A 72,089-nucleotide genomic window follows, 5' to 3' on the forward strand; every position below is an offset into this window, starting at 1 on the left:
GGCATCCTATGGAAAATGATTATACATGTTTCTCCTTTCCACATCAAGTCTACTCAAGAATAGATTACATATTGACAGAAATTAATATTGCTAGAATGGTTAAGAAGATTTTAATTACCAACATTGCATGGTCAGACCATAATGCATTAATTTTGGTTATCAAAGATGAATTTGTCAAAACTAGATCTAACTGGAGATTGAATGAATATTTACTAAAAAAAAAATCAAAATGTGGATATAATACAAAAAGCTATAGAAGATGACTTTAGAGAAAATAATAATCCAGAGATATCACTGTCTATGCTTTGGTGTGCATTTAAATGCACAATTAGGGGAAGCTTCATAAAAATGGGTACAGAGGAAAAAAAAAATTCACAAAATTTATCACAGCTATATATCGAATATGATAGCTTGGAAAAACAGAATAAGAATAGTCCTTCGATTAAAAGTAGTGAAGAATTAAAAGAAATAAAAGAGATAATTAACAATATCTTGATAAATAATTTGAATCTAGCCTTACAACGTCTAAAAAGAACTTGGTATTATAAAGGGAATAAAGCGGATAAATTATTAACAAATAGATTAAAAAAGGAAAAAGCTAAAAAAATTATCTCTAAATTAAAAATAAACGGAGAAGAAGTAATTCTGTCACCAGATAAGATCGGTAATGCCTTTCAGAAGTATTAGTCAGACCTATATAATCTACCAGGGAGAAATGGTACCTATAAGATCTCTGAATTTTTCTCTCAACGTAAACTCCCATGTATAACAGAGGCCCAATTGACATTATTAAATTAACCTATCCTACAAAGTGAAGTAGAAATTGTAATTAAAAAAATTAAATAAAAAAAGGCGCCAGGACCGGACGGGTTCAGTAATTGTTTCTACAGAATTTTTAAGGGAAATATTATAGACCCGCTTACTAAAATGTTCAATGACTTTATGTTACACGGAAATATCCTCAGAGAATTGCTAAAGGCTCATATAGTTCCTATTCTAAAGCCTGATAAAACCCGGAACTAGTAACAAATTATAGACCCATTTCACTGTTAAATAGTGATATCAAAATATATTCCTCTGTACTAGCAGATAGGATTTCTAATATAATACCAACTATTATTCATCAAGATCAAGTGGGGTTCCTAACTAGTAGATTCCCAATTTTTAATATTAGAAGACTGATAGATGTCGCAGATCTGGCAAATAGAAGGAATTTACCCCTCCTTGCCCTGTCATTAGATGCCGAAAAGGCGTTTGACAGGGTAAGGTGGGATTTTCTGGAGAACGCATTACTTAGTTTTGGAATCTATGGCAATATTACTAAGGCTATCATGGCCTTATACACAGTCCCAACAGCTAGGGTTGTAGGAAGTGGTTTCTTTTCAGAGTGGTTTCAGTTGACAAATGGAACAAGGCAGGGGTGTCCCCCACTTTTATACCTGATAAGTCTCGAACCCCTAGCACAAAAATTAGAGATAATGATTCTATAAAAGGAGTAGAATTAGAGGGAGAATCATTAAAGCTCACAATGTACGCGGATGACGTGGTACTCACACTGACGGACCCCTTGATATCCATGGATGTTATAAAGGAATTTTCACTATACTCAGGATATAAATTAAATTTAAATAAGTCAGTTGTACTCCCGTTTAATCTCACGTTAAGTACCAAGCGAAATCTATTTGACAAATTCGGACTTGATTGTAAAAAGAATTCCATAGAAGTTCTGGGTATAGAGATTACTAATGAGCCAAATAGAATGATGGAACACAATTTCTTAAAATTATTGAAAGATATAGGAAAAACTTTGAAAAAATGGAAGGGAATAGAGGCATCTTGGTGGGGATGAATAAATATGATAAAATTCTATATATATCCAAAATGGGTTTATCTCTTCCGCATGATACCTCTCTATTGTGCAGAAAGCTGGCTCTCCTTAGCACAATCAATTTTTAACTGATTTATATGGGGTGGAAAACGTCCAAGATTAAGTCGTAATCATTCAATGTTAAAGATAAAATCAGGAGGACTGGGAATCCCACAGCTTAGTCAAACGTGGAGAGCATGTAATATAGCCCAAGCAATAATAACCCAATCCGATTTAGCCAAAGATCAATTCTGGTATAAAGTGGAGCAGAGCTTACTTAATAATGAAATAAATGAAGATCTATGCTCCCTTTTATGGAAAACAGATAATAAATATAAGTACCGACAGAGATATACTTACAAGGGTCTGATTCTAAATAATATTATACTTATATGGAATAAATTAAGAAAAGATCTGGATTTACAAGATAAACGTATTACTAGTATTGATCTTAGATATCTGCAAAATAATATTGCAGATCTAAATATACAGAGCTGGATTAAATCAGGGATTAAGAAAATAAATAATATAGTAGAGCATGGTAAAGTAAAAGATTCCAATGCTCTAGTAGATGAGTATAAGCTGCAGACTAAAGAAATATTTATCTATATGAGAATAAAGGGCTATCTTAAAGAGCATTTACCCAAAAACTATTCTGGTAAACAATTAATACTTGAAGAACTATTAAAAAATCAAAATACTATTAAAAAACTGGTTTCAAAATGCTTTAATCTAATTGAAAAAGACCCGTAAAAAATTATCTGCCAAGTAATAAATAAATGGGAAAAGGAGCTATGTACCATTATAAGTTATGAAGACTGGAAGAAGGCCTTACATTTACTCACAAAGAATGTACATTGTCTTAATTTAGTGGAACTCCAGTACAAAATTATGAATAGGTTGTATTTAATGCCAGATAGGCTAGCTAAAATGTATATAGATGCCTCCGATAAATGCTGGCGCTGTGGGGTTCATAAGGCAGGAATGATGCATATATGGTGGGAGTGTGGAGCAATTAAAATGTATTGGCCAATGATAGCCTTAAAGATTAAATCACTGACTAAAATTAATTTTGATATAAAGCCAGATATTTTCTTGCTACAACTATATATAATTCAGAATTTTGATCAATATGCTGCAATGGTAATACATATCCTGTTAGCAGCTAAAATATGAATTGCTAGAAAATGGAAATCTAGTGAAGTCCCAGTCTGGGAGGAAGCTAAATTACAAGTAATCTATCAGATAAAAATGGAGATTGGTATAGTTAAAGAACCAAACACAATGAAAGAATGGCTCGGCATCATACAGCAAATTTAAAGTATATACTAAATGTATTCGGTAAAATAGGAATGAAAAACCCGGCTTACATTGTTCTAAAGGTATCTTAATGTCTAAAAGGAATGTAAAAAGTTAATAGAAGTTTATCCTGGCTCCCCTGTTCTCTTAGCTGGAAATATTGCTAAGTGTATTTTTTGTATGTCATATTATATTATGAGATGGAAAAGGGAATGGAGGGGAAAAGGAGAAAGGAAAAGTGAGAAGGATCTAGAGATTCCTGTCAGGGTTATCAATAATACTCAAATAATGTAATATTTATTGTGTCTATATTTAGTAAAATGTATTATGTCTTGTCTTTTTTATAATAATAAAAGCAAAATATTAAACAAGAAAAAAAATATATATATATATATTTAGTAAAGCATCTAAATGTCCTGTAAGAAGTGCTAAATTCCATAACTCTAAACTCTAATTATAGTGAAACTGTGGACTAATGATGACAGACACCTATCCCTTTAGGCTAGGCCTCTTACCAACTTGAGTGCTTAGTGATGTCTTATCTTCGTCACTTATTAAAACACATTACTGCAATGTAACACCCCTGAATATGTATGGATGGAATGACTCAGGTCTCTGCCATTGCAATGCTGAGAGACCACATTTCATATCAGGAATAAATGGAGAGGAGTGTGGTCATAGGAAGAAACACAATTGAATGCAAAGAAACAAAGAGGGGCACGGAACGGGGAAAGGTAGGAGCATGCAGAGACACAGAAGGAACAAACGTGACATATGAATTTTGTGATGAGTTCTCTATTTTTTTTTTTTTTTTTTTAAATTTCCATTACTGAGGATGCAGCTGTCAAAACAAGGCTGTATTACTTGAGGCAGACAGTTTCTCTGCCCTAGGTCCCTCACTTTCTGTCTGATCGCCATTTTGCCCAATCTTGTGCTCATTTTGCTTTGTGCCTAAATCTCCTGACACTCTACAATAAATTATCAGGACCAATGCCTCCAAAAGTTTCTTTACAGAGGCAAAGTTTAAGAGTAAAAAAAAAGAAGATCCTCTAAAAATGTCATGGATCGTCTGCCTTTAATTATGCCCAATAATGTTGTCAAGCAATCATCTTGTCAGCAATAATGGCCTAAATAAGCACTTATCAGAAAGAGACTTAAATACACTGGTGTTTTCAAGAAACCAATTTGTTTCCACGCAGCATTATTGCTGCTTGTCATTCATAAAACAAGAATGTAAATCTATATGTATGGAAAATGTACATCTATGTGTCTTAAATAATGAAGCAAATGTAAATATGTCCTACCATTAGATATGAGACATACATTAATTTATAGAAACACATGTAAATACCTTGTAATTTACTGTTCTAGAACTTGCCATAGCAATATTTGCATATGATATATAGCAACTAAATATGTATGTATAGAATGGATACATCTATATTAATCAACTAAGCATATACAAATATTTATTATATACTGTCACGGTGTAATACCCCAACACGCAGAGTTTAGGATAGAAAGGGACAAGATTAGGAAATAACATATTGCCAGGCCTTAGAATGGCCAGGCTAAACGTTCAACAGAGAAAAAGCGAAATCAGAGATGAGACAAGGTGAAGGTAACGGAGAGATATCGATAGCAAGTCAGGTACACGGTAATCAGTCAGACAGGCATACAACACAGGAAAGGGTTAAAAATAAATTCAGAGTCAGATACAAAGCCAAGGTCAATATCAGAATAAACACAATAGATCAAAGAATGCACTAAAGGGTACTGAAACAGAAACCATGATAGGGCAAAGTTTAAAGGATCACTATAGTTCAGGAACACAAACATGTATTCCTGACCCTATAGTGTTAACACCACCATCTAGCCCCCCTGGGCCCCTCATGCCTCCAAAATCTTACTGTATTCAAGCCAGAAGCTGTAACTCTGCATGCTGTTTGCCTAAAAAAAAACAAGCAGTCTGCTGACATCATTAGAAGTGCTGGCCTGATCCAATCACAATGCTTTCCCATAGGATTGGCTGAGACTGACAAAGAGACAGATCAGGGGCAGAGCCAGCATGATTTAAACACAGCCCTGGCCAATCAGCATCTCCTCATAGAGATGCATTGAATCCAATAGATTCTGGATATTTGTTCGGCCACATCATTCACTGTGATCTGGGGTCTGATGTGGTAATGTTGGTAGGTTTTCCCTTTCTTTCATTATGGTGGTGAAATATGTGGCCTGGATCATCTACCACTCTTTTGTGTACTGGCTAAAAGGGGAGCCATAATTAGGTTACGGTGCTTGCAGCTGGGCTCTCCTACAGAGCTGTTGCAGGTGAAGTGGTTCGGGGAGTAGGGTATGCAAAGGGGATTTGCCTATGGTGCTGTGTTCCATTTGCCGTGAGAGCCCACCTGACATCATAATGATTCATGCTGGGGGAAACGAAATAGGGCTGGTTACACAGATGGAATTGGCGCAGGTGATGCAGAAGGACATGTTGCGTATTGTGGAAATCGTCCCTTGGGTAAAACTGGTTTAGTCCAAGATGGCACCTAGGGTGTGGTGGAGGTTTTTGTGGGATGTCTGGGCAATGGAGTGAAGCAGGGGGAAAGTGAAAAAGTCAATGCCCATTTTCACTAGAAAATTGAAGGCTGTTGTGGTGAGGCATTGCCACCTGTAAGGTGAGCATATGAGCCTCATTGCTGCAGATGTGGTCCATTTATTGTACCTCGGTTGGGATTTTTTTCTCTTGGGATTACAGGAGGTGGTAGAAAAGGCCTTATTTTTGTTGGATGGAGTTATCCAATAGGGCCTTGGCTTGCAATGAGGATGTTGCGATAGCCTAGTGGAGGCTTGGTGAGAGGAGGGCCTTGACAGTTTGTGCTAAGCTAGGCTGTATTGTCTGGTGGACATAATAAGGGGGAGGGATGTTAGGGGTTTGAGGGGCTCGGGGTGCTGAAATGCTATTTTTACACTCTGGCAGTTTTTCTTTCTCTTTCAGAGGTGTTGGGTCACAAGGATGCCAGTGCCGGAGGAGATCGTTTTCGCCGCCTTGGTGGTAGCTTGCTTCTGGGGATGGTCTATGGCATCACAACGAGGATGTAGTGATAGTCTAATGGATGCCTGGTGAGATGTTTTGAGCTAGAAGAGAGTCTGGGTTGACTGGTCTATCCCAGCAGTTGGATCGGTTACAACACAGGGATCCCTTGGACCAAGCTGGTGCTGGAAAGGTTAAATTGTTAATGGTAATTATGTTATTTATGATCTGGAAGTTATTTATGGTTATGTTAACCATGTGTTGAAAAGATGTTCATTGCCTAATGTTATAAGGTTCAATGTATATTTTATGATAATTGGAGCAATGACTATTTTAATTAGTAAATAATAGGGCTGTGGCCTTTTCTTTCCACTATGTCTGCGCCTTGTGGCTTGATTTATAGTAAACACAGCATGTTAGTTGAGGTTACAACTGTCTGCCGTTTTATGCTTCATGTTTAATGAAAATGTTAAATCAAATCAATTGATTAGTACGTTTTTGCTGCACTAGGGGCAGGATTTTTATTAACACAGTAAAGGTTTAATGTGCTTACTGAATAGCATTTATGCTATTGAAGTCTAAGGGAAAAGCATTACTCTGTAAGTAGATTAACACTTTACTCTGCCAAGAGAATACAGTTCTAGCAGGATTATTCACTAAAGTGAGAATGCAATGTAAATTCAAAGTAAAATTGAAATTTAAGGTCAGAATAGCTGCACTGGACAACATTCTCTAAGTCAGCTATGGTTAGATTGCATTATCAACAGAATGAATGTGCTAGAATGACCAGCAGATGGCAAACAAGGACCTTATACATATTTATAAAGAAAAAGGGTGATAAAAAATGCCAGTCAGTTTAACGTGTAGAATGGATAAAGTGCATGAGTTAAAATCTTGTAAATGGTGCAATTAAATTAGTGGAATTGTAGTGATCTTGTAAAAGTGTAGAAAATAGTGCAAACATTTAGATCTTTTTTAACTGTGCAATACAAATAGTGCAAATATTCAAAACTCCCTTTTTTTGGGCAACAGCACTGTAAAAATGTATGCAGAAAGTGTATTTTTGTCCCGCAATAATCAATTGTTAGTATAACAATAAGACACTTGAGGTACGAGTGATCCGGACACCATACCAATTTAAAGGGAAAGTAAAGTCCCAGGCAAACAACTTTGTTTTCCTGGCACTATAGCTCCCTACAGTGCCCACCTCCTTCAAGAGCCACCCCCCACAATAGGGCAGCGGATACCTAATGCACATGCGCGGTAATGGGTGCACCCGCATTAGTACTTCCCCCATAGGAAAGCACTATACAATGCTTTCCTATGGGGTTTTGGGTGATGCTGAATGTCCTCATGCATAGCCTGACGATGTCAAGCGTCAATTTGGCATCTAGTAGACAGCCACTAGAGCTGGAGTTAATCCTCAAAGGTAATTATTCCAGTTTATTAAAAACTGCAATAATTACCATTTCAGGGTTAAGGGACCTGGGAATATGCAACCAGACTACTTCAATGAGCTGAAGTGGTGTGGGTGCCTATAGTGACCCTTTAATTTAGATGTAGTGGTTATGATGGGTAAAGTTATATGTCACTGCTCTGTATTGTTAGACCGGACATACAATGAACTTCTGTAAGTAGCATTCATATGCAAGAATTGTTATTAATATTGACATGTATATAGAACCATCATATTCTGCAGTGTTTTACAAGTCATTGATCAGGTGTATACAGGTAGTAGCAGAAAAATAAATAATTAATATGTTTGCCAAGAGAGTCATTATAAAGGAAAAACAAGAGGGGACCAAGAACAGATCCTCGGGGGACTCCAAACAAGAAAGGACAAGAGAAGAGGGGTTATTAGAAAAGGAGAAATTGAATGAACGCTGGTAGAAACAAGAGGAGAAACACAAGAGGACAGTGTCCCAGAGATTAAGAGTCAAAGGCAGCATAGGCCAAAAAGAATAGACCCCCTCCACTCTACTGAGACCTTAGTAGTAAAGTAACAAATGATCTAATATGAGCTGAATCCATAAACCACCTCTACTCTACTGAGAACACTGTTATTAAAGTAACAAATTATATAATCTGACTTTTGGATTTAGCCAAGATTAGATCATTTGTTACTTTAATCAGAGCAGTCTCAGTAGAGTGGAGGGGCAGAAACCAGATTGAATATGATCGAGGAGAGATTTAGAATTGAGAAAGTTGGATAAAGACAAGTTGTTCTATAAGCATTGAAGAGAAAAAGAGTAGGGATATGGGACAATAGTTGGAATGGGTAAATGGGTCAAGATATGGCTTTCTTAGGACAGTACAACAGTAGCATGCTTAAGGGGAGCAGGGGCGATGCCAGAAGAAAAAGAGCAATTTAAGATATGCATTAAGGAGGGCAAAAGACAAGAGGAGAGAGATTTGATAATGAGAGATTGGACAGGATGAAGCGGACAAGTGGTGGGGTGAGAGGAAAGGTGGAGCACAGACTCCTCCTATTCAGCAAACAGGGTGAAGGCCTGAAGGGCAAGTGCAGTTCCAAGTGCAGTTGAGAGAGAGACGAGTGAAAGAGGGAGAATTCTTTCCTTAATTGGTTAATCTTGTCGGTAAAACAGCTTGCAAAGCTATCAGCTTGCGTGGGGACTGGTCACAGTAGGTCAAAAAAGAGTGTTGAAGATATCAAAGAGATGCCTGGAATTGTGGGAGTATGATCTAATGAGAGAGGAAAAGCAAGATTATTTAGCAAGGGTGATGGTTGCTATATAAAAATGCAAGATTATAATGGAGAAAGTCACACAAGGTATGAGATTCCTCCTGCAGAATTCATATGAATAGGAATATTTCTGCAGGTAGTGAGTTGACTAAGTGTACCACAGTTGGAGGCACATCCTCCTGGAGATGCATATTTGGAGTAGGGCAGTAGAATCCATGGCAGAGGCACCCTATGAGCGATATATTCTACTCTATTCTGTGAGTGCATTTGTATTCAGCGCAAAAAAACGTGTTGACTGTACTTCACTATTGTTGCATTTTTTTATGTTCCTTTTAGATTAACTTCCAGCCGTATCCCGAAGTTCTGTGTTGTTTTTTGGTTATCTTTGTATGAAAAGGTCGTCTTCTCTGGGTAACGATCTTGGGAGGCTGTATTATAACTAAGTTAAGTACCTTTATACATTTCACTACGGTTATTGTCCATAGTAGTGTGTATATTATATCGCTCTATTCTGCTACCCTTACTGTCAGATTGTCTTGGGTTGTGATTAAAATGAAGACCACCAACCACCAAAAGATAACGAGGCAAGATTAGAAGTTTTAGAGGGAGAGAGAATTGTTTACGTTAATGCCAGTAAGTTCAGGGAATGTAAGATGAATTAGTCATGGATAGCAGTTGATTTAGTACTGCTGCATAAAGAACATGCATCTAGGTACACTATAGTAAGCAAAGCAACTTTAGCTTAAAGGACCACTATCGCTCAATTAAGTGGTCTGGGTGCCAGGTCCATCTAGGTTTAACCCTGCCTGCTGTAAACATGCAATTTCAGAGAAACTGTTATGTTTACATATGGGTAAATCCAGCCTCTAGTGGCTGTCCATTGACAGCCGCTAGAGGCGCTTCCACGCTTCTCACTGTGATTTTCACAGTGAGAAGACTCCAGCGTCCATAGGAAAGCATTGAAAATGCTTTCCTATGGACTGACTAAATGCACGCATGGCTCTTGGCGGTGATGTCGGAAGAAAGAGGAGAGTCCCCAGCGCCAAGGGAGCCCTGCGCTGGAGAAAGGTAAGCCTTTAACCCTTTCCTCCCACTTCAGCCCGGCGGGAGGGGGGCCATGAGGGTGGGGGGGAAACCTATTAACACTATAGTGCCAGGAAAACGAGTTTGCTTTCCTAGCACTATAGTGGTCCTTTAATGAAGCAGTTTTGGTATCTAGATCATGCCTCTGAAGTTTCGCTGCGCAATTCACTGCCATTTAAAGTTAAATCACTTTTGTTTCTGTTTCTGCATCCGTAGCCAAACCTCCACAGCATGAAAAGAAAATGGCTTCCTTTTCAATCAAATGTAATTTACTTTAAAAGTTTTTATCTCCTACTCTGTAACTTGCATTTGTATTACATACAGAAGGCTCCTTCAGGATCTAGCAAGCTAGTAACAGAGCAGGTATTAAATTCTAAATTAAACAGAATGCACAATAAAAGAAGTGTAAACATTGCAGGAAGTGTTTAGGAAAGCTGTGTTAGTTACATTCAGGGAGGTGTGCCTGGGGCTGACTTTGATTTTGACTTACAAAGGGCAGAGAATTGAGCAGTGAGACTGCAGGTGCATGATCTATACACCAAAACTGCTTCATTAAGCTTAACTTGCTTTGCCGACTATAGTGTCCCTTTAAGGTGTCCCTTTTTAGCAGACGTGGGACTAGGGTCTGGAGAGACATCATTAGCTGCCAGGAGCAGAAAGACAGAAAGGAGAAGAAGGTGGAAGTAAGAAATAAATGTTTGGGGTGTGAGCTTGTATTTGAAGACTTTAGAAGAAGTTGGTGGAGAAAGGGTAGATAAGTATGAGAGAAGTGCATGGGATGAATAGAGAAGGGAGGGAAGTAAAGTGGAGACAATTAAGATGGTATCAGGAGGAACAGATAAATATGGAGAGATTTTATCAATGAGAGAAGTTAAAAGTGAAAAAATTATTCGGAGAATATTGAGTTTCCATTTTAGGTAAGGAAAATAAATGGTAAAATTAAGAAAACTTAATAGGAAAAACACAGGAGAGAGTAGAAGGGTGAAGGTTTAAAAGGCATGTAGTGTGGGATTTGAGCTGGTGAATATAGGTTCTTAGATATAATTGGTGTGTTTTCAAAAAAGTTTACTTGTAATTGGTACTATCTATAAAGGAAGTGATTACCCTGAGGTGTGTGGGAATTGATCTTCCAGAAATGCTACCTCTGCAAAAGGCTTTGACTGCAAGACTTGGTATGTTTGAGTCTGATTGCAAACTTAAAAAATGCAGTTTTTTGGGGCACAGGCTCTGCACAAGGCTTTGGTAGTATGTGTACAGTGACTAGCTTAGTAAGCAATAATAAACCACAGTACAATTTGCTGTTAAGGGAATAAACCCCAACTGAGGAAATATTGCCTTGTCAACTAGTTTTGACAGAAAGTAAAATGTGTTTAAAGTTTGTTTATCACAATTCTTCCAAGGTGAGTAATACTCAAATGGAGCAATTCAGTTTTATCCAAAAACAACTTTCAATGGTATACCTTTGAAACACAAAAGTTGGTTACCCACAGTCATTTCACCTGATCTCTTGGAAACCCGTGCACAGTCTGTCTAAAGAGGGTTTCTCTACAAGGTGTGTGTGTGTGTGCAGGGCCGATTTTTGGGTACATAGGCGAAGACGCATTTTTCCTCTCACCCTCCCCCCTCTAAAAATAACATCTTCACCTATGTGCCTCTTAACCAGCCCCTCTCCCCTCCCCGTCCATTAGTGGTCCCCTCCCTTCCCTGTCCCTTAGTGTTCCTCTCCCCTCTCCACTCTTTTCCCTGTCCCTTGGTGTTTCTCTCCCCTCCCTGTCCCTTGGTGCACCCCCACCCCCATTAGTGGTCAGACTCCAACCTCTCCTGTAGCGTTGCCTATCGGAGCAGATCCTCTACAGGAGCTTCAGTTTTCTGTACCCGGCTGGATTGACAGGAAGTGCCCTCTCAGTGAGCACCTCCTGTCAGTCTGGGCGGGTACAGGAAACAGAAGCTCCTGTACCGCGCTCCGCTCCACAACGCTACACTCAGTGGTGTATACACACTAACAGTCACACACACTCAATGACAAACACACAGATATCACTGACAGACACAGACTCACTGATCTGACACACACTCACTCATTGACAGACACACACACACACACACACACACTGACAGACACACACTGATTGACAGACACACTGATAGTCACACACAGACTCAATGACAAACATACTCTCACTGATGTGTCAGATACTCACAAACACACACTGACAGACACACATTCACACTGACAAATACACTCATACACTGACAGACACACTCAGACACTCACACATTCACACACATTCATACAATTACTCACAGACACACACTCACTCACAGACACACAGACACTCGCAGACACACAGACACTCACAGACACTTAAACATACACTTACAGACACAAACACTCACAGACAAACACATACACACACACACTCACATATACACTTACAGACACACACAAATTATTAATATTAAATGTTCACCCAGCCTCCCTACCTGGAGAGCTGGCTTGGACCTGTCCCTTGGGCCTTCACTGCGGCAGGCAGCAGAGTTCCACGTCATATTCCGGCTCACGTGGCATCAGCAAACAGCGCACGAGAGAGCAGAGCAGAGAGGTTAGAGCTCCCTCGCCACCTCTGATTATACCACAGCCATGCCGGCGGTCAAGAAAGTGGCCAGGCAGGAGGGAGCACTTCCCTCCTTCCAGTCACTGAAATCTTGCGACCCCAGAGCCGGTGCGCCCTAATTTTTAAAGGATGCCCTAAAAATTCATTACACCAGGACCTGTATTAGTACTGCCCCTGAGCAAGATATTTTTTTTCTAATACAGTAGACATAGTGAGCAAGCATCATCATTCTAAAGGATAAATCAGGGATAATAAAATTCTAATAATCCAACTTTAAGCTGGATGGGCATGGTTAGAGTTTTAGTCTATAAATACAGTAGTGCATGGCAATGTGCTTCTCTTACATCAAGCGGATATTCCAGTATGTTTAATAAGATATTTTGAACAAACATTTAAATAGTAACATGTAACATACGTGAATATCTGTTAAAAGTTGTGATATTCTATTTTTCCAACGACAACAGAAGTTAATTTGGTACTTTTTATATAATTAGGTTCTTGTTTGACAGAAGCCATTTCAAAGTCATAATACTGAAAATATATTTGAAATCGTTTAGACAAATTACTATATAATTAACATCACTGACTGCAGAAATAATTTCCAATAGTCTGGATACAAATTTAAAATTCAGGTGGCCTAGCTTATGGTCTTATTTACTTTTCAAAGGGTGTGTATGAAATCTTTAGAGCTCTATTAAACAATGATGTAATAAATAAAGCCTCTCTCTTCTTGAAGTGTAGTGAGGGCTATATAACTTTAGCACGCCAAGAAAATTTGGCTCAGCTGAACCATTTTTCACATAAAAGAGAAAATGTTTCAGGACCTTGAATTTCGACTGAATGTCAGTTCGGCTTTGCAGAATTTCGGTACAAAATTTCGGAAATAAACTAATTCAAGTCCAAATCAGAAGAACCAAAAAAACTATTGTAGGTGTAGAAACCTGAGAAATCTGTCGGTAAAAACAAATCTTGTGCATTGCTATACCCCTGACAAAACATTAAAAAATATGGGATTCTATCTGTGTTACATGTGGTGCCTGCTAAAACAATCACACACCCACACAGAGAACAACACATGCAACACAAGCTTACATGTACTCCTGACTATGTAGTTTACCATCTATTATATCCCTGTGGATTGGCCTCTACAGGCAAAACTGAGACTAACTTCTCAGAAAGAGAATAAGGAACCAAAAGTCGAACATTAGGATCGCATATAGCGACCACAAAGCAGAACTCCCTGTGGCTAAATATTTTTTTTGAAAATAGACATCCATTGCCTATATTAAAATTCAGTCATTGATCACATTCCACCAGTCAAATGGAGTGGTGACTGCAAGAAACTTATTTTGCTAAATTAATTCATCTGGATCAGAACTCTTGATACAGTCTGGCCTAACGGACTCAATGAAACATATTCATTGTCAGTATTTTTTGAAGTGGACTGCAAAGCGTGATTTATTTGACTGCCTATAGGGGGCATAAGAATACCTATTGTACATATCATTATGACTGATTGGTCTCTTAATATCATATTTCTACCTTCACTTTATGTGTGAATATATTTTCCTGGCGTTATGGGGTAGATATATTCATGAAGAGCAATCTGCATATACATGCACTTAACTTTATTTCTGCATTTATTATAAGTAAATGAGTAATATATTGACACTAGCTTTAGCCATGCACAGTGTCTGTTTGCTAGTGCTTATTTGAACAGAGCGCTGATCTCCACAACTAACTACAGTTGACCTCTACAGTCTGTCCTCCAATGTTTTAAGTCTTTTCTTGAGTCTAACAGCTATTTGTCTCTCAAACTCAAATTAAATGTATTTCATTATAATACAAGATGTTTCTAAAACTATATTTGTTAGCTGCCTTTGCTATATATCTGCCACAACCATATAGAAATACTTTCCTCAAACCACTCAAAAACACATTTTCTCCCTCACAGTAAGTAGAAGTATAGATCAGGGTGTTGCAGTGGATGTGATCTATTTGGATTTTGCCAAGGCATTTGATACAGTTCCACACAAAAGATTAGTGTTCAAACTCAAGGAAATCGGTCTCGATGAAAATGCTTGTTCTTGGGTAGAACATTGGCTTAAAAACAGAATACAAAGAGTTGTCGTTAATGGTAAATTTTCAAGCTGGACAGAGGTGGCAAGTGGTGTCCCTCAGGGGTCTGTTCTGGGACCCCTTCTATTTAACATTTTTATAAATGATCTTGAAGACAGCATTGAAAGTCATGTTTCAGTGTTTGCAGATGACACAAAACTTTGTAAAATAATACAATGTGAGCAAGATATTACTTTGCTGCAGAAGGATTTAGATAGACTGGAGGACTGGGCACTCAAATGGCAGATGAAATTTAATGTTGAAAAATGCAAAGTTATGCACTTCGGCGTAAAGAATACACAAGCAACGTATACCCTTAATGGAAGTGAATTAGGGTAACAACACACGAAAAGGACTTGGGAATTGTTATAGACAACAAACTATGCAACAATGTGCAATGTCAATCAGCAGTGGCCAAGGCCAGTAAGGTATTGTCATGCATGAAAAAGGGCATTCATTCTCGGGACGAGAATATCATTTTGCCTCTCTATAAATCACTGGTAAGACCACATATTGAATATGCTGTGCAATTTTGGTCACCTGTTCTAAAGAAGGACATCATGGCACTAGAAAAAGTGCAGAGGCGGGCTACAAAATTAATAAAAGGAATGGAACATATCAGCTATGAAGAAAGGTTAACAAATTTAAACCTATTTAGTTTAGAAAAACGTCGCCTGAGAGGGGATATGATAACATTATACAAATATATTCGGGGCCAATACAAACCATTGTGTGGAAATCTATTCACAAACCGGACTTTACATAGGACACGAGGCCATGCGTTTAGACTGGAAGAAAGAAGATTTCGTCTAAGGCAAAGGAAAGGTTTTTTTACTGTAAGAACAATCAGGATGTGGAATTCTCTGCCTGAAGAAGTGGTTTTATCAGAGTCCATACAGATGTTCAAACAGCTACTAGATGCATACTTGCAAAGACAGAATATTCAAGGATATAATCTTTCAATGTAGGGTAATAACTGCTTGATTCAAGGATAAATCTGACTGCCATTCTGGGGTCAAGAAGGAATTTTTTGTCCTAGCTTGTTGCAAAATTGTGCTTCAAACTGGTTTTTTTTTTTTGTTTTTTGTTTTTTTTTGCCTTTTGGATCAACAGCAAAAAACAGGTGTGAGGAAGGCTGAACTTGATGGACGCAAGTCTCTTTTCAGCTATCTAACTATGTAACTATGTAACTATGTAACTTAAGTTGTTTTATCTATCTGCTCAGTCTCCATAGTCTCTCCATTGTTTCTCTCCATCAACACCCTCTACATTTTTCTTTTATTAGGCTCCCTTCTCATGTTTCTTATTTTTCATTAGCAAAGCTGCCACAAGAAAGTGTGTGGCCTCTTACAAAACCATCTTGCGGGGGGGCGTTTGTCCCCAGACATGCACACAAATACAAACTCACATATACAAACACATTCTCAGACTTATGTACACACGGAGATATAGGGCCGGACTAGCCCACCGGGATACAGAGAAATTTCCCAGTGGGCCGACACACTATCGGGCCAGTGCACGGCCAACTAGTGCGCACAACAAAATTACACAGCAACCGGCAGGAGAGGATGCGCTCCCCTCCTGCCGGTCACAGAGTGTAGCGTGGCAGAGCAGGCAGACTGCGGTAGAGGAGCTTCTGTTCCTCTACCCAGTCTGACAGGAAGTGCTCACAGAGAGCACATGACTGCTTCCTGTCAGACCGGGGAGGGGAACAGAAACTCCTCTACCGCGGTCTGCTTGCTTGGCCACGCTACAGCCAGGTACAGGGAGGGGGAGAGAGGGGGGCTATAATTGGACGCATGGGAGCTGGGGGGCTGTAGGGACAAATGGGGGCTCTAATTGGACACATGGCGGCACCTGGGGAGGGGGCTATAATTGGACACATGGTGGCTGTGGAGGGGGCTATAATGGGACACCTGGGGAGGTAGCTATAATGGGACACATGGTGGCTATACGGACATATGGGGGCTATAATGGGACATATGGGGTAGGGACACATGGGGGCTCTAATGGGACACATGGGGGCTGGGGAGGGGGCTATAATGGGACACATGGGGACTGGGGAGGGGGCTGTAATGGGACACATGGGGGCTAGGTAGGCATAGGGACATATGGACACATGGGGCTGGGGCTATGATGGGACATTTGGGGGCTGGGGAGGGCGCTGTAGTGACACATGGGACTGGGGAAGGGGCTATAATGGGATGCATGGGAGTTAGGGGGCAATAGGGACACATGGGGGCTAGGGAGGGGGATATAGGGATACATGGGGTATGGGGAGGGGACTATAGGGACACATGAAGGGCTGGGTGGGGGTATAGGGACTTTTATAATAAGTAAATGAGTAATATATTGACACTAGCTTTAGCCATGCTGAATGTTTGTTTGCTAGTGCTTATTTGAACAGAGCACTGATCTCCACAACTAACTACAGTTGACCTCTACAGTCTGTCCTTCCTTCCTCCAAGGAGAGTGGGGGCTATAGGGACACATGAAGGGCTGTAGGAGGGTATAGGAATACATGAAGAGCTAGGAGGGGGGGCTAGTGGGACACATGGAGGGCTTGGAGAGAGGTAAAAGGACACAATGAGGGCTGGGTGCTAATGAGACACATGGGGTGCTCATGGGACACATGTGGGGATGCTGCTGAGACACATAGAAGGGCTAATAAGACATACAGGGTTGGAGGGGGCTAATGGGACGTATGGAGGGCTGGGAGGGGTTATAGGGACACATGGAGGGCTGGGAAAAATAGTACACATGGGGGGCTGGGGGTCAAATAGGGCACATGGGTGGGCTACTGAGACACATGGGGGGGCTAATGAGACACATACAAGGCAGGGAGGGAGCTAATGGGATAAAAGGTGGGGCTAATGAGATGCATGGAGGAGCTGGGGGTCTAATAAGACACATGTAGAGGCTTAGGGTAATGAGACATATGGAGGGGAAGGGGAGTAAATAGACACACAGAGTCTGTGGAGAAAAAAGACACATAGGGGTCTGGGGACAAAGAGACAGAGGGGCTGAGAAAGACGAACAAAAGGGACACTATATTCACTTGTACTACTACAGTTTAAAGTAGTGGTTCTGGTGTCTATAGCCTGTCCCTGTAGGCTGAGCACTGTAAATGCAACCTTTTCAGAAAATAGGCAGTGTTTACATTGCTGCCTAGGAACATCTCTAGTGACAGTCACTCAGACAGCCACTAGAGCTGCTTCTTGTCCAGTGCTGCACAGTGTGCAGCACCTATATTGAGCATCTCCACGCTCTGCATGGAGGTGCTGAACGCTCCCCATAGAGATGCATTGATGCAATGAATCTCTAAGAGGAGATGCTGATTAGTGCGGTGAAGCACAGCGTTTTGCCACACATGCGCAATAGCCTCCCAATGCTTTCCTTTGGGAATTGAATTGGCATAGACTGAGGACATCCAGTTGTCAGCCAAAGTGAAGAGCACACTCTTGTTACTTCAAAATGAGAAAGATAGTCATTTTTTTTTACTGCTGTGCAAACATTCACAATTTCAGTCCAATTACAAAACTTTCCTTTATATGTCAAGGTAGTTGTACTGAAACATTGATCATATGCAAATGCACATCTGCTTACAACAAAGCAGCTATTATGTTTATTTAGAAGCCCTATGAGTGCTTTCTTTCACGTTTAAGTGATAGTTTTCAGTTTTAAGGTTTTTTTTTTTCCCGCTTTCAAATCTGCACACTATGCTGGCGCAACGCATTATGGGGCTAGTATAGAATTTTTTCCCAGGGCTGCTTTTCATTCCCAATCCGGCCCTGCGGAGATACACACACAAGCACAGATACACTTTCACAGTTGTACATTCTCAACTACAGATACATATTCCAAAACAAATACAGACACACACTTTTGCAGAAACACACCTTCTAGCCCCTGGAAACTCACATAGATTCCCATAAATATATACCTTTAATACACACAAATGGAAAATGGCACACACACTAACACATATACACATGCAATGACATACAAAGAGATAACCATAGGTACACACATGCACTGACACATACAGTGACACAACCAAACAGATACACACATCAAATACACACAGAGATAGAGATACACACACATTGCAATACACATACACACACAGATATACACACAATGACACACATAGTTATAAAATGGCACACACTGACACAGATGCACAAACATGACACAGAGATAGTCACAGATACACACTCACAAACAATGACGCATACACAAAGACACAAATGTACAGATACATACATCAAACACAAACACTAAAAAACACACACATATACACATACATAAGGGGTCCAGATGGATCCAAGGGACCTATGTAGCACTTTTAGGGAGCAGTACCTCAAGCAATAAAGGGACAGTGGATTCAAAATCCCCAACAAATAAAAATCTATGTTTATGCCTGTATTAATGAGTGTGTGTGCGTTTGTGTGTTTGTGTGTGTGTGTATCAACATTTAGTGAATGTGTGTGTGTGTGCACGCGCATTAACATTTAGTGAACACCTGAGGGTGGGTCAGCATTTTGGTCTTGGACCTAAGCAGCATAATTTCTCGTGCTAACCCGATTGACATGAAATATTATCCTCCCAGAGCTAAATACTAAGGTTCTCTACTTTAATCATGGACCTGGGCCAGTACACTGTTAAATGCAGATTGACTTGGAGAAATATTAAAATTTCCCTAAATGGATCACATTCTGTTAAAGAGATACTCTAAGCGACAAAACAACTTTAGCTTAAAGGATCACTATAGGGTCAGTAACACAAACATGTATTCCTGACCCTATAGTGTTAAAACCACCATCTAGCCCCCCTGGACCGCTCATGGCTTAATAAATATAGCAAAATCTTACTGTATTCAAGCAAGAAGCTGTAGATCTGCATGCTGTTTGCCTCAAAAACAAAAAAAACAAGCAGTCTGCTGACATCATCAGAAGTGGTAACCTGATCCAATTACAATTCTTCTCCATAGGATTGACTGAGACTGACAAAGAGGCAGATCAGGGGCAGAGTCAGCATGATTCAAACACAGCCCTTGCCAATCAGCTCTATGAGGAAAGTTCAGTGTCTGTATGCAGAGGGAGGACACACTGAATGTTTGGATGCATTGTAGGCAGCCATGACCCAGGAAGGATCTCTAACAGCCCTCTGAGGAGTGGCAAGTGAAGTTATCACTAGGCTGTAATGTAAACATTGCATTTTCTCTGAAAAGACTGTGTTTACAGCAAAAAGCCTGAAGGTAATAATTCTACTGACCAGAACAAATTCAATAAGCTGTAGTTGTTCTGGTGACTATAGGGTTCTTTTAATTAAGCTGTTTTGGTGTATAGATCAGGGTTAGGCAACCTTCGGCACTCCAGTTGTTGCGGACTACATCTCTTGGCCAGCATTATGGCTGTAAGTGCATTATGGACATGCAGTCTAAAACATCTGGAGTGCCAAAGTTCGCCTAGCTCTGGTATAGATCATGCTTCTGCAGTCTCACTGCTCGATTATCTTCTGTTTAGAAGTAAAACCACTATAATTTTATATATATATATATATATATATATATATATATATATGTATGTATGTATTTTATTATAATGTATGTATGTTCAAGTGAGTATTGCCCTCTTGGTTCCATCTATATATTTGGGAGTCTAGGCAAATTCCCCCGTTTTGAACCCCTCCCTTTTAGAGGTGGCCCACTCCAGAACCCTATTTAACCTTCCACTGCAGAGATTCCCAGAATGAGATTTGTTTCCAAGTAAGTGAAATAATCTCATAAGAGCAGGTATAAGGTTGCTAGGGTAGGACAGGGCAAAATAAGGATAGAGCAGGATAATGCAATGTATATGAGTGGAGGTGTTTCCTGCCACATCCATCCACAACTAAACCCCTAAAATGGTGTCTCTTTTAACAAGAGGCAACGACCCTCCCAGGCTTTCTTGACGTAGCTTCATGGTGAACAGATGCAGTGGTTGCAGTTAATGGATGTGACAAACCATCCAGGATATTGATGATTGGGAAAAACACATCACATACCACCCAAATGTTTTACACAAGGTCCAAGAATCCTCCATTGACTGCTATATTTGCAGTGACTGGGTGCCATCATGTGATTGAGACTACAACAGCCAGTAATAATTGAAATAATCAGAATACAAATCACTTAACATCATCTATCAACCTTGTTTTCTTTATTACTGATGTCCAAGAATTACAATTTAAAGCACTATGCGTATGGATGCAACATAAGAAATGTAAGGACATAATCAACTACTTTATTAATGCGATAATAAATTAAAATAATAAGATTCAACATTGTAGGCACTAAATCTCTTTTATTGCATTAATACATAAAATAATATAATTTCATCATAAGAAATATTTTATTGGTATTAGAAGGAATAACAAATACCTGTAAATTTGTTTAATTAACTACAAATGATATCTAAAAATACATTCCATCTGAGCTACAGTCTGTTATGGTCACTCAAGTAAGGTCACTGTGGAGGCTTTTGTTGTATATTAAGTAAGAATATAAGAATGCTACTGATTTTCTTGATTCAACCTGGTGTAAAGTCCTGTAGCAGCCATAGTATCCTTACGTGGATAATAAGAAGAGTCCCGAAACATACTAGGGAATGAGTAATCCATTCCGGGTCGGAAAGGAAAAGATGGGATAAGCCCAGATGTTATGTAGGGTGACATAAACCCAGGGAGTCCTCTGTTAGATGTAGAATAAGCCAAACGCAATGGACTAAGCCCAAGTCTAGGATTAAAGATACTTGCATCACCTCCAACAGTGGATACATTTGTGTAAAGAGGAGAAAAGGCAGATTTAGTTCCAAATGTATCAAACCCTAAACCAGTGACACTGAAAGTTGAATCTCGCTGAAAGGTTCCAAGATCAGATCCTGATGGACTTCCAGTATTCTTGGCATCGTTCTTGTGTTCTTTTCCATTTAAAACCAGTTCAATGGATTGGACCACATCCCCTTTACAATATTGCAAAATGCTTTCCAGGGTGCCTCGTTTGTGGTTTGGGAAGACTTTACAAAGTATTTCTAGAGGATCTCTATGCCTAGAAGATATAGCTGGGACTTTAGAATTTGGAATGCTCTGTTCTTTGAGACACTCACTTTCATTTCCAGATTCAGGGTCTGAAGAAGTTACTGAGCTCTGACTGTCATCACCTTCAGATCGGTCTTCTGATACTGGAGATTGCATATCTTCTTTGCTTGAGGTTTCTGGACCTGAACTCTTCAAACTCTGGCCTACATTGATTATGCCAGCAGGAGAGGACTGTGACTGGGAAAGCAGCATTGTTCTTGATATTCTTTCATAATATTGATTTTGTTTTTCAACTGTTTCGTCAGAGCCTAGAAAAATAAGAAACACAATTACATTTTGATATTATTATGTGTGTATTGTGCTGAGTCATAATTTAATAAAGTATAATATTTCATATAAATGTTATTGCAATATTTTGTTTTCCTACCTGGACTATACATTAGCATGTTCAGAATTGTAGTACATAAATGCTGCAGTGCAAGATTGTCATGTTGCTTTATCCACTTTAACATGCACACCCATTTATACAAAAATATATTTTAATAATTATACACTTGTTAACGGTAGTCACTGATGACCATTATATGTTAACTATAAAGTGGTTGTACATGGATACAAGACTATGACCTATGCTACTATACTATTATGTATACTAATGCATTCACGATGTATGACAAAATCTTATTTTGTCATTTTTGTGTATGGCAATATAAGCCAGTGAGCATGTGCGGTTTACCAGGACTATTGTAGCTCTCTTTGGGAGTAGTTGCCTATTTTTCCAAAATTTGTCTTTGAGCTGTTTAGAGTAGTTTGGCATTATGTAGTGCTTAATTTCTAAGTGAGTCCTCATTATAAAAATATATGCTTTTTAGGGTTTTTGTTTTATCACTTTAATGATGTGGACTATGAAGCATGGTAATCATTTGATGGAAAATGATCAAACAAAACATTAAATGTGCTATTCCTATTCTCACATAAACACGTGTGTAATCAGGACATAATGTTATAAATATACTCAGGATCCAGATTTATTTTATCGTTTTAATTTATTATAACATTTGCTTGAGGGATGTGTGAAAGAGGGTGTTTTAGAGGGACTAGTTTATAAACTATTGAGGAATATTACTAAAAATTATTTGGCATAAGACATTGCTACATCGTTATTTTTCTTTACATATGTAGCTGTTTTAGAAGCCTTTTTGTCTCTATGTCATCCCATTGCATATTATTGTCCAAAACAAATGATAATAGTATCCTTTCAACAAAATCTAATGAAACACAAAAAAAATATTTATTTTAAAATATTGTGAGATGTTTCCATTTCGAGAGACTTAGTAACACAAAATAATACAAGTCATGTTGCATTACAGAGGATCTCAGAATGGAATGAATTCAAAATATAATTTGAACACCTTAAAGATAAAGGTTGACTAGAAATACATCGACTTGATTAACTCTCAGCCAGACAGAAAAGAAAAAATGTAAAATTTGGGGACTATAGCAGAATATCAAGGTCTGTGAGTAGTCTGTGAGTAGTTGTTTTTCAAATCATATTTATCTTTTTTTATTTCTTTAAAGTTCCATTAATATTAAGAGTTAGGTTGGTTGCAATACAAAATGCTATTTCCGATAGTAAAAAAAAATGTATGAAATGAATATAGAGAGACAGGTGGACAAACAGATACTAGATAATGTTAGGCCATTAGCCCGGAGTTTGCACCCTATCCTTGCTATGCAAGGTTGGACAGCTTTGGCAGTGGTGTATCCTGGTTTTGTGCTGCCCTAGGCAGGACAAAACTCAGACCCCCCCCCCCCCGCCACCGACACTCCACCCCTCCCCCGCCTTCCAAATACACACATTCACTGACAGACACGCATACACTAGCTAACAGACACACACTCACTCACTAACAGACACACACTAACAGTGTGTGTCTGTTAGTGTGTCTGTGAGTGAGTGTGTGTGTCTGTTAGTGTGTGTGTGTGTGAGTGTGTGTCTGTGTGTGTATGTTAGTGTGAGTGTGTGTCTGTTAGTGTGTGTGTCTGTTAGTGTGTCTGTGTGTGTGTCTGTGAGTGAGTGTGTGTGTCTAACAGACACACACTCACAGACATACAGACACACACTCACACTAACATACACACACTCACACACTAACAGACACACACACACACTAAACAACACACTAACAGACACAGACACACACACTAACATACACTCACACTAACAGACAAACCACTAACAGACACACACTAACAGACAGACACACACACACACTAACAGACACACTAAACGACACACTAACAGACACACACTCACACTAACATACACTCACACTAACAGACAAACCACTAACATACACACACACTCACACTAACAGACACACACACTCACTAACATACACACACACTGACACACACTAATATACACACACTATTTCTTTTAAAAATTCAACCCCCCCAGCCTCCTTACCTTTGGGAATGCTGGGGGGGTCTCCTTTTCCCTGAGGGCTGCTGGTCAGTCGGGCGGGCGGCGCTGGCGAGGGAGCACTTCCTCTGAGCTCTCTGCTCAGCTCCCTCGCAGCACCGCCTGCAGAGTGATACCGGGAGCCGGAAGATGACGTCATCTTCCGGCTCCCGGTATCACTCTGCAGGCGGCGCGCGAGGGAGCTGAGCAGAGAGCTCAGGGGAAGTGCTCCCTCGCCAGCGCCGCCCGATCAGCAGCCCGCCCGGATTGTCAGTTAGCCCCAAGGCTAACAAGGTATTTGCCTGGGCATTTGGGGGCGGCGTTTTTTGCCGCTCCCTGGAAAATGCCGCCCAAGGCAAATGCCTTGTTTGCCTCGCGGCTAATACGTCCGTGAGCTTTGGGGAGACATTGTGAAAGTGAGACCATACAGTCTAAATACATACAGGGTCATTTACTAATGACGGAATTCAAAGTGGATTTCAAATTTAAGAGCAAAGAAGCTCAAATTGAAGCATAGCTGATTTTTCCAGATCATGTATTTTGACCTTAAATGTGAAATCCTTACTTTGGTGAATAGTCCTGAGGATGCATTTTAGACAGTCTTATTTTGTGATGCAGAATAGTGATGCAGAGATCGTCATTAAGTATGTCAACAATATTTAAATTGTCTATTTAAATTGTCGAGATCACAAACTCCATATTGTGACATGCCTGTCAAATCAAATTAAATGTTAAAATTGAGTTTACTGTCAAGATTTGTGATGCTCTACAAAACAACAAAACCAAACTAGATTTGTGTAAACAAATGTCACAGTTATGCTGTTTAAAAAAAATAAGTTGATGCCATTTTTTTTTTGATTAATAAAGTTAACGTAATTGTTTGGGATAGGAAGACCTGTGAGGGCTTTATGATTTATTTATTTTTTATAACTGCGTTGCTTGGCAGTTAAGAGTATCTGGCAGAAACGGAAATAACACCTCTATCAGATATATATATATATATATATATATATATATATATATATATATATATATATATAATTTATTTTTTTTAATATATGAGTTAATTGCATGTGTGTATTTATTATAGGAAAATAATGCTCTTGATTCTGGAGACATAATAATGAGAGTGATCTAAAACTTTAAATGCCATAACTTTCCGTATATAAATACTGAATTATTATATATTTTTTACATTATATTGTTTTTTTTAATGTTGGGCTTAGTTTAAGTGTAAGTGCATAAGTGTTAGTGAAAGTGTATTATTTATTTATAAAATATTTTACCAGGAAGGATACATTGAGATTTCCCCTCGTTTTCAAGTATGTCCTGGGTGCTCCTTAGAGCTCCTTAATCTCATGGCAGTACATGAAAATACACGTACTGGTGTGCCTAAGATTATTTGGATATACACTCATGGGTGGTAGCTGTTATTTGCAGCAACAGTTATTAATTCTTCTAGGGAGAGAACAGCAGCCACTGGTTTTGTAACTCTCACAAATCTCAAACTGTCCATAACATTTATGTGTTCACTCTGCCTGGGATTATGAGTCCCAGTACTGCACAGTGGCTATTAAAGCTTGAACTATAGGGAATAATACACAGTTGAAGTTACCAACCATTCAATATGCATTTCTAAAACATTATCAGCCCATTGAACTAACAGTTAAGTCATATAATATTTTCACCATATATTATATAAAAAGCAAATGCAAGCAGTGATTGATTTAAAACATTAAGCAGCTTAAAAATTCTTCGGCAATCTGTGCAGTTCATAAAAAGTTTACGTTTCGGTCTTCTTAAGGACTTTCCTCAGGACCTTGAGCCACTGAAGTACAGGGTAATTCTTAGTTTTTACATGCATTTATTAAGCATTTTCTTTATCTCCCTCTCTATCCATCTCATCCATTTGTTCTCTCTCCTTAAAGACGTTTCATGGTGAATTATTAAATTGAGAATTGTTGGGAAATTGTTGTGAAATAAAAGGGAATTTCAAATTTTAGGCCAAAGTTGCCAAATTGGAAGAATAGCTGACTAGGGGAATGTTTACAGTTTGGCTATTTTTACCTTAAATTTGAAATTCACTTTGAATCCCCAACAATTCTCATGCTAGCAATGCATCTTGTAACTATTTTTTTTTTTTTAAATTTCAACATGTGTATTTTGGCCATAAATGTCCAAGTCAGTTTGGAATATGCACAAACATACAGAACTGCATAGTAAATAACTATTTATCATTGCCGCTTTAGTAACTATGTATCACTATGTATTGCTAGGTAACTACCATATCATGCACTGTAAAAATGCTATGTTGCATGTATCTCTGAAGCATTATAATTTAAATAAATAAATAATGTTCTCAGCCAAGTAATTGTGTATTAACACAGCAATCTAATGCAAACAAAAAAAGGATTTTCATATAAATTAAAGATAACAATTAGTAAGTACATTTTACCAAGTCATTGTAAGAAATAAATATTACTGAAAATAAATAGAATTTATCTACGTGCTTCACAGGGAAACAGTTTGGTATTCAAAAACATTGGAAAATTTTATAAAAAGTACTTCTAGGACAGACAAGATCACATGATTTGCAAAATAGTTGTTGTATTATAAAAATTGCAGGTATTACGTTATTACAAGAATATTTTTTTGTATTTACTTTCTGAAAGAATACACGTAAAAAGGTTAGCATTTTGGGGGGGCGGGATTTATTATTATATACTTGAGCAAAATTTCATATTTAAAATATATATGTGTATATATATTTATATATGATAACCTTACATTCATTTTGTTAATAGTCGACGTAGTAAGCCAAAGATCACGCAGGAAGAAAATTTGTAAGTAGAAATTTTTGGCACTTTTTTAGGTTCTTGTATCAAATGACTAATCTTTATTTAAAAATTATAACTTTTCAAGCTACTTTTGTTTCTATAGTAAACATAACTTCTTTCTATTTTTCGCGTATTCTAGAGATTATAATTTGCCTAGAAATTTGTATAGTATATTTGGTTTTAAAATTATAATTCAGTTGTTTCTTAGTTAAATATAATCCCCCATTACAGTATTATATTTCCCTTGATAATTTTAGAGTTCTCAAATCATCACATTAGTCTTCAATTTGTTTCATTTTAAAATGGATATCTTGTAACATATTGACCCTATTCACTAAACCACAAACTCACAACTGGAAAGTAATATTTAGACTGAGATAATTTAGCTGGAAAATACATAAATACTTTGGAAAAACTGGAAATTTTTGCCTTCATTTTTTAGGTCAGTATTCAACTTGACACAACTCTTGTTTAGGCTTTAGGTCTCTAATTTTGTGAAAGTGTTTCCCCATAAAATTGTTAATTCACGAAAGTGTACGTTGTGGGTCAATGACAACTTGTGTATTTAAGGCTACAACAACCTAGTTAGAAAAAATCTAAGTTTATATTTACTAAAAATATTTACTAACGTGTGAAATACGGAAAAATCTAAGGCTATCTCAAAGTAATTTAACATTTTAGATCAAAAATGTTATCAAACTAGAATGATTTTTTCTTTAATTTTTTATTTTGTCTGCTTTGGCCTGAAATGTTAGAATTTCTGACAGTTCAAACTTTAGAGTATTACTCAACCACTGTTTAGTAATGTGATGCCCAAAAAATAATTTAAGCAAATTCCACTTTTGCACAATTTATTTATTTAGTATTATCTTTCTTAATCTTTTAGTCCTTTAAAAAAACTAAAATATGCATATATAAAATGGACAAAAGTAGTATTTGCATTGATGATAAAAAGGAAACATGATTTATTAAAGGCATTTCATAATGAAATGTCTGAATAAAAAAAATGCATTTCTTTAATAATACATGTAATAATAGGCAACCATCTTTCTGAATTGAAAAACAACAGCAGATAACACACTTTAAAAATGTTTCAAACAGTACGTTTTTAGTCTAAAAAAAAAAAAGATTCCAAAATATGGCAAGTTGTAACTTTTAAAACAACTTGCAAAATGAATGCAGGGAGAGGAGATATGGAAAAATTCTAACTCATAAAGATTTGCGATTTTGTCCAACTTTTCATTTTAGAAAATATCATGCCATTTCTCCAGCCTCCAGAAACTGCAGTCTAGTCAATAAATCTTATGATAAGTCGTTTTTTCTTAAACCTGTTTGCCTACATAATTGCAGTTATTAGGACTATCTGATCTGGCCATGCATGTTGAATAAACCGTTTAAAAAGGACAGATTGTTTTGCAGAAATACATTTGTTTTAACTTTCCCCTAAACATTTATTCCTCCAGATAAAAATCATTGACTTGCAAAGCTTTCTTTTTTTTAAATTCTTTATTTTTTCATAGTGCCAAGAGTAACATACAGGCTTGTAATGCCCCAATGACAGTGTGACAAGCACATTATGAGTTTACATGTGGATACAGTGTGCAAAGCTTTTTAAAGTGACAAAATGATCAAACATCTATTAACTAACGAACCTATTTCCTAAACAGTGAATTTGAAATATTTTCATATTGAATTACTTTGGCAATAATATTTTAATTTAACACATTTTCATTAGGAAAACTGTCCTATAATGCACTAGCCATAGACCCTATTCGTCATCTCTACTTGCACTTGGATGCAATAAAAAACAGTGAAATAAATAGTTCTTATTAAAAATAAACTACATCAGTGTAGCAAATATTTTGCAAACATGTTACTGTTGTCTCTTTAGTATTTTGTGATACAAAAATAGGTTTTCTCTTCCTTCTAAAAAAAAAATCTGTTTGAGCTTACCTTTATGTCCATCTTGGTGGAAGGCCTGGAGTGCCTGTGCCCTTTGCCCATTGGTCTCTCCTCTTCCTGTGCCAGGCACTGGGTACATGAAGTGCTGTGCCCCACGTACCTCACATTCTTCCTGTGCCTGCTGTCTCCTGAGCGCTACCTGCGCAGCCATCACCCGCTGCCTCTCCGCTATCAGCGTACATTTGGCGCAGGAACAGTCCCTCCAGCGGCAGAAGCGCTTGTGCCCTTTCAAGGCTGACACTACCCCGTGGTTGCGGCATCGGGCACATTTAGGGGTCCTTGGAAACAAGGACCCTCCACCTGACCCAGATCCTCTGTCCAGGGACATAGACATGCGTGGGGAGCAGGCAGCAGCTGCAGCAGCGGCGGCTGCTCTCAATAACAGAGCTGGGGGGCGTAGGTATGATGTGGGCATTGGCACGGCAGGGGGTATTGGCATGGCTGATGGGGTGGAAAGGGATGCTGAGGTAGAGGGTGGAGGCAATCCTGGAGACAGGTGAGATCTGGAGCTGGTGCAGTCCATGGCTGCTGTACCACAGGTGCGCTATCCCTGTCCTGCTCTCCACTGAGTCTCTCTGATAGATGATCCCAGCAACTACCCTCCTTCCAGGGCCCAGCACCTTTACTGTATTTTCAGCTGTTGCTCAGGACTAGGGAATAAGAGGCTTTGCTTGGAAGGCGTTCCTCTGCATGCACTAAGCTCTCTCAGCAGCAAGGCTGTGATGATTGTGTTAAAGGAGAATGTACTATTCAAATAAGTGCTCAGGGAGCTGTAAATTATTGTGAGGACTGAGGAGTGGCCTGAGGCAGGCACCTGGGTGTGACTATTACATCAAGCAGTAATTTGTGTAACCTAATTAGAAATAAGTAACAGTCAACTTTTAATTTCACTGTATTGGACATTGCACCATATTCTTGTTTTTCAACATTTTTTCCCTCTTTATTCCTCCTATATCATGCCTGGTTTTATTCTTTCTTTTTCTTTTGAAGTAGTAATACAAGAATAGCATTAGATTTCACTCCAGGCAAAATACGGCTAATTATAAAAAAATATTTGGCACACAAAACAATTCCAAGTACATCAAGTCAGTCAGCATATTAATCTTTTATTTCTGGTCTGATTATAAAATAGTTTGTGGAGTGTCTTCTTGGGAAAAGCCCAAATAATACTAAGTGACACCTGGATACATGTTATTTAAAAATAGCTTTCACAATTATATAAAATTCCATTAAAATACAGTCTTTTTTTTTTTTTTTTTTTACTAGTTACATGTATTGAATACTGATAAAAAATAATTGCAATAATGTGAATGTTTTGTAAATGCAATGAAAATGGAAAAACCTTTCCATGACACATACAAAATGGATGCTACATTATTATATTACACAACAGCAACATGATACTCAATAATAAAGACTTTATTCCCTAAAAATTTCCTTTGTGCTGAATAGAAAATTGAATTACACTGGAAACATTTTTAAATACGACTGTATTCCAGTTACGTACTTTAAGCCTTAATTCTTCAGTTCAGTTTTCGATTCATTTTTCAATTCACTCCTTAGTGAATAAACCCCAGAGAGTTGACATCATCTGAGAACTAAACTGCAATATGTAAGGAAAATATAACCAGGTTACAGCAAGCTAGCTATGTGACCTTAGTCTCTCAAATTATTCCAATTTGCAGTTCAGTGGCTAGGCCTACATACCATAGAAAAACAAAAAAAAAAATCACACATTGTAAAACTAGGTGTCTTTCAGATTATTATTATTATTATTAGATTTTGATTTATCATTGATAATTATTCTATATTGTTATGTATGTGCATTTTGTAGACAGATCATACAAATAATTAATATCTGAATGAGCAAGATATGCTGGAGCAAATAAAATGAGGCCAGTGAGGTTTAAAGTGGGTTACCCAATCAGATTTATTAGAAAAAATCTGTCATACAAAATTAAGCTATTCTTGAAAGAAAGAAAAAAAGATATTTTTTTTTAGGTTTGGAGATTTGTTTTTAGCTGTGCTGCATTTGGAGATTTTCAGGTTGATCAGATCTGCTGAAAATTCGATTTCTGAGCCGCCACATGACAGAATCTTGGGGGAGCTGATTTACTCAAGCCCAAACATGGTAATTTCAGTTCCTGATTGTCAGTGCCATTTCTTGCACCAGAAAAAGGGGGATGGAATGGTGAGGTGGTTGTTTTTTTGTTTTTTTTCTGCTGTATTTGTTTTTTATTTTTTCGTGGGGTAAAATAAACAGCTTAGTTTCTCATAATTAAGAGGTCTGCCCAATAGATAATAGGATAAAAGATAATCCTATTTATTTTTTTTCAACAAAATACTAAGCCATTTAGCAACAGAAACATCCATTTTTGCTGAAAAAAATTGTGTAAGATAGCATAATGCACTTCTATCCGTATACCTAATTTATTGCAAGTAGAAACACAACACACCATCATGAATGCCATGTTCTAACCCAAGATGATGTCTCTCCCAATCCAGGGCCCTTCACCTTCTCTTCACACACTAGGAAAACCAGAAACCCCACTAACCTCATCACAATACCCTGCCCTTTACCCTAACTTACCAACATTCAGTGTGCACTTTGGAATGCCCGCTCCATCTGTAGTAATTTAAATCAACAGCCATACAAGACTTTTTCATCTCAAACGCACTTACAGAGACCTGGCTGTCCCCCTCTGATAGCGCTACTCCTGCCTCTTTATGTTTTGGTGGTGCCACAATTCTCTCACACTCCCAGTCTCAACTGTAAAGGAGGTGGTGTAGGCATACTTCTTTCCCCTCAATGTACCTTTCAACCAATCATAACTCACCCTGCCCTATCCTTTTCTTCTTTTAAAGTTCACACTGTCTGCCTATTTAAACTCCCTCCCTGCGGTCATCCTAGGCTATTTATTGAGCACTTTTCTTCCTGGCTTCCCCACTTCCTCTCATCTAGCACTCCTTCCCTTATACTTGGGGATTTCAATATACCAATCAACAACCCCAACTGCACTGATGCCTCTCGCCCGCACTCTGTAACTTCCACCTTTGGCCTTACGCAATGGTCCAATATAGAAACCCATACAGTGGGAAACACTCTTGATCTCGCCTTCACCAATCTCTGTACCACCTCTAATCTCTCAAATATTCCTTTTCCTCTATCTGACCACCATCTGCTGACTTTTGACGTCGGCATACCTAAGACCCAATTGACACCACCGTCTGAACATCAATCTCACAGAAACCTCCAATGTCTTGACCTAGAACATTTCTCCACTAATTTCCAAACTCTCCTTTTACCTATCTTAAACCTTACCTATCCTAGCTCTGCAACCTCCTTCTACAATTCTAACCCTCTCCTCTCAACTAGACATCATGGTACCTCCTACATTTAAAAGCAGAAAATGCCCCCAAGAACAACCTTGGCACACCAAGCCTATTCGATATCTCCAAAAATGCTCCAGAACTGCCAAATGCTGTTGGAGAAAGTCTCACTGTGTGTCTGAGTTCCTCCACTATAAATTTATGCTGCACTAATACAGCTTGGCTCTTTCCTCTGGAAAAGTAAATTTCTTCAATACCCTCATAACCACACTCTCCCAAACAACTATTTCCCATATTTAACTCTCTTCTTCGCCCTGCTTTTCCTCCTCCACCTACTAACTTGACCGCCTCAGACTTTGCAACTCACTTCACTGACAAGATCTCTACAATCAGGAAAGAGATCTCTTATATTTCTTCTTCCCCTTACAATACTTCCCCTAACCTCCCTCCCTCTGCTGTTCTATGTTAACCCGCTACAGTGGAAGAGGTTTATGCTCTGCTCCAGTCCTCCCACCCCACCACTTGCTCCCTAGATCCAATTCCCTCACATCTCATCTGTACTCTGTCTTCTTCTCTTTCTCTACCTCTCACTAAAATTCTCAATCTCTCTCTCTCTCTCTCCTCTGGCATATTTCCATTTACTGTCCTATCTCGCTTCCTCCTTTTGCATCCAAGATCCTTGAAAGAGTTGTGTATGCCAGATTGACAGACTTCCTCGAGTCCAATTCTCTGCTAGACATGCTTCATTCTAGTTTCCGTGCTAAGCACTCTGTAGAAACGGCACTGACCAAAGTACACAATGATCTACTTGCTGAAAAATCTTGTGGTCACTACTCTATCCTAATTCTCCTTGACCTTTCTGTGGCTTTTGACACTGTTGACCATCAACAGCTTCTTCTCATCCTCCGCAATATCGGTCTACAAGATATTGCTCTCTCCTGGTGCTACTCATACCTCTCCCAGCACTCTTTCAGTCTTTCTTTCTCTGGCTCTAATTCTTCTCCCTAACTCCTCTCTGTTGGTGTCCCCCTAGGTTCAGTCCTGGGTCCCTTACTGTTCTCCATCTATACTGCCTCCCTTGGTAAACTCATTAGCTCTTTTGGCTTCGAATATAATTTCTATGCGGATGACATGCAAATCTATCTGTCCTCTCCTAATCTCTCCCTGTCCCTCTTGACTAGTGTCTCTGACTGCCTCTCTGCTATTTCTAACTGGATGGCTTCCCACTTCCTTAAACTCAACTTGACCAAAACTGAAATTCTGGTCTTTCCTCCCTCAAGTGTTGCTACTCATGTGTCTGTCTCCCTGCAAGTCAACGGTGCTACCATCAGCTCCACCACGCACGCTCGCTGCCGAGGTGTTTTCTTTGACGCTGACCTCGCCTTCACGCCTCATGTTCAGTCTATCGCCAAATCCTGCCGCTTCCATATCAAAAACATTGCGCGCATCCGACCCTACTTAACGCCAGATTTGACTAAGGTGCTGGTCCATTCCACTGTCCTTTCTCGCCTTGACTACTGTAATCCGCTTCTCAATGGTCTTACGTGCTCCCAACTTGCACCGTTATCGTCCATAATGAATGTGGTGGCGAGGCTCATCCTCCTGTCCACCCGCACTGCCCACACCTCATTCTTATGCCAGTCCCTACATTGGCTTCCTGTAAGATACAGGGCTCAATTTAAAATTCTGGTTCTTGCTTTCAAATCTCTACATAATGCTGCTCCCACCTATCTATCCTCCCTAATACACAAGTATGTCCAGGCCCTTCGCTCTGCTGAAGACTTACTTCTATCTTCTGTCCGTACTCCTACCTCGGATGCTCACCTTCAAGACTTCTCAAGGGCTGCAGCGTTCCTGTGGAACTTCCTTCCATTAGATGCTCACCCAGTCTCCACTCCTTCAAAAAATCATTAAAAACCCACTTCATAAAAGCGTATCAATTAAGCTGTTAATAGCTCCTGACTGATTCCTCTATTGCAACTGTCATTAGTCTAATACTATCCTTACCTTTTGTGTCACTTTACCTCACTCCCTCTAGCATGTAAGCTCATTAAGCAGGACCCTCATCCCCTCTGTTCCTGTGTGTCCAACTTGTCTGGTTAAAACTACATGTTTGTTCGTCCACCCACTGTAAAGCACTGCGGAAATTTGTTGGTGCTATATAAATAATAACATAATAATAATAATAATAATAATAATAATAATAATAATGACATAAAAACGAGCCGGAGCCGGGTTCGCAACATATCCCGGCAGGCACTCGGTCACAGGGGACCGCAGGGCGGCTGGGCCCCCTGGAGTAATGGTCCTGGTTGCAGCTGCTACCCCTGTGATCGCTGTATGTACGCCACTGCCTCCACCACTGCTTCAATCACCACAGCAGCCACCACTATTAATAGTATTTGACTTTAAGATAGTGGCATTAGCAACATGTCCATTATGTCTGACACAACAACCAGTAGGCAATCGTTTTTGTCCCATCCATTTTTATGGTGCAATAAATTATGCGGTCACTTTTATTGGCATTGCAGCTCCTTCTTTCACAGCTAATTCAAGCATTATACCTATTTGGTGCTCCTTTAAGAAGCAACTAAGAGAGATTGCAGCAGAGTTTACTTTACTTTTTCGGGGTCATCAGAGACACTCTTTAGTGAAGTTTTAGCACAGAGTACCAAAGTAGTGTCCCCAATGTTTGTTGTTTGTGGTGGTGGCGGCACTGATTAATCATGTAAGGAGAATTTAGTTTCTCACACCACTTCAGAAATTACACTTTTACCTTAGGCCCAGGAGCTACTTGACTATGAATATGATGAGCTAGAGGAACTATAATAGGAGTATGTGGAGAGGACAGACAGCAGTCCAGTGTGTTCTCCTGCAGCTAGGTTGCACTCGCCTTCTGCATCTTCTCCACCATCTTCAAGTCCACTTGTATCTGCTGTAGAATTACCTCTTCAAACAGACAGATGTGACAGACAGATGTGACAGTTGCAGCTGCTACCCCCAGCACAAGTCAATATCACCACCACTGCATTCAACTCTACCTGATAGTATTTCCACCTACCTCCACCACTAGAAATGGGATGAGGTAAAATTAAAAAACTTGTAGGATGACAATCTCACACATGAAATGTGGTGTAGAGAATGGGTTAGAATCATTACTGAGATGCTTTTCCATTTACTAGGTATAGCAATGTTTTCCAGTTAATCTAATTTTTTATGTGTCTCAAGCAGGCTATTACACTTGGGTTCTAATTTTCAAACATGCTACCTTTTTATAGCTTTTTCAATCTAGTCTTGCAGAAGATTTCTTCATATGTAAATATAAGTTTTTGTACCTCGCAATCATTTGCATCAAAGAATAAACAAAAAAGATGTCCAGCACTTCTTATTGTGAAAAAATGATATCCCTTTACTGGCAATACAGCAATGTTTCGACAGGGAAACCTCATGTGACAATCTGTGGTTTGGTATTTCATATAAATTAAGTCATTGATTGAAATGTCTTTAAGAGTAAACAATGTGTGAGAAAATTGCTGCAATATAGCAAAAGATAACCATTTAACTGTCTATTCAATGATATAACAGGCTCTATTATCCATTGCCAAAAATAAACATAAAGCTGACAGTTGTATTTATATGCTAATTACTAGATATAGTGATCCTAAAAATCAAGATAACAGGTTATATATTGTGTCTCTATGTATTCCCTATTAGTATAATAAACATACCTTCAGAATCATTTCATGATTTACAATGTCCAAATAATCTGGAGCAATCGTTGAAAAAGGAGATGGGAGTTTCATTGAAAAAGAAACAGTATTTTAATAGGGAGTGATCACCTAAATTGCCAATTGGCTGTAATGATAGTACAGGGTTTACCCTGTACTACCATTACAGCCAATTGACAATTTAGTACCTCATGTACTACCATCACAGCCAATTGACAATTTAGGCAATCTCTCCCTATTATAATACAGTTTTTTTTCAATGAAACTCCCATCTCCTTTTTTAGTGATTGCTCCAGATTATTTGGACATTGTAAATCATGAAATGATTCTGAAGGGATGTTTATTATACTAATAGGGAATCTATAGAGACACACTATATCACCTGTTTTCTTGATTTTTAGGATCACTTGTGTCGATGTTCCAGGGGGTTAAGTTAGGGTTTACCTATGTATCCTAGGAGATGGGAGACTCCATTGCAGCTGTTTATACAGGAATGTATACCATAAGCATCCATGAAGGTGCTATAGGATATCAGTAGAGACACGAATAGAACCCGTGTAGGTTCAGGAGATTATACTTATTTCTGTTTTTTTGCACCCTTCAAGGTGCAGAAATTGAGGGATTTTGGCGTTTGTATTTAATAGTCCAGACTATAGATAAGTGGACTTTTTGCAGGATAAGGAGCAGCATATATGTATAGAAATAGGCACCTTTAAGCCTCCAGACAACTGCTACCTTTTATTTCTGACATACTTACTTAAGCTGTGTCTAAAGTTACTTACCTTCGCCCTCCTTCTATCTCTCCAGGTCTTCCAATATCATCTCACTTTGTATACTTATCTTACATTTATTACCCTTCTTTTCTACTCCAATAATCCCCTGTACTACCATTACAGCCAATTGACAATTTAGGTGATCTCTACCTTTTATAATACTTTTTTCCAATTAAACTCCCTTCTCCTTTTTCAACGATTGCTCCAGATTATTTGGACATTGTAAATCATGAAATGATTCTGAAGTGATGTTTATTATACTAATAGGGAATATTTAGAGACACAATATTTTAGGATCACTATATCTAATTAGCATATTTATACAACTGTCAGTTTTATATTTATTTTTAGCAATGGATAATAAAGCCTGTTATATCATTGACTAGACAGTTAAATGGTTATATTTTGCTATATTGCAGCAATTTTCTCACACATTGTTTACTGTTGAAAACATTTCAATCAATTACTTTGTTTTTATGAAATACCAAACCAGGGATTCTCACATGAGGTTTCCCTGGTCTATTTGTTTAAAAATCTAGTCATCCTATGTGCTCACTGCAATATTATCCGTACAAAGTGCTTTATGCAGTTTATGCTTAAATCATTGAGTTATTGCACATAATGTTTTGGTCTCACACAAACTTTTCTTATTAACACTTGATAAGACTGGTATTTTAATTGCATGTTCCCTTATAATATACAATCTTTGGAGCAAGGCCCTCAACACCTTCTGTTCCCGGGCTTCCAACGTTTTAGTCCACCTATTGTACCATGCTGCAAAATATCTCTGCTTTTTATAAATAATAATAATGTGTATAATACACAATGGCACTATATATGACATGCTAAAATAAATAATTATTTATATATATATATATATATATATATATACACACATACACAGGATATATTTTGTCAAGAACACAAGTTTATAACCTTATAAATTCCTAAACTTAAATTCCTAACAAATAATGAATAAAAATCACTTGTATTCCCTTATCTCAGTAAACACTACTGAAGCTTTTTAGGTTAGCAGCCGAGGCCAGTAAAAAAATTTCCTACCTCTTCAGCATTAATAGGTTCTCATGATGGCCTTAAGATGTCAAGGATAGCTTCATGCTCAGTCGGCATCCGTTTACAAGATATGATATAGTAAATGTGTCCTCTGACATTCCTTGCATAGTGTTGTATGTATGTATGTACGTACAGACGTACGTACGTACCCTCATGAAGTTTACATGCAAAGTCAAGATAATTATGCCCTGATAGCCTTGAATAGAATGTAAATAACCTAAGCTAAAAAAAAAATTCACCCCACACACACATATTTATCAGTTATACATGCTACATTTCCTCTTTAAGTTGGCTCAGTTTATGAGATGGTTGCAAGCATTTTCTTGACAAATAGCCAACATGCTCTACTGATTATAACAGAAAGCTGGCTATTTTTCTACAATGTAACCTGCTCAAGACAACAGGTTAGTCAAATCCTAATATATCAAGATGGATATGGCATGTTATCTGTAATGAAAGGGTTAAATATATTGCAATATTTTACGCTGCAGCAGTTTTCCCAGATTGGAGGTTTCTTTTGCAAAAAACAATTTTTTTTATTCTTTTCCTTTTTTTTTTAGAAGTTGGTTTCTTAATCTAAGTAGCTCAGTTTTGTGAAGATATTCCAATATGACAAACAACATTAATTTCTGTGCAATAAAGTACATTTGCTGGCTGAAAACGAATACCCTGCCTTTAAACAGAAAAAAAAATAATCATATTTTGTACCTATGTAATGTGGACAGAAACCAACTCTAAAAAGAGCAATGAATAATGCTGCTGCGTGTGTTATGTGCAAAAAGTTAAACATCTAAATTTTGCAGAGTAAAGAAGCATAGCTATATATATGAATTTCAATTAGACATCCAAAATTATACTTTGTTTTTTAACTAGAAAATAATACAAAAAGTATACAGTGCTACAGAATGTTTTGACAATTTACACATACAAATAATAATAAATCTATCCAAGATTGCACAGAAGAATGTATTTTCTGATAAAGGCTACTTTTAGAAAAAAAAAAAAAAATGACCCTGTATGAATTTTTGTAAGCCTAAATAAATATAATATTTTTATTATATTAATATTCTTGTGATTATTATATTCGAAAAGGGTACCATTTATTAAATTTGTCAAAAGCTAATTAGGTAAGTCTTTGAAAGAGTTTAATTCATTAGATGCAATCTGAACCCCAATAAACAAACATAATAGTAAAATTCGTGAAGCCCCAATAATGATTGTGCTGTGCGATGATAAGGTTCTATTTGGACAGCTTACTTCAGAAATGTATAGCATGGTCTAGAAGCAAGCTCTAAAAAAGAAAAAGACCATTGTTAGTAGAACAATCCACTCTATATGGTGGAGCTATGAGAAGAAGGCTGGGTCTTTCTTAAGTATTAAACTGAAAACACACATCTTTTACTAGATGGCGTCTTTGAACTTTGTTTCCTTTGTAAGCTTAGGCTTGCAGGACTACAAGGTGTTGTCATAGCCTTTACTTGTAGAATAAGGCAATTGTATGTGATTAATGCCTTCAAAGTGTTAAGAAAACAAAAGCAGCAGGTTAAACATCATTAAATAGTAAGTGTTTTGTCCTGCCCAACAGCCCCAGGATATCCCATTCTGTACTAAACTAAGAGAAACTCTCACAAGTGCATCTTTACAAACCATCGGGCATTCTACTTAGAAAGGGGAATACTCAATAGGCTGAGTTAGGTGTCATAATTTGTACCAAATGTAAGGCTCCATAAAACAGAGGAGCCAACTCTGAACGGCAGTTGATGACAGATGCCCTGCAGTGGCAATTAATGAATCTTCTGCTTGGATTTATTTTTAATTTCAAAGAAATTCAAAGATTTAAAACTAAGTGATAACTATATGCTGCAGTATAATTGTGTCTGCATTCATTGGCAGACCAGTGGCTATCTGTAGTTTAGTGGACACAACTGCTCAATACATTGTAATTCATTGTATTATATAAATGGAAAGTTATGTTTACCAATTAATATAATTCCTTAATTCATCAATCATATGATATTGATTTAAAAACAGAACGCAACACTCTTTGAATACAAGGTGTTATTTGATCTACAGCGATCTTTTAATATAGATATATTAGTACATATGTTTTTATATATATATATATAAAAAGCTAAATTTTACTACTTCAACCAAGTCCCAGGAGTGTGATTGTTTCTACACCCATATATATATATATATATATATATATATATATATATATATATATATATATATATAAAAGATCAAAAAATTACCGGCACTCATGGGCTTCGTTCATCCAGTTTATTTTAGGTGAAAATAGTCAGGTCGACGTTTCAGCTCCCGATCGGAGCTTTCATCAGGACACCAAAGACATTTTACATGGCATAAAACAAACATATATAGGACAACTAAATCACATTTAACCAATAAACACTGACCTTATCAGCTGTACTCCATTAGCTTAGATGCTCGGCGTGCACTCAATCCCATTGCGCATGTCTAGCGTTGGTGTGGACTTCCGTGTCACATGATCGTGAGGCCGGGTCTCTGATCCGATAGCGTCATAGTAACCAAGCAACCGCTGGTGTAACCAGCAAAGGTTGCTACTATGTTTCCAGCCACCGTGGGGAAAGTTCTCCCTTCTAATACAGAGCCGGTCCCTCGGTGATTACGGAAAATTTGGATCCAACCTTGGTGCTCGCCGAGCATCCCAATGGATTCAGACACTCATAATTAGGGGCCACAGATCAAGTATCCGACTTGCCTATCGTGATGGCAAGTCGGACAAACCTGTGGCCCGACATTTTCTGTAAAAACAACACCCACTCTCTGCCCTACGCTGCGTGGCATTTGATCATGTGCCAGTGGCGGCTAGAGGTGGGGATAGAGGGAGACTTCTCTTACAAAGAGAAACTTACTGGATAACGGAACTTGATACCATCTCCCCTAGAGGTCTTAACGAAAAATGTTCATTTTTTCCTTTTCTTTAATCAGTCCTTAGTTGTATGTTTAACAACAGTAACATTTTGAATACGTACCCATGTCCTCCCTACCGAAATGTATGGAAATGGAACATTTCTGAGAGCTACCCTGGGGAGTAAGCTACAGAATTAGTCCCATTTGTTAATAATATAATATAATATTTTTTATTGAACATATCCCCTAGAGGGAGAATTATTCTGGTTAAACTGGATTTTTAATGTGTATTTAATAATGTTAAGGATTATAACCATAGACACTGACCTAAAATTACTTACATATATATCTTAGTCTAAAAGAAATTTATAATATAGACAATGTGTCATGTATTTCTTTTGTCTTCTTTTTTCACCCTACCACTAATTAGGGATAGATTAATAATGTTGAAGCACGTATTATACACATATATGTACATAGAGGCACACAAAAGTCTCAAACATTTTTAAATACAATATTGCACATTCATCAAGAATCCCATATTTTCACTAGAACAAATATTGTTCATATAACATATATACTATAGTGCACCAATACTTTACTGATGACATATATTGACATGTATTTACATATAAATGAATTGACACATGTTTAACACTTGTATAGATATTTTTTCTTTTGAGCATACACATAGTCTCTTTTTTATGTTTCTTTATTCTTTATTTTTAATTATTAGTTATTAGCGAGCAACATAATTCACCCCTCGAAGATGAATAGTGAATACTTAAAGATGAATAGTAATTATGAGTGTCTGAATCCATTGGGATGCTCGGCGAGCACCAAGGTTGGATCCAAATTTTCCGTAATCACCGGGGGACCGGCTCTGTATTAGAAGGGAGAACTTTCCCCACGGTGGCTGGAAACATAGTAGCAACCTTTGCTGGTTACACCAGCGGTTGCTTGGTTACTATGACGCTATCGGATCAGAGACCCGGCCTCCCGATCATGTGACACGGAAGTCCACACCAACGCTAGACATGCGCAATGGGATTGAGTGCACGCCGAGCATCTAAGCTAATGGAGTACAGCTGATAAGGTCAGTGTTTATTGGTTAAATGTGATTTAGTTGTCCTATATATGTTTGTTTTATGCCATGTAAAATGTCTTGATGTGTGTCCTGATGAAAGCTCCGATCGGGAGCTGAAACGTCGACCTGACTATTTTCACCTAAAATAAACTGGATGAACGAAGCCCATGAGTGCCGGTAATTTTTTGATCTTTTATGAATTTGGGACTTGGCACCTGGCAGCATTACTAGTTAAAGTTGGAGTGCAAGGGTTTTTCCATTTGTTTATATATATATATATATATATATATATATATATATTAAAAGGTTGCTGTAGATCAACCTTGTATTCAAAGAATGTGTTGTCTTCTGTTTTTAAATCAATATCATATGATTAATGAATTTAAGCAATTATATGATATTTTATTAAAGACACGGAGGCTCCTATTATGCATAACTCTTTCTTTAATTCTCTCAGCAGCAAAGATAGAAAGGAATATAAATATATCAAAATGAGAAAAAACTGTATAGTAACACAACAACACATAACATATAACAGAGGAAGTGACTATAAAAGCCTTGACCCCCCTCTTTCTTTGCTGCTCTCAGACCAGATAAGTACTCCCATTTGATTGTTATTACTACTTTCGGTTTTAATGTTTATGGGTTGTGCATTGTTTCTGTCTTATTGTTTTTTGTGTGCCTGTGTGGTGTGCCTCCTCTCTCATGACCGATCGGGTTCCCCACCGGACCCCCCACACCCTCCCTTCTCCTCGGTACTTGGGTGGCCCCCTGGTGGGTGGCCAAGCGTGCCCCTTATCAGGCGCAAACCTCCGCTGGTGTCGGCGGCGGCTTCCTCGTGCAGGCAGGGTGGGCCGCGTGGGTATAGTGCGCGTGGCCTCTCCCCCTGCTTTTTACTGGCCGCAGAGTATTCCCTGTCACTACCTCGTGCGGTGGCCATTTTGGGCCGGATCTTTTCCGCAATTTCTCCCCTGGTTTCCAGAGCTCTCACTCTTTCCTCCTGCTCCTCGATCCTGGTGGCTCCTGGGTCTCCTGGGCACACCACCAGACAGGTGTTTTGTTCTGTTTTCCTTTTTTCTCCTACCTGTGGGTTATTAAATCATCTCCTCATAGTATAGTATTTGTTAATTTTATTTTTTTATTTTTTTTGTTCCTCCTTGCCACCCCCTGTTCTCTTTTCCTCATACCGTGCAGCCTAAGGGTAATGGGCTTGAGGGCCAGATCAGTGATTTTCCTCAGGGGCAGGCTGAGGAGAATATGGCCTCTGAGGAATTTAAGGCTCTACTGGACTCCACTATGGCATCTTCTATTCAGAGAGCCTTTGCCTCTGCCATATGAGCGGTGTCGTCATTGCTATCCCAGACTTTGGCGGAAGCCTTTTTTATTGCCCACGGTGGGTGCCCCTGCCCTCCTGGGTACTGGGCCCTCTATGGCCCCCGCCACTCCCAGAGCCCGTAAGGTTATGGCGAACTCAAAACACATCACCTCCCACTTCTCCATGCAGGTATTGCCTGCCATGATAGACACGCTTGAGGCGGTCAAAGATGGCGTGCTCCCAACGTGCAAAAGAGCCCCTGGCCAGTCAAAAACTGACAGATTATGGAAACGGGCTTGGTCCCATGAAGAGAGGTCGGATACTGACCAGAGTGAGGAGGATGTCTCTGAGGCTATGGAGTATGCCTCTTGATACGGAGGCGACCCATACTGGGTCTGCCGCTTCTGTCCAGGGTGCCCTTGCTCGGGCTGGGGATGATGGCGCGGCTCTTTTGGACCCTCAGGGTAATCCCCTGTTCAATCCAGATGACCTGCGTCACCCCCGGTTGGCTGAGTGGGAGACCCCTGTGCATATTGCCCAGTATATAGCGCACCGTATGCGCACCCCCTTCTATAAAGTGCAGTAAGCTGTGAACAGAATGCACCAGACCTTCGGTCCCTGGCTCTGCCTCTAAGACCCCTGAAGTAGACCTGCAAATCACCCAGTTCCTGAACAAATCAGGCTGGAAGCCTAAGAAGGATCTTGACTTCTCTCTGAAGAGTTGTCAGGGTAAGATCATGGACACGCTGGGACCCTTGTCTAAGGTACATGAGCTGCTTGACTCCACTAAGGCATTGGACCTGGACGCGGCCATCGGCTGGGTTCAGCGAGCTATCTGCCTTATTGGCAATGCCAATGTGGCCATGTCGGCCGAACACCGGAAGATGATCCTCTTAAATATTGACCCTAAATTGGCAATATGGCCATATCAGAACCCGGCCCCTCTGCTGAAGGGATGCTGTTTGGGGACAATTTTGTCAGGGACCTGGGATCCTACATGAAGACATTCACGGTGATTCACAAAGCCCAGGCGAATATGAAGAGAGTTTTGCTCTCCAAAGGTTTTTGGAGGGGCCGGGCGTAGTAGGAGCCATCCATCTGGCTGTGGTTTCCTGGGCTCATTCTAAACCGCTCGAGGCTCCTATTTCCCTACGCAGGGTTTCCACAATGCCAAGGCTCCGTCCTTCTTCCCATCAAGGGGGAGACCATGGAACTCTCGCTACCCTCAAAGTGCCACGTCAGGCAGACGCCCTTATGGTGAGTACCCATTTTCCCCCTCACTCTCAGGGGCGGGTGGAGGGCAGGTTGGCCCAGTTTTACAATGGCTGGGCTGCCTTGACAACAGACACTTGGGTTTTCCAAACTGTACGGGGTTAAACAGACCATTGAGACAACTTTATTCAGGAAACCCACCTCAACGAATACAATGTTGAGGTGGGAAAGTCATCACCCGACTACACTAAAGAGGGGCATCCCTATTGGACAGTACCTCCGGTTGAGGAGGAATTGCTCAAGTGAAGAGGATTTTATCACCCAAGCTAAGTCACTTAAAACAAGGTTTAAAGAGAGAGGATATCCTAATCGCTGTTTAAAACAAGCATACCAGAGAGCTTTATACAGCGATAGAATGGAACTCCTCAAGGATAAACCGACCCCCATTGAACAAGCACCTACCCGGTGTATTGTGAATTTCGATTCAGGTTGGGACCAAGCAAAAAAGATACTGAGTAGATTTTGGCCACTCATATCTCAAGACCCCAACCTTAAAGGGACTGTGACCCCGTATGTATCCCTCACAGCACCTGGAGGTAAAAACTTAAAAGAGACATTAGTGCCCAGTCACTTCTCCTCCACAAAACCTGGCCTTAATTGGCTATCTGTACAAGGTACATACAAATGTGGTAAATGCATGGCGTGCAGGTACATACATAAGGATTCCAAGCACCTTACAGACTCATGTGATCAAGTAGTCTGTAATGTTAAGCAGTTTTTTAACTGCAGTACCAAGGGCCTAGTCTACCTCTTGGTGTGTACATGTGGCCTTAGATACGCGGGCAAAACGATTCGTCCCTTTAAAAGACGTATCATGGAGCACGTACACTCAGCAAGGAACCAGAGGGACACCCCTGTAGCGAGACATATAAGAAATCAACACTATGGGGATCCAGGAGGGGTTAGGTTCGCAGGAATCGAAAAAGTGACCATAGGTCGCAGAGGAGGTGACTTGGACCACACTCTTCTTAAAAGAGAGTGCTACTGGATCTACAGGTTCAAAACGTTGGCCCCCAATGGGCTAAATGAGGGGTTCACATTTACCCCCTTTATTGATAAATAATAGCACCAGGAAATAATACTTTTGTAATTGTATTATATATGTACATATTGTTTATTTAGACTGTATATATCTTTATCTTTCTTTATTCACTTATTTTCAGTCAAAGCATCGGTGAACCACCTAACCCTACATACACATGCTGGGTTACAATTAAGAATCAATACCCATCTACTGGCGTACAATAATAGTCCCTTAACCTTAGGACTAGTCCGATATTGATACCCTGGTGCCATGTTCGTGGGCACTACAGTTTTTGTGCATCCACCAAGCCCCGCTTAATACTATTTAATATGTCCCCCTTTCCCCTTTGGACTCTATCACTGGGCATTGTAACCAACACAAATCCGAGATTGGCTATTCATGTTTAATAATCAACACTCTAACATGTAGTTGTCTTGGTACTATAACGGATAGGATCTCCACTACTCAGAGATCGGCTCAATTTAAGTCCATTTATTAACTGGACTTCCACCTAATATCGGAACTGGTAACTATCGTGACTGTGCTCTACTGCAATGGATCCATAAGCCTTATAAGGTAGAGTCCTGATTATATACTCATTCTAAATTGTCAATGGGTCTTTTCACACCTTGAAAGTGTCTGTCTGGATACGCTGTACCTAACTCAATGGCCATGTGAGACAGGCACGTACAGGGTTAACAGACACACTGTTCATTCACCAGACGTTCACCAATCAAAGGATGAATCGTCATCAGGGGCGGGGCTTACCTGCGGTCGGCCAATTCTGGCGCGAACGCGGTGTACACACCCCCAGTATGAACCCAATGTATTGGGCTACTTAAGGAGCTCCCGTTGCTTTGACCCACTGTTTAGCCTCAGAAGAAGGCGCGTTTAGCAGCGCCGAAACAAGTGTTAGGCAGCAGTAGGAAGGATAGTTCAAGTCTGGACACCGACCAGTATAGTCTCTTTGTAAGATCAGCTAGTCAGTTCTATTTTATTGGACCTTCGTACGATTTAGATAAGGGGATGGGGGAACCGTGGGTGACGGGGATTTTTTAAACTTTTCGTCAGCTCTCGCAATATACATCGCTTGTTAGCCTCTGTTAGAGCTATCTACTAGATCTCAGGTTTTCTCCTCCCACTTTGGTTTCCGTCCCCCAATATTGCAACTGATGTCATGCAAACTGCCACAATGTATCCATCTATTTGCTGTACTCAGACTAGCTTTTGATCACGTAGTTGACAAAACCCCTTCCATCACTACTTTTTGTTACAGTCTTCTCCTATGTGTGTACATATTTTTCGCTGTAAGCAAGCACTATAGGGATTGTATGTAGTGACTGCAGAAGCGTTTTACTTATATTTTGGCAATTCCATGAGGGATTGCTCTTGTGAGACGGACTATACAGGTTGGGGGGATTTCTAGCTTTATCTAGCTCAATATCCTCTAGGTGATTCCCTTAGGATAATTATTCCCTTCCAGACACATATCCTCCTATTTTAAGTTTATTATTATTTTTTCTTTCCAAAACTCTCGACTAGAGTTTTTTTACTACAGCCACTATTAAAGGTTATGTTTTATATTTCTTTGTATATATGTATAGTTATGCACTAGGGGGCGCCATTTCTTCTTTGACCAATTTAGGTCTACTTCTCAACTAACACATGTATGTGAGGGTTACCCCCTGTTTTGGTCGCCCCTAGACACACACCCAGTTGCTTCCCCTTTTGGGTACCCAACTCTTCTATTTGTACGGGGTTATGACCTCGATTTACTGTCTATGCCTGTTCAGTATTTTTTCCCCAGAGAACCTGCCAGGGGAACAAGAATCTTTGATCTCCTCAGAGATTCAGGAGTTGCTCGCAAAAGGAGCGATCACTGTACACCTACCCGGGCTTCACGAGCAACCGTTTCCTGGTGCCAAAAAAGGGAGGAGGGGTTCACCCTGTGATAAACCTCCGCCCTCTCGATGCTTTCCTTTGATACCAACACTTCCAGATGGCATCCACTGCCTTCGAGATCTCCTCCAGGCATCGGACTGGTTGGCCAAGCTGGACTTACGGGACGCGTATTTCACGGTTCCCATCGCCAGGGAACACAGGAACTTTCTCCACTTTACCTGGCGAGGAAAACATTGGAGGTTAACGTGTCTACTGTTCAGTCTCTCATCGGCTCCTTGGTGCTTTACCAAGGTCATGAAACCAGTGGTGTCGTTCCTCCGCACAAGAGGTGCTTGTTTGATTATCTATCTGGACGACATCCTGTTCATGTCCCAGTCGGGGGATCAACTGCAGTTGCATGTCACCTTGACGACCAATTTGCTTCAGAAATTGGGTTTCCTGATCATTTGGGAGAAGTCGGTGCTGACCCCTGTGCAATCAGGGGAGTTCTTGGGTTTCACGGTGGACTCTATCTAGCAGTTCCTGTTTCTCCCAGAATCCAAGATGAAAACCATAAAGAAAGAACTCAGGTGAGCCCTTCAGGCAACGGATCTGTCAATCAGATAATTGGCGAGGCTCATCGGCCTGCTCGCTGCTTCCATCCAGGCTATTTTTGCGGGGCACTTCACTATCGTGCCTTTCAGGTCATTCTTACGAGGTGAGGCTGAAATTGAACGATGAATCCAGGGATGATTCCGAACTTCCAGAACCTCCTTCTGTATCCGGATGGGAACTCGCACGGATTGGTGGACCAGGGCCTTCTACACCTGATGGCGTGGCTCCTTGGACTTGCGTTCCACAGACAACTTTCCGTCTCCTCAACAACGCATGGGCGCCTGGTACTCGATCTGCCTATCGTTCATCGTGGCGAATGTGGTCTGGTCGGTGCATGGGACGAGCACTGAATCCTGTATCTGCCCCTCTACATATGATTTTGGAGTTTCTCACTGGCATCTTTCAGGGAAGGCGTATCGCACCATCAATTTGTTCCGCTCAGCTATCTCGGTGGGACATTGAGGCATAGATGGTTCTCCAGTCGGAAGACACCTTTTCATGTGTTGTCTACTTAAAGGGATTCCAATAGAGAAACAAGGATCAGCACTCTCTATCTAAACAACACACATAAAAAGTAAATAAAGGATTGGCAGCACACCTAAAAATAGGACTCCCGTCCAGGCCCTGTAACATAAATAGTAGAAACAGATAAAGGAAAGGTAGTGCCCCTAAAATATAAAGGTAGTATACTACTGTCACATATGACAAGCTGGAGAAGTAGAAAATATATTCACAATAGCTAAAAAGTCAAGAGTAAAAAGTCTATGAGGTGAATAAATCCAAAATGGAAACCTATCCGTGGAGGATGTTACAATCTTGATAGTAGGTGTATTCCTCAATGTGGTATAAATAAATCCTTGAAGTTCATGAAATAGATAAAAATGACAACTACTGGTGCAGTATGTTCCAGATAGGGACTAAATACATGTTTGATAAAGCTATCTACTTAGCTCTAGTTTTGATAGCGTACAGTGGTACAATCCCCACTTATTGGATACGGGAAGTCTATGTAGTCTTCATAAAATATCATGATAAAATAACAAGTGGTTACTCATGGATTCTTTGGACCCCAAGGATATACGTATGTCAATAAAATGCTGTATTCACATAATGATCAAATTATAAAAATAACATAGTATCATGCAAGAAAGGTAATTTGTACAATTGCTTTTTATTCTGCAAAGAAGACAGAAAATGTGCTACCTTGGGGATGTATAATTTGGTTAAAGAGCTTCAAAAATTATCAAACATATTTCACATACTACACAAATCAATCAGCATACAACCAGGAAAGGGACTTTGGCTAAATTTAAGCAATGTAGTGAATAATATTAATATGACATACACTATATGGACAAACATATTGGGACACCTGACCATTACACCAACAGGGACGTTCATGACATTGCATTCTAAATACATAGACATTATTATATAGTTAATCCCACCTTTGCAGCTATAAAAGCTTCCACTCTTCTGCGAAAACTGGAATCTCCACAATATTTTAGAGTGTTTTTGTGGAATATTTTCCCCATTTATCTAGTAGAGCATTTGTGAGGTCAGGTATTGATGTTGGGCCTGGCTCCCCATTCCAGTATATCTCAAAGGTGTTGAATGTGGTTGAGGTCAGGGCACTGTGTGATCCAGTCAAGTTCTTCCACACCAAACTCATCCAACCATGTCTCTATGGATATTGCTTTGTGCACTGGGGCACAGTCATGCTGGCTTAAATATGGGTTGTCCCCAAATGGTTCCCACAAAGTTGGAAGCATAGCATTGTCCAAAATGTCTTGATATGTGAAGAGTTAAGATTTACCTTCACCAGTAATGAGGGGCCTAGCCCAACCCCTGAAAAACAGCCCCATACCATTATCCCTCCTCCACCAAACCTTACAGTTGGCACAGTGCAGTTAGTCAGGCAACATTCTTCTGGCATCCACCAGACACAGACTCACTCATCATACTGCGAGACAGACAAGTGTGATTCATCCCTCCACAGAACAAATTTTCACTGCTCCAGAGTCCAGAAGCAGATTGCTTTGCATCACCTGATCCGACCCTTGGCATTGTACTCGGTAATGTGAGGCTTACATGCAGCTGCTCGGCAATGTAGACTCATTCCATGAAGCTCCCACCACACTGGTTTTATGCTGATATTAATGCCAGTGGAAGTTTGGAACTCTTCAGCTATGGAATCCGAGAGCATTGTTGACTTTTACGCACCATGCACCTCAGCACTTGGTCACCTCGCTCTGTGACTTTACGTGGTCTTCTGCTAAGTGGCTGAGTTCCTCCTGTTCCTAAATACTTCCAATAACACCATTTACAATTGACTGTGGAAATCTAGCAGGGATGAAACTTGACAAACTAACTTATTGCAAAAGTGGCATTCTATCACAGTACAACACTTGAATTCACTGAGCTATTCATAACGACCCATTTTTTTCACAAATGCTTGTAAATGAATATTGCAGAATTTGGCTTGACTCTTATTTTATACACGTGTGGGTCTGATTGAAACACAAATGTTAAAGTTGTTCAGGCTATATTGGTGTCCTAATACAGCTTAAAAATATTTGACTTGTCTTCAGTGGCAATTTGCTGCACAATTAGTGTTTAATATATTATCACTAATGAGTTAGCATTAAATTCATGTAAGTTGATTTAATGTGTGCAATTTTGCGCAATTGCGCAATTTCATTTTCTTTTCATTTGCTTGAAATACAGCTAATGTTTTTTTTTTTTAAACTTACAAAAGCAATGATTTTTTGTCCATAAAATGTTTACTTGTTAACAGTGTGGTTGACCATAATCCATTTTTTTTTCACTTAGAATATCTGTGGGTGTATTTTTGTAAACTCTGTCACTTTCTAAAAGTTAATATTGTACATAGTTAATCTTGAATTATGTGTCCAGTTTACATTTGAAATGTATTACCATATCTGTTTTTTACTGTTATTGATGTAAATAAGTATTAATATTATGGTATAATCTTCCCTGAGACATCAGTCCATCATTCTTTATCATTTTTCCCAGTTTTTCTGTTGCTTTTCCCTCTCTTTGCACTTATCTCCCACTGGGCTTTCTATGTGCACCACCTGGTGACGAATTTTAATAGACCCCTTTTGTTGAGTGTCGTTTTAAAGCAACTATTGAATGGCTGTGATTTCTTATGGTATACACAACCACAAATCCACCCTGTGGGACTTTTTGTTCCTTGTATTAGAATCCTTTAGCTTTCTCCGCCCCATCTATACAACTATATTTGACTGAAATGTTTTTGATTGGCCTATTCCTGACAGTTTGCACTTAATAAGTACAAATAAATGAATTAAACAGATTGCTTTGGGTTACAACTTACATTTATTAATATATTATACACAGCTGAACCATCTTGTTGCTATCAAGTTCTCTATTAAACCTGCACCTTGGGATTGTTCTTAACTCATTAATAGTAGGATTTTCATAGTATAGTAAAATTTCCATTAGTGCATAGCAAATTAATGGCAAAGATTTAAGGAACATTGACAGCATATTTTATACTTAACAGTATTATTCACTAAAGTGAGAATTTAAAGTAAATGTAAAGAGAATTTGCAATTTAACGTCTAATTAGCTGAACTGGTCAATAACCGCTGAAATATTTTATTATCCTATCCTGCACCTAACTGAATTCTGCGTTGTCCCGTTGGATGTAAAACGCATTCACAGACATAAACCTGTGTTATTTTTCTACTTTTGTAATTTTTGAACAATGCTGCGATGGAGGTATGAAGAAATAATGGGTTTAGTCATTAATATCCAGTTGTCAGCTGACTTAATCAGTAGACTTTTGCACAGTGCAAATTCAGTGTGGCTGAATGACTTCATCCGAGAATAACATTTAGTTCAAGTAGGTTGATAGTCGTGGCATTTCAACTCATCCCTGCAAAAAATATTCAGGAAAGCTATTCAGATGAACAAAATTAGGGCACAAAAAAGGGACAATCAATGTACTTCACAATATATAAAGTATGTAAATATTATGTATATATTTCGGAGTACTCTGATTGGTGCGTTTTCCCACCATTTGGTTCACAAATCAACTGAGAAAAGGTAAGCAATAGGAAAGAGGAGCATTTAAAAAGCTATATACATTTATATATATTTATTAAATACATTATATAGTAATACCGGTATAAACCTGTATATAAATATGGATTTGTCTAATGCTCCTACGTTTTCCCCTCTATTGGTCACTTCTCAGTTGATCGGTGACCAAAATCAACATTAAGTAGCTATCCTCTAAACTTCAATTATCTATTTTTCCCATCAAACATCTCTTTTTTTTTGTACCACAGATGGATCTCCAAATCACAAATCAAGTCATTTTTGGGTTGTACATCCATATGGCACTTCAGAGTTACGGATGACCCGCCAATTGGCCTAAATTTAGATGAATTGCAATTCTGCCCAAAACAAATGCACTATTCTATTATTTAGTGACACTTACCAAAAGTAGTTTAGTGTTAGCTAGTAAGCAAGATTCTCACTAAGATAGTTTACAAGAATGGAGACGTCTTAGTGGTTAAAAAAGCCATCCATTCACATTGGTCTTATGTAATGATAGGGGAGGAAGAAGAGAATTTGTCACAGAGCTAATTGTTTTCACTGCTTGCAAGCTATGCGTATGTATTTTATTACGTTTTGCAGTTTATTTATAGTTTGTCCAGGGCTTTTAAGGGTTACTCTCTTAACAGATGATTATTTGTGTTTTGGCAGAAGATGTGGATTATGCAAAATGGTCAGAATTATTTTCCATTTTAACAGTTTGCTGAATTTAACTTAAATACCAAAATGCAGTGAATTAAATACCAAATATTAACATTTAGACTAGATGATTTTGAACAAACAATTCTCAACATTGGCCATAGTCACAGCCTGAGTATTTTAGCTAAGTTTTTTTTATTCAGTTTTCCGTTTCAATATGATTCAGTGTTTAGTGATTGAAGGGTAGTGAGTTCCACTCCTTTATCAAGAGTTTCAAAGTGATGCTGAGCCACTTGGCACTATTATTTCCAACACCTTTCTATACCGTAGTCTTGCTATGAAAGAGAGATACTTTGTCCTTTTGAGAAAAAGCATGCCATTTCATTGTGCATGCATGTAGTTTCCCAACAACCTCCTAAAAATTATACAATCAGTTACTTAAATAGTGGATGCCATGTACCTACATTTTCACTACACCAGTGCAAGGAAACCAGTAAAAGAATGATATTCCATTTTATAAATATACATAAACATTTTATAAATATACATGCCACTGAATAAGCTAAATTAGCGATATAGAAAAATGTCAATAACAGAATTTAATTTGTAGTTGAAACAATAATTTTAAATGCTGTTAAATTGTGTACACAGAGGAAAGTATTTATGACATGATGTGGAGGAATGTAAACAGCAGAAGTCCCAATGTGGCCAAGTGGATTACACTTCAGTCCGCCTCTTCAACTCGCAGGATATTCCAAAGGAGAAAAGTCAAACAAGGTCCACTTACACATAAACTCTCAATACTCAATGATACACTTTAGAGTGACAGATGTAGAGGATATGTCTGCATAGCTAGAGACTTTGGTGGAAGCAGCATTACCATCTTTTTTAGGAGAATGAATGGGCATAGAAATCACTCATGTACAAGAAGAGAAAGCAGGAGAAGACAAAGCCTGAAAGAAACAAAGACCAGATCATTTCATGTGGAGACACAAATGTTAGGTTTTAATATATTAGACAAACAGTTAACTCCAGCTAATGTCCGAGTTTTAACAAGGGAATTTTTGGAGTCAGGTGTGACTTTATTGGCTCTCACGATTGATGATATTATATGTCCAACTTTTCTCTGCATACAATAGTAATTTGATTGTTTAATTATAAATTATTATTTAAAGTGATGTGTATGGAATAGAATGTGTAATCAGAGAAGTTTAAAGTATTTTTTTTCATTATATTTTTACTTTATAAAACAAAATGGTAAATTTATGAAATTCAGTATTTAAATTTAGTGCATTATTTATGGCATTTTTAATTTTTATTGACACAATCGGGGGTGTACTAAAGGGGTATATTAAATGCAGAGCACCCAGGTATCTCACCTTTGGCATCAAATTTACTCTGTCTACAAATAGTTTGCTAACAGCATGCCTTTCTGTAATGTGAATTCACCTTGTCTCTCTCACCAGCTACTATCACTATAATCATTTAGTTACATTCACATGTGATACACCCTTTCACATACTCTCGACCTATTACATCCAGTTAAATTCACTCACTTAATCACTCACCCTTTCACATACTCCTATACAGTTACATACAGCCAGTCAATAAAAACCAACAAAAGAAAACATTATCCGGGGGGCGGAGCCAACTGCCGAACAGACTGGTCGCATCTGGAGGGAGCTCCTGGCGATATCGGCCTAAACGACCTAAAAACTTGGGAAAATCACCCCCCAAAGTAATCCAGCTGCCCCCACACGAAGCACTAATGGGTAGGAAAACCACAAAGCCCAAGCAAGATCTGCCCAGACAGGGCACTAGCATAGGAGACCTATGGCGGCGAGCGCATAACGCAGCAGAACCCGACATGGCTGCCTACATCAACGACTTTGAGGATTCAGACGATATGCTTTCTGAGCCAGAAGAGCTCTGTACGCCCGCAGTAGGGCCACCCAAGAAACCCAGTACAAAGCCTACCGTGCAGCCAGACACAGCCCGGTCACGAAAGTCGAAATGCGGGAGCTGTTGGCGGAGCTCCGCCGGAACATTCAGGAGGATGTGGCAGACATGCGATGAGACATAAAGGGCCTTACGGGCCGCGTGGAGGCCGTGGAGCAAAACTCCCAATCGCACACCAGACAAATAGCCTCCCTACAGCAGGAGATGCAAAGGCTGCAACAGCAACACTTAAAAGCTGACCAAGCCCTAGCAGCAATGGAGGATACACGAAGAGCCCAGAACTTGAAGATCAGGGGCATCGCGGAATCTGTACCAGACTCCGAACTTCCTCACCTCCTGAGGCGCCTGGTGAGTAAACTACTACCACCAAAGCAAGCCAAGGGAGTAGGCCTCGACGGCATATTTAGAATCCCAAAGCCCCCAACGGCCCCAGCTACAGTGACCAGGGACTTAATAATCAAGTTCCAGAAGCGACAGGACAAGGAAGCGATTATGGCCGCCGTCAGACACACTACCCCGCTCAATTTTGAAGACATGACTCTCTCTTTTTATTCGGACTTGTCCAGGGGGACTATGGCATGGCGCTCAAACCTGCGGCCCTTCACCACCCTGCTCCGCGAGCGCAACATCATCTACAGATGGCGCTCACCCCACAAGCTCCAAGTGCTGCAGGGAGACTCCACATACCTTATAGCCGATCTGCAAGAAGAGGAGGCTCACCTTTCCACCTTGGGTTTTCCGGAGGATGCCTTGCGATGACGCCACGCGACCTTCAAACCGCATAGGTGGAATCTGGCTGCCACAGAACCCTTTGTTCCCGGAGGACCAACACACGCTACACTGACTGCAGCCACCACCTGAGTGCCTTAGTAGGGGAAACCCAAGCCTAACCGGACACTAATACCCTTACCATGGTTTCTTTCACTTTTCCTTCATTCTGTCACACTGCTACTAGGTTTATACTGCGAATGGGATCATCCCGCTGATATGAGTGTGTTGCTAGTGTGATTATATTACTACAGAGTTTATTTTGCTAGTGGGATTATACTACTAATGTGATGATGTTGTCAATACGTTAATACCGCTAAATATGTCAATATTGCTAATGTGGTAAAGCAAGATCTGTATATAGTTAGGGATGATGCCTACTGGCAGAGCGCAATCGGGGGACATATTAAGCATGGAGGTTCACGCTCTCTAGGGACGGCATCTCAGTAACCACATGTGACCCTTCCCGCCATCAGGAAAGCCCGGGCCGTTCAGACAGCGGAAACCCGCACATAACCAGACACAGCGACTCCCCGTCTTCACCATACACGGCTGTCCTACACGCATAGAACGGGGTATCCCGCAGCCTTCCCACATTCCCCACCCAACACTCTGGCCCTGAATCTGCCACTAGTGCACACTCCTGCAATATAGATATTATTATTATCGTTATTCTTTACGCTTACAGCTCTCTCAAGTTTAAGTTTAATTTTCTTGCCTGTAACCAGTTGAATGGGAGATATATATATATAATTTAAGTACCCGGTCAATTAGCTACCTATGTACGATCTGGGCGCATGTCCTAACACACCATCCTAGGACTCAGCTAGCCGCAAGCGACCCCGAACCTTATGCCCGCTCTGGGTTAAGCCTATCCTGCCTGGGCTGCATATTTTGTAAGACAGATAGGACATCTCGATATGTTTAGTTATAGTTTTCTCATTTTTGTCTTTTGCCTTTTTCTATGTTTTCTATTTTTGTGTCCCATTCACATACCTCACTGACACACTCCCAGCTCAGATAACTGACGTAAGCATCAATACCATATTCATCAATACCATATTCAGGTGGGACACGCAGGCAGTGTGACTACTCGAAGTGGGACTGTACTGTACCCCTGGCTGGCATAGGCTGACCGGGGCTCCGGGACAGAGCTGTGAGTAAGGCCTCTGGCCACTCACTATCACAATATGGCAACGAAGGGGCTTATCATATGTATACATTGTCGGAAACCCTAGTATTATCTACCAGGCTTAACTACCACACGCACACCTAATGGGGGGGCCTCATGGGGGCATAGAACACATCTTACTGTGCATACTGCTTACACCCTAACCTTTGGCCTACCAACCTATTACTATCAAATGGCGGACCATACACACCAATCCTCAGCCCATCCGCGATATACATTAACTCTTCCAAGCCATATGACCAATAATTTAGTCAGTTCAATGTCAGCCTATGAAAAATGATGATCGTTAAGCATAAATGTGTATAAGACGGGATGTAACTTTTCATGCAACTACCAAACCTCATGTCTTGTTCGGTTAAACCACCACAGTTAAATGTTGAATGACCTACGGGCAGTAACTGTTGAACCTTGTTTGTGCATAGAAACAAAAAAAAAAAAAAAATGGATTTATATATATAGTTTGTTTATATATAGAATAATATACTAGCCTGTACTGATGCTGACCTAACACGTATGACCCTCCTTTTAATCAAGCTTAGCTCCATACAAAATACGAGATATCTAGCTGTTGTGAAGCATTCTATTCCTACAACCTTATGCATTCCTTAATGCCTATCTAATGCGATACCATACTATAATAACTACCTACCCAAGCAATGTTAGCACTCTAAGCAGGACGACCAATGCTTTAACCTCTAGACCTACTTTTATGTTATTTCAGTAAACGTCGTTATTTCTATTATTGTTACCTCGTCTGAACAATGCCTAAGTACTAATAATATATAAAATTTGTGCAGTTTTTCTAATGCCATGTTTGACACTGTAAGAACCTATTTCGCCTGTGACTGCTGTTGTGGCAACACAGGCTCGTTTGTATCACTTGCACATCAAAAATAAAGAATTAAAAAAAAAAAAAAAGAAAACATTATCCAACATCCCTATGCACATTTAAATAACTGGAGTTTTTTTTAGTATCACTCCAATGGCCATTTAAGTATTTGGTCACCTGCCACATCAAAGGTGTTTGAGTGTACGACCTAATTTTGTTTACATATAGCCACTCACCTAGTCATATTGACCTCATCCATTGAATTACATATGTTTTTCCAGCAACACCATTAAATTCACCTATCCACTGACCAGCCATTTCCTACATTATACAGAAGCTCACACACACACACACACACGTTATATACAGGCTTTCATGAACACAGTATACACAGGAACATAAACACAAATTAAATATGCCGTCAGATACACACATTTGTAAGATATCTACACCTTTAGGTGTACCTCTTCTGGGGCACGCAATAAGATCCTGCATCCAATAGAGGAACAGACTGGAGCCACTTTACCACCAGGAAATGTTGTGGCCTCCCCCCCTCCCTGCCAGAGGTAAAAAGTAGGCTGGGGGAAAACCCTTGAATAAACATAAAAATAAAATATTACATTAAACTAAATTAAATTTAAAAAAAACTGCTCTTGTCTCATCCCCCAAAGACACACAATATATCCCTTACACACACTGCATCCACTGTACACATACCAATCTATTACACACATTACATCCTCTATATGCACACAGTGTACTCATTAAACACATCAGTGCACACACATACTGTATCCTTTAAACACACATATACTGTATCCCATACCCCCCCACACACACATTGAATCTACTATACACAGATATCATTTACACATACTCACTCGTTGCATTTTCTATGAACACAGATACTGTATCCCTTTTACACGTGAACACACACTCACATATACACAGCATTCCCTATGCAGACACTGCAACCCTTACACACACATTGCAGCCACTTTACACACACACACTGCATCCCTTACACACACATATACACACATCATACACACATACAACACATCCCTTTCACAAACACAACACATCCACTATTGCATTCATTATACACACACCACATCCACCTATTACATCTATTATGCCACTGTACACATACAAACACACATTACATTCACTATATACACACTTTCTCGCTTACACACTATATCCCCTACACACAATGGATTCCCTATACACATACACTACATTACCCTATCCACTGAAATACATATATTAGGCAGCAATACCATCCAATTTACCTATCCACTGACCAACCATTTCATACATTATACATTATGAAATGGTTACCTAAACACATTACTAACTAACTACAGCTCTAAGTGCCTGCGAGATGCTGGTCAAAGAGGGAATGGGCTCTGTGGGTGGACTCAAGACAGGCCCTATGCCTTGAGCTGTGTAATGGGGCCCCAACAGTATGCCAGGCCTGGATGAATTTCCACTCAGAAGCAACTCTCAATCCACAGAAGAATAACAGATTGACAGAGATTTTTTTTCGGAGTAATGCTATATATACACACTTTTTCTCATTTATAATAACCCCTGGATACCTTTTTATATGAGTTGAGAGTGCTTTGAATTGCAAATTTTGAAAATATTATGGCTGACGGTGATTTAAAGATCTTTTGCTAGTCTTGGAATTTTAGCAACGTTCCTTCTTGAAACAATTATATGATTGAAAGTGGGGTTCTTTGTATGAATCAGAAGGAATGCCATTGCTTACAACCATGGTGAAAACCCACAAAATTTGTGGCATTTTTTGCGAGGAGAAGGGAAGAGACAGCAGATCTATTTTTCTTAGATAACCATAGTAAGCATTTGATATTTGAACATTTTTACCGTAAGAATTACAGTTGTATCCACAGAGGGAGTGAGTGCCAATTACATCAGACAGTTGAACCCAAGTCTCCCTCAGCCACTGATCGCATTAAAACACTGGCTGCCACTCTAGATCTTTTTTTATTCCACACTAATTTGGAATAAAAGGGAATGTATATGCTTTAAGAACCCCCCGGCAAGGACATCTAGAGTGTCTGAAAGAGATATAATAGTTTTGGTAGCATCAGCATTTTTACAGCTGCTATTCTTCCTGTCCACATTAATAATTTATTTTCCCATTTCCTCAATACTTGGGACATCTCCCTATAGAGCCTTCGGTAATTCTGTCAAAATAGGTAATTCCCTCTTCTTGTGAGTCTAACACCTAAAAAGGGATGAAATGCATTCTTAAAAGCTGAAAGAAGATAGATCTCTTTATTTCAAAGCCTATTTCTGGTGTATTGGATATAGTTAGTGAATAGCTTATATAATAGTGTGTACTATATTAATTGAATGTAGTCTGTAAGTTAGGTAAGAATATTAAAGGTTAGGACTATGTAAGGAGAACATAATTCGCGAAGAAGTTTAGTTTATATTCGTTATCTCTCACACTAAACCCATGAATATTAACGTTTGATCTGATTTCTACTGCTATATGTTCTAAAGCCAATACACTTATTAATGATGATAAGGGACAGCCTTGTCTTGTCTCATTGGAAATTTGGAACGGAATGCATATAAAGCCTGAATTTAGGACTGTAGCGGAGGGAAAACTAGAGAGTGGCTGATAGAAATTCATCAGGGAAGCCAGCTGCACATTGTTTCATCTAGTTATAACCAATTGAGGTGATCAAATGCTTTTTCAGTCTCACACTATGTAAAATATCTAATACTTTTCTAGTGTTATCTGTTCCTTGCCACTTCTTTATAAAGCAAACCTGTTCAGCTTGTCTAACCACCTATTAACGCCTTCTTTGAAATGATGCAGGAGATGGCGTCTTATTTTAAGTTATGCAAAAATATTAAGCAAACTCGTTGCATTTGTCCCTGGGACATCAACTTTTGTCCAGTTCATGATGTAATATAAGGTATTCTCATTTGGGCTTGTCTATTAATGAGCCTTTGTGCTAGTAGTTTGCCAGGTCAGCTTCCATGGACATAGCTATTAGCTCTTTGCATTTTTTGAAATAAAACCTATTTTTAGAGGTTGATTCATTGTTGGATGCTTGTTATTTGTACACTCACCGAGCCAGAGGGAGTCAACTGGTTTTGTTGGTGTAGATCCCATAGTTGCCAACATTTGAAAAAAATTTCCAAGGACACTTTTCAGCACAGCTCTCAATTATTTACTTATAGATTTACCACACACCTTGCCTCAAAGCTCTGCCCACTCTGTCCAACTCACATAATTAATCTTCACCTACTTATCATAGTACAAATTAGAGGGTCTACTCAATAAAGAGAAAATTACAGGGAATTAAGATAGGAATTTCAAACTTAAGGCCAAAGTAGCCAAGTTGGAAATATTTTCTCATTTAGTTGCACTACTACAGCCTAAAGTTTGAAATTCCAATCTCAATTCCCTGCAGTTCTCTCTTTATTGACCTTTATAACACCAAGTTCCCACTAACAGTACCATACATCCTTGGCATGTGAACGATAAATTTGCAGCAGAGCATCTATATCAGGCATGTGCATTTTATCACTTTTAGGTGAGTTGGGTATCAGTGGTGACACTGTCAGTACAAGCATACATATAGAAAGACCTTGTGCAGATGTGCTTCAGTCAGAAAGCTGTGTCTACACCATAGAACATACATTAGTTCACAAAAAAAATATATTGGGTAAGAGAATACAGTTTAAAAAAAAGCTGAAAATAGGAAATGAAAGCTATAGAAGGAGAATTTATAGAATGGAATTAATGAGAAAAATTGGAGCAAAAAGAAAACGTATGCACATATTCCATTAGCCCCTTTTCATGCCACCAATTCAACATGTTAAATGTCTCAGATTGAGGCTTCAGTTACCACTCCACTTCTTCTGATCCATCTAGTTCCAGGAGTCTGTGGGTATTATACAGAGAGCAGCACTATACAGGGAGCACTTACTGCCCCAGGATATTATACACAGACCTATATTATACACAGAGCAGCACTATACAGGGAGCAATGACTGTACCAGGATAATATGCAAACACACACACCTGTATTAAACAGAGAGCAACACTATAGTACTATACAGATTGCTGAGCATATACCCATGTCCGAATCTCTAGACTATTAGTACCTGTCAACAGCAGCTCCCTGACAGAGCTAGACAATACAGGCTTATGTGAGCAGGAGGGCAGGACTTGGAATACAAAGCAGCCCAGGAAAAACATGTATGCATGCCCCATAAGTCATTGTGCACATAATATGACGTGTGTGTGTGGATATATATATATATATATATATATATATATATATATAAAATTTACTATTGGTATTTTTGGTCCTTTTAGGAATTTACAGTAAGTATACAGTAAACTCACACAGGCTCACTGATACACAGGCTCACTACAGACAAGCTCACTGACATACACAAACACACACATAAGCACATTGGCACACACAAGTTCACGACAGACAAGCTCAATGACACATATATAAGCCCACTACAAAGAAGCTCACTGACACGCACACACAAGCTTTCTCACTAGCAGGCACATACACACACAAGATAGACTTCTGAGTATTTCAAGCCTATATGGTACTAAAGGTGTTGCTGAGGGAGGTCAGGTAGCCATTTTCTGCCTTCTTCCTCCTGCAGCAAGGTCTGCAGCTTAGCGGTGGGAGGCAAAGCTTGCAATAGTGGGTGGGGCTTGTGTATGTTGGGGCAGAGCTTTGTGCTTGAGGCAGAGCAGAGCTTGTGCTGCTGTGGTCACCTGGTGTTGCGTGAAGGGAGACTCTCAGTGCTCCCTCTGGCCCACAGCAGCCTCAATGCAACCATACAAGCCCCGAGCACCTTCCTTCAGCTCCCAGCAATTTCCTCCAGCTCCCAGCACCTCTCTCTTGAATTTCCTTGGACTGTAAATGGTTGGCACAGTCTCCAACTTGCTGGCACTGTCCCGGCAAAAACGTGACAGTTGGCAACTATGCACATGTCCGTGGACATGTTCGGTGTTATACAACAACATGTTAAATGAGTAAAGCATGGAAAATGTTGTTGACCAGATTTTGGAATTTCATAAGGGCACTGTATAAGCTGTATGACTTTGCTAAATAAGGCTCAGAATACCCATATCATAATGCCTGTACCATGGGCAGGATGCAGAAATCAGCCTTGCAGTCTTTGCTGGAATGTCCAAGATAGCGGAATGTTGCATTCAGTGGCGTACACACAATCCATGGGGCCACAGTGCAAAACTGATCCATGGATCCCCCATCACCCCTCACCGCCACCCCCCATGCCACCCCATCCCCTCACTGCCACCCCTCATGCCACCCCATCCCCTCACACCCACGCCATACAGACACACACAGAGATACACACAGACACACACAGACACATACACACATACATACAGACACACACATAGACACATACATACAGACACATATACACAGAGATATACACACACACACACACACAGTCATACATACACACAGACACAGATACATATACATACATACACACATACATACAGACACACAGAGGCACACACAGACACACACAGACACATATACACATACATACAGACACACACATAGACACATACATACAGACACATATACACAGAGATACACACACACACACACACATACATACAGACACATACATAGACACACATACATACAGACACATATACATAGACACATACATACAGAGACACACATGCACACACACACACATACATAGACACACACACACAGATAAATACAGACACATACATAGACACACACACACATGCATACACACATACATACAGACACACATGCACACATACAGACACACAGACACGTACATACAGACACACATACACACAGATACATACAGACACATGCATAGACACACACAGAAAGACACAGCAAACATACATACAGAGACACATACATAGACACACACACAGACACAGGCACACATACATACAGACACACATACATAGACACACACACACACACACACACAAATACATCCAGAGACACACACACACATACATACAGACGCATATACAGAGACACACACAGATGCATACAGACACATACATAGACACGCATACATACATACATACATACACACACAGATACATACAGAACATACATAAACACACAGAGACACATACACTAACACACACATGCAACATATTTTAGTCACCATCCTATTACCTACCTTTTAGGTGCAGGAGGGTGACTTTCCTGGGGTCCGTTGGCTCAGGTTGATGGGAGTCAGAGGTCCCACTCTAACTTCCTCTCCTTCCTCCTGTGCGGCTCCTGGTGGTTGCTGGGAGGAGTGACTGTGGCAGTCACTTCATCCCAGCTTCTGACATCTTCAGAGGGGGCCCGGTCACGCTCTTACCGGGCCCATTCTGATGATGATATTCATTTCCAATGGGTGACCCTAACAGCATGGGCCACCCGATGGGCCCGTTCACCTGTGGCCCGGCAATTATACTGCGTGGATGGGGCCGCGACACATGGCGGCGGGCACCCAATCGCGACCAGTATGTATGCCGCTGGTTTGATTCATGAACATTGGAATCCTCTGGATGGGAAGAGACATGCTGCAAGTTCCATGTGTGAGCAAAACAAGTAGTAACTTTCTGTGACTTGGTCTATAAACTTGCTTGACCAGTCTTTAGAGCCTATATATTCTCCCATTCTTTCTACTTGATGCATTAGATCATAAAGAGCTTACACTTTTTCCATGTGCTTCATTTTTTGCTCTATTTTGATAATCTGAACTTTTGGAATAAGTGGAATAAAACTGGCCAGGAATACAGGTCATTGGAAAAGTAGAAATGGCAATTCTGTGTGAGGTTTTACAAGGGTAAATCAAATAATCATGGTCAGCTCATTTCCAAGATATGAGGCAAAAATATATATATGGGCCAGCAATATATATATAAGCCGAAAGTCAGTTCTTACTAGCAAGGTTCACATGATAGCATTAGTTGACCAGGAAAATATCTAGATATGGAATACTGTATTGGGCACGGCTGATGCAACTTGAGAAGGGGCTTCATGGCCAGAAGGGAGATCAAAGATCTCCCTCACCAGCCAAGCCAGCCTATTGGTAGGGGGGAGGAGGGAAGCAGTGAACTTGTGATGGCACTTCCTTTGGGTGAAAACAACGTTTTCTGCTCTGGCATGTGTATCAGAGCATTGGTGTGTTACTATGGCAATGCTCTGGTGCTGGCCAAACAAGGTGTATCACCACTCATTACCAAGCTACAACATTACCCCTTCCCTGGCACAAGGTAAGTCAAAAGGAAGGGAAATCATTTTTAAGGTTCTTGGGATTTTTTGTATGCCTGTTCCTTAGCAGCTCCTTGGCCCTTTTCCCAACATACTAAGGCCCTATCTCCCCACATACTGCAAACTCTATCTCCACATACATTACATCTTTTATCCCCCCATGCAGTATAGACCCTACCATTCCCACATACTACAGCCTTTAAACGTCCACATATTTACTACAGATGCATCACTCCCACACTCTACAACAATACCCCGACATACACACTATGCTTCCATCTACTCACATATTACAGCCCCTAACCCCCCTCCCCACATGTACTACATTAGCTATATCAAACATGCTACACTCGCTATCCTCTACATACATTACAGCCCTTATCCCTCAACAAATACTCCAGCCCCAATACACATACACTACAGCACTAAGAGCCTTATTTACACCAATGCCCTGTACTGCAAACAATCCAGTTCATGGACACATAATCACACAAGCAGCCTCCCCGCACACACAACCCCACAAGCCTTATCTCCAAACCTAGGCTAGAATTCTATCTAGACTTTGTTTTCCCTGTGGTAAGTAATAAAATGCTCTATAAAATCTTATATTTCCTTGACAACAGACATTTTCCTGATTTTTATCCTACATAGTGAATATGCTCATTATAGGGTTTATTCTAAAAAAAAAAATACATTGCCCTCAGGTATTATTGTCTAATATTGCAAAATTAGTGTTTGCTCATGCTTAATTTAATATTTTTTCTAAACTACACTACTGATCTCTGTAGTTAACTTCTTTCACCCAGAAACACAGTTTACATTTGTAAATAGTATACAAAGAACATTCAATTCTAGAGTGGGGTTTTGACGCTTACCAAGCATACTCTTCTGTTATTTTACCTGTTTGTTTTAGAATTGATTGACCGTGTGAGAGACTCTTTAGAGAAAGCTTTAGTTTGAGTACTGTTTGCCTACCTTCTAATTAACAACATAACAAAAGTACATGCCCATCTGTTAACACATGGTCATAATTACTACAAAATGTCCATAGAAAAATTCTCCAATCAGGTAACATTTATTCATAAAACAAAGGCAGATCAAGTTTCTAATGGCAGATTTTTCTAGCAGTTAATGCTTGGGAATATAACACACTCACCTCCAGAAACACATGCACACATTGGTATGGGGTTGATCTTAGTCTTGGTTACATGAGATCGAATTACCTTTGTATCTTCAGTCAACTATGTTTTTTTTATTATCTGTGTTGCTTAGTAAACTGTCAGATATAAGTATTTTTTCATTTTATAAAGATATATATCCTAAATGTGCACTAATATAGGTTAATAATAAGTTATGCAGAATACATTAAAAATATATAAAATATATATATAGATTTTTTTTTTTTTAAAGGTTTAAGATTAAGTTGGTGAAAAATAATATCTTTAAAATATACTTCATTATAATTGTGTGATTTCCAGAATAATCCCTATCTATTTTGATTTGATTTGTTACATCTATCTATGATTTTGCAAAAACTGACTATAGTGCTGCATTTTCTGTCTTCAATATGTTTCATGACTTTAAGCAAAGTTACAAAGTTAGATGATTTTGGATCATGGGGAACTGACATCAATCACTTAACCTTATTCACATAAAGTGCGCTTTCTGGTACAATGAATGTGGAATAATTAATTCACAGACTCAACCAATACATGCAATGATAGCTGCCTGTAGTAAATTAATACCGCCAAGAAAGATTTCTGCCACCAGTGTATGGACGGACGGACGGACGGATGGACAGACGGAGAGACAGGTAGATAGAGATAAAGGGCTACAACATGGTGCTTGCAGTCTGTATGTGCAGCATTTAACTAAGAACCACTACACATACACATACAGAGATATTTGATTTGCTTCGTGAGGTCTAACTTCATGACAGTTCTAGGCTGCTAATATGAATTTTCTTTTATTTATTTTTTTTAAGGAAGGAAGGGGGTGACCGTGCCACCAATGGCTATTCCATCTAAAACATTGTTTTATTAATATATTGTTTTTGGTTGGAGCAACACAATCCACATGTATGATATATTACTCTTTTTTGTTAAGATGTTTTTATGCAGAAAGTAGAGAATACAAGTTCACTTGTTGTCCGCCATTGTTTTGCCTCTTCCACAGGGAACTAATTGAAGAATAGACAATACTTATTCAGAATCACAAATCAAAATGAACAAACTCGTTTTTGGGTTGCGATTAGACTATAGTTCAGCCTGGAGTTTAGGAATTCGACCGATCAGCCCAAACTGCACTCTGCCAAAGTAAAATTTGTAAGTTTTTACTTCAGGTAGCATTTCTGTATGTTGAGGAATTCTGCTTGTTTTAGGAAGGAGTGCAGCAGCTGCTTTGTATTTCTGGGCTGTACGTGATGTGTGTGTGGGTTGTGTGTATTGTGTGTGTTATATATGTACGCGGTGTGTCTGCTGTTATTGTTATTGCTGGGAATGTTTTGTTTAGAGCATTATGTGTGTGTGTGTGTATGTATGTGTGTGTGTGTGTGTGTGTGTGTGGGGATTTGCTTGTAGGGTTTTGGGTCTGCATGTTGGCTGTTTTGGGTATTGCATGCATGTGTATGTGTATGAGCAGTAGTAGAGTTGTGTGTGGGCTGTTTGTAGTATTCTGTGTGTTTATGAGCTGCCTGTTGTGCTATGTATTTGTGTCCATTGTTTGTGATATTCATATTTGTGGGACTGTATGGGGTATAATGTGTATGTGTATGGATTGTCTGTGGTTTTGTGCCTGTTGTATAATGTACATGTTTGTGCAGCATATGGTCTTGTGTGTGTATAGGCTGTCTGTTATGGTAAAAGAACATGCCAAACGTCCCAATCACTAAAGTGTGCTGCTTTTTGCATAGTGTATGAAGTGGGCTGGCACTCTCACCCATGCAAGGTGTAAGTCTTGCAAGTTGTCTGCTGGACTCAACAAAAGCCTGGAGAGCTCAACTGGCTGATAACAATCAGCTGACACTATCAACCAATGAACTGGGCAGCTAACAGAATCCCCTGCAGCAACATTCTGAATCACGGAGAGGTATCAGAACACTAGGAAGGGTTATCTGTGGTGTTTGCACCCACAGATTATTTTGTGCTCTCAAAGTACACTCCAATTTAGCTAGAAATCTCCTCTAGTGGCCCATTTTTGTCTGACAGCCTCGAATGCCAAGAATGGCATGCATGCCATAGGTTACTGACTCCTGTTCTAGATTAACCCCTTAAGGACCAAACTTCTGGAATAAAATGGAATCATGACGTGTCACACACGTCGTGTGTCCTTAAGGGGTTAAGAGGAGTTGAGGAAATCCTGTTAGTTGTAGCCAGGCCTGCTTGTGGAGTACAAGTATACTCCACTACAAATTACTGACAGTCTGTCAGTATTTTCATACTGACAGACGGTTTGCTTGTGTTAATTCTGACTTTGTTTTCAAAGCCAAAATTATCATATCTAAATATCATACATTGTTTAAGATCAAATGGTCTCCCAACAGAAATATATTAATACTTCAACCATAATATTTCGCCAAATGATATTTGCCTTTGAACCTTGATTGTTCAGTATAATTTAATGAAAATGTTTTGAAATATACCATGTGTGTAATCTTATAATGGCTCTAAAACCAAAACATTAAACATGCTGCCAGGAAGATGATAATAAAGCATGGGTGGGGATCTTTCGGCCCTCCAGATGTTTTGGACTACATCTCCCTTGATGCTTTGCCAGCATTATGGCTGTAAGAGCATTATGGGAGATGTAGTCCAAAACATCTGGAGGGCTGAAGGTTCACCATCTCTGTAATAAAGTAAAGATTTTAGGGAGTTCCTAAAAATTATTAATGCAGTTATTAATAAAATTGTGATAAAATATCGTAGAATGACGACCGAGAATATAAAAATAAATATATAAAAAGCAAGTACTAAACAATAACTGGGAGATATAAATAAATAATTTTAAAGCAGCAGTGTCTCAACCTATTGCTATGTGTGTTCTGGATATTACCAGTGCCCATCTATTTGAATAAAACAACTAATTTTTTTACAAGACAATAACAAGTTTCAAAATTGTTGAGATGTTATCAACACTATTATTATTTATGATATTGCATTTATGGGCACACAAATGGAAATTGTCGACTGGGTGCCTCCATCTTAGCTCCCTGTCAATCAGAAGCTATAAGCTCTGTCCTTTGCATGTAGCATTCAGCATAGAGAAAGCTTAGAGAGAAGAGGAGATAGTATACAATGTGTATTTTTTTTCCTCTTGCAATGTGTGCCTGCCTGTGCCTGGACTGAACTGGATTGTAATGTAATTTGCTAAATCTTTAATACACATTTAAAAGAATACTGAGAATCACTTGAAAATATGTTCACACAATGCATAGGTGATGTTTATTGTTTTATTTAATAGTGCAATTTCCGTAGAAATCATGATTTCCCTTAAAATATTTGCAAATGCTACTGATGCTATTGATGATAATAGTACACGCTGTTATTCACCATTATTCAATGTATCAATGTCTGAAACAAAATTACAATAAAATAGGAATCAAAAAATATTTGCAAATGTTCACAAGTAATAAAATGTGTAGTGTGGTGTCAATAGTCAATTTACATTCCCAAAGAACTCCTAGTAGCACCTCCAATTATTGCAAAAATTGTCAGATAATATTGTCTCAATTATAGAATAATGCTTACGTACATGGGATTTTCTTACTACGTTTACAAGATATCCCTTAAACTAATGTATATGGCTGATACATATAATCTAGAAATAAGCAGCATTTTTTTCACTATATCTATATGTCAATCTTCAACACACTAGTAGCCAGCTCAGACTACCCTAGACATCAGAATCTTACATCTAGAAGACTCCACAAATATCACTGTAAGATTATATCCTATACAAATCAGTATTTTTTTTTTTACTTCTGTTTTGTCATTAATTACTGTGAGGTATGTCAGCAAGAACATTTTCTTTTATTGTCATGTCTTCATTATTGGACTATGAAAACTATTTGTTGAACAATATGCTTTTTTAAACTTGTCAAGATTGCTGATGGATCTTACTTACAAAACATGAATGGAGGCCTCTAAAGTTGCAACAGTCAATTAGGCAACAAAATAGTTATTTTAAACATTGTCTTTGTTCCTCCCTATCAGTTGACTGAATTATTTCAGGTTTAACAAGATTTTTTTTTCTTTCGACTTTTCCACTATAACTAGCAAGAAGGAAAACATCATGTTTGCACACCATCTAATTAATGTTGACAGAGTTTCCACCAGATATCACTCTTTTTCTGGTGGGTTTGTTTTTCTTTACTTGCGATTTTAAATGTCTGGCTATGACCAATGAAACATCTTGACAGATGCTACTCATTCGTTAACAGACCACCAGTACAGGTCATGCATTCCTCATTCACGTTTGCTGCCATTTCATCAAACCCATTGTAGTGCTCCTCAAAAAAGTCAACATGCACTTAAGAGATCTCAAATCTCAATTCAGAGAGCAATGATATTAACATTCTGCAAAAGCGAAGTGACCATAACATTGTCTTTTAAGAGTGCATATTACAATGTTCAGGGTCAGTTGATACAATAATGCTATAGAGTGGTAAGCTTCAATGATGGCTTTGCTTAAGATGTTTATTGGCTTAGGTTACTGTTACAGACTAAACTAAACTAGAATGGCTTGGCCTACTTAGTGGCGTTTAACTAAAATGGCTGAAAGTGATCTATGTAAAAGATAGGACCATCCTAGATCAAGAAAGATCAAAATCTGTAAATATGTATAAAATGTATCAGAAAAGGGATAGTGCTGAAAAACAACCTTAGGCATTTAGAAACGTTTACAAGAGAGGCTAGACAGAACAAAAGATGCCGGTTGAGATGCATGGAATAGTCTTTCAAAATATGTGGTAATGGCTAATGCATAATTAAGAATGCAAGAGGCTAATGAAAAATATAGGATAAAGCTAGTAGTATTTTTTGGATAAGGACAGGTATGGGGGTCTGCAACACAGGGCTAGGGAAGGCAAGCGCCCATATGCATACATACCCCTGAATTTGTGTTTCCTTTGAATTTAATTGGACCTGACACCAACAGTGTCTAATAACATTATGGCTTTGCACACAGCAACCTTTGGGTACTCCAGATGTTGTAGACTAGATCTCTCCTGATGCTTTGACAGCATTTTGGCTATAAGAGCATTATGTGAGATGTGGTCCACAACATCTGGAGTGCTGGAGGTTGCTTGTCCCTGAACTAGATAGTCAATATCTTCTACCCATTATGTCAAATTCCCACTAAGGGATCCCTGTTTCAGATGATGTTTAGTCTGGGACAAAAAGACAATAGCAGAAAATTGTCTTCTCAAGATTGGAAGGTAGAATGTAGAAGAATATAATTGAGATATACAGTTCATGAAGTAATTGTTACTTTTAACATGGCCAGTTTCATGGCCAGTGCCTGCCCAAAAAGCTTGATAAGTAGCATAAGTGTCTAACCTCCAATAATATCAATCATTTGATTAAGGCCTCACGGCCAAAACGTTATAGCCTTGTTTTGTCCTACATTCCACAATAACACTATCTTCTACTCAATAAGCGGTGCAGTCTGTGGCTCTTCACTTGTGTCCAAAAAGCTTATTACTTCCTCTAACATAAAGGGACACTTTATAACCAATTTATCTAATCGAATTGGTTATAGTGCCTGGAAAATTGGCTGCTGAGGACTCTCATTCATTAAGCATTAAACCATTAACAGAGGTTTAACTCTGACCATAGCTACTTCAATGAGGTGAAGCAATTGCATTGCCTACAGTGTCCCTTCAAGTAATAATTTTTCAGTGAAATAAATTAATCCTGTGAGAAAACATAACCTATTTAGGGGGACACCAAGCTGCTGATCATGAAATTATCAATTTCCAACATTTACGAATGGCCAGCAATGATGAAATCATGCAAATAGTTATATAATTCAAGAATGGATTAAAGAAACAGCATGACCAAAAACAATAGTAGATTTATGTTTTAAAAGGTACCTAGAACATATGCTCGTTTGAATTAACTTTTTTTTCATCTAAGCAGTCAAAGAGTAATGAACTCTTTAACAAAACCATTGTATGAGCATGCATCGTCTGCCCATGCTTTTTGTGGAA

At 39.1% G+C, this 72,089-nt stretch overlaps 1 protein-coding gene across 1 annotated transcript; it reads right to left on the reverse strand.

Moving 5' to 3' along the window:
* Nucleotides 1-21,062: 21,062 nt before the first annotated feature.
* DMRTA1 (DMRT like family A1) lies at nt 21,063-29,741 on the reverse strand. The gene is made up of 2 exons (XM_063457233.1): nt 29,055-29,741; nt 21,063-22,108 (listed from the first exon to the last, which is right to left on the reverse strand). Exons 1-2 carry the CDS (start codon nt 29,584-29,586, stop codon nt 21,276-21,278), a joined length of 1,365 nt encoding a protein of 454 aa, XP_063313303.1. The 5' UTR covers nt 29,587-29,741; the 3' UTR covers nt 21,063-21,275.
* Between the last annotated feature and the right edge of the window lie 42,348 nt (nt 29,742-72,089).

The sequence above is a fragment of the Pelobates fuscus genome, chromosome 5 (genome assembly GCF_036172605.1).
Source record: "Pelobates fuscus isolate aPelFus1 chromosome 5, aPelFus1.pri, whole genome shotgun sequence".
NCBI lineage: Eukaryota > Metazoa > Chordata > Amphibia > Anura > Pelobatidae > Pelobates > Pelobates fuscus.

What these genes read in the sequence shown, in the direction of transcription:
- DMRTA1 (XM_063457233.1), bottom strand. Translation starts at nt 29,586, where the DNA reads ATGGACTGCACCAGCTCCAGATCTCACCTGTCTCCAGGATTGCCTCCA. An exon ending in CCACCAAGATGGACATAAAG is followed by an intron (nt 22,109 to 29,054) that starts GTAAGCTCAAAC and finishes TTATTTTTCTAG; the next exon opens with GCTCTGACGAAACAGTTGAA.